This window comes from Cervus canadensis, chromosome 5 (genome assembly GCF_019320065.1).
Source record: "Cervus canadensis isolate Bull #8, Minnesota chromosome 5, ASM1932006v1, whole genome shotgun sequence".
Taxonomy (NCBI): Eukaryota; Metazoa; Chordata; class Mammalia; order Artiodactyla; family Cervidae; genus Cervus; species Cervus canadensis.
The window spans coordinates 88,733,330-88,805,418 of record NC_057390.1 but is presented as its reverse complement, the minus strand read 5'-3'; the positions used below and the strand labels follow the sequence as shown (position 1 = coordinate 88,805,418).

Here is a 72,089-nt window from a genome sequence, read left to right as displayed (position 1 = left end):
TTTGTCCATGGAATTCTCCAGGCAAGAATACTGGAGTGGGTTGCATGCTCTACTCCAGAGGATCTTCCTGACCCAGGGATCTAACCCTCACCTCCTGCATTGGCAGGCAGTTTCTTTACCGCTAGAGCCACCAGGGAAGCCCATGAAGGTACAGCTTGGTCCAAAATACAACCATATTTCACAGCTCTAATCTTAGCCTAAATTTAAAACAAACCTGGCTTCATCATTAAAAAGGAAGCGTAAAATTCTGCTGTTATGTTTTCCTTTTAAGAGAGGTGGTTGATGTGTGTTGTTGTCTTAGCAAGTCTTTCTCTCTTCAGGAAGATAAAACAATAGGGCAGCATACTCATGAAACCTTCCTGGTGGTCCAGTGGTTAAGAATTTGCCTTGCAAGCAGGGGGCACAGGGTCGACTTCCAGTTGGGAAACTAAGATCTTACATGCCATGGAGCAGCTAAGCCTATGTGTGGCAATTTCTGAGCCCCTGGGCCACAACCAGAGAGTCCGTGTGCTGCAAAGAGAGATCCCACATGATGCAACAAAGATCCTGTGTGTTGCAGCTAAAACACAGACAAATAAATAAATACTAAAAAACAAAACAAAAACAAAAACACATAGCACAATGTATTCAGAATGATCAACCACATATCTCACTAATACGGAGTTTGGTGCTTTGAAGACCACAAGTTGCATGTGTGTTGTGGGGCAATGGAAGAATGAATGGAAAACAGATATGACTAAAATGAAAGGAATTGGCCCAGTAACATAGTGACCATTTAAAGAATAACTGGGAAGATGCTAGAGACATGGATGGTCAACACACAACTTTTTAAGAGGGCGTTTCTGGCAAAGTCAGTGGGTTTAAATAAGAACATAGTTAGGTGAGTCTCACTTGATGAGAAGGTTATTGCTTCTGAAAAGAATTCCCAGAGCCAATTTCATGTCTCTGTTCCTTAGGCTGTAGATGAAGGGGTTCAGCATGGGGGTCACCACTGTGTACATCAGTGAGGCAATCACGTCTTTGTCCTTGGACTTGCCTGATGAAGTGGAAAAGTACAGTGCCATAATGGTTCCATAGAATAGAGACACCACAGAGAGGTGGGAGCCACAGGTGGACAGGGCTTTGCAGACCCCCTTGGTAGAAGGGACCCTCAGGATGGAGACCCCAATGAGGCCATAAGAGACCAGGATGCCACTCAGTGGGAGAATGACAACTGCAGTCCCTGCAGTGAATATAAGCAGCTCATTGAGAGAGGTGTCTGAGCAGGAGAGCTTGAGCAGGGCAGCAAGGTCACAGAAGAAATGTGGGATGATGTTCTCTGCACAGAAGGACAGCTGAGCCAGGAGGATGGTGTGGGACAGGGCACCGACACAAGAGAGGAGCCAGGATCCAGCCAGCAGAAACACACACAGCCCCCTGCTCATGATGGTGGTGTAGTGGAGAGGGTGACAGATGGCCACGTACCTGTCATAAGCCATCACTACAAGAAGAAGGTTATCGATGCAGCCAAAAAGTAGGAAAAAATACATCTGTGTTATGCACCCTGCATAGGGGATGGATTGATCCTGGGTTTGCATGTTTATCAGCATCTTAGGGGCAGTGACAGATGAAAAGGAGACATCAGTGAGGGCCAAGTGGCTGAGGAAGAAGTACATGGGGGTGTGAAGGCGAGGGTCCAGCCTGATGAGCAGGATGATGAGCAGGTTGCCCAGCACCGTGGTCAGGTACATGCCCAGGAACAGGGCGAAGAACACACCCTGTTGCTCTGGCCAGATGGGGAGCCCCAGGAGGAGGAACTCGGACACGCTGCTCTGGTTCTCAGGCCTCATGCTCTTCTTATCTCCGCTGGGGATGAACAGAATGGGAAAGGTCAGGAACTTAGACATATTGAACATGGCAATTACCACATGGTTACATACTTTCTCCCAGTGGCCGTGTCATTGTACAGACAAATCTCACTGCATTTCACTCAGACATTGATGCCTCATCCAGTGTAGTGAGAACAATGAAAATGTGATCTGTCTGAGCGCTGACACAGTCCCTTGGAGACACCAATAACACATTAATGAATGAATATCAACCAGACTCTTCAGTGGAAATCATAACACCTCATTGTTTTTTAAACTTAGTGGAGACACTACTATAGACATTAGAGGGAGAGTAATAAATAAGATACAGTCCCTTCCATGACTTTACAACCAGCCTGCTTACGTGCTTGTGTCTGTCTTGTGCACGCACAGACAAAAACACACACTCACACAGATACCACTTAAAGCGTTATTGTAAAAGTAATACACCATGTACAAAATAAGCGCTCAACCCATAAACTCACCTCTTATCATTAGAATGACATAGAAAGAAAAGAATGGAGGGAGGGAGAGAGGAAGGGAGAAAGGAAGTAATGAAACATTATGTCAGTTCCTCAAAAAATTAAGCATAAAATTACCATATGATTCAGAAATTTCAGGACTTCCCTGGTGGCTCAGTGGTAAAGTATCTGCCTGCAATGCAGGAGACTCAGGTTCAATCCCTGGGTTGGGAAGATTCCCTGGAGAAGGGAATGGCAACCCACTCTAATATTCTTGCCTGTAGAATTCCATGGACAGAGGAGCCTGGTAGGCTATATATAGTCCATGGGGTCACAAAAGAGTTCAGTTCAGTTTAGTTCAGTCACTCAGTCATGTCCGACTCTTCACGACCCCATGAACCACAGCAAAATACAGTGAGATTTGTCTGTATATTGACACAGCCACTGGGAGAAATTGGTAATGTATGGTAATTGCTATGCTCAGTATGTCTAAGTTCCTGACATTTCCTACTTTCATCCATCACCAACATCCAGAGTCCACCCAAACCTACATCCATAGAGTCAATGATGTCATCCAGCCATCTCATCCTCCATTGTCCCCTTCTCCTCCTGCCCTCAATCTTTCCCAGCATCAGGGTCTTCTCCAATGAGTCAGCTCTTTGATTCAGGTGGCCGAAGTATTGGAGTTTCAGCTTCAACATCAGTCCTTCCAATGAATATTCAGGACTGATCTCCTTTAGGACAGACTGGTTGGATCTCCTTGTAGTCCAAGGGACTCTCAAGAGTCTTCTCTAACACCACAGTTCAAAAGCATCAATTCTTCGGCACTTGGCCTTCTTTATAGCCCAACTCTCACATCCATACATGACCACTGGAAAAACAATAGCCTTGACTAGATGGACCTTTGTTGGCAAAGTAATGTCTCTGCTTTTTAATATGCTGTTTAGGTTGGTCATAACTTTCCTTCCAAGGAGTAAACATCTTTTAATTTCATGGCTGCAATCACCATCTGCAGTGATTCTGGAGCCCAGAAAAATTAAGTCAGCCACTGTTTCCCCATCTATCTGCCATGAAGTGATGGGACTGGATGCCATCTTAGGTGGACATGACTAAGTGACTAACACCTCAGAAATTTCACTTCTGATAATATGTCCCAAAGAACTGAAAGCAGGGGCTTAAAAGGTATTTGTATAGCCATGTTTGAAGTGAAGTGAAGTGAAAGTCGCTCAGTTGTGTCTGAATCTTTGTGAACCCCATGGGCTGTAGTCCATGGAATTCTCCAGGCCAGAACACTGGAGTGTGCAGCCTCTCCCTTCTCCAGGGGATCTTCCCAACCCAAGGATTGAACCCAGGACTCCCATATTGTAGGTGGATTCTTTACCAGCTGAGCCCCAAGGGAAGCCCATGTTTAAAGCAACATCATTCACAATAGCCAAAAAATGAAAAGAATCTGTATCCACTGACAAATGAATGGATAAACAAAATGTGGTCTCTACATGTGATGGAATATTACTCATCCTTAAAAAGGAAAGAAATCCTGACACGTGCTACAACATTGATAAACCTTGATAAACCTTGAGGACATTCAGTTCAGTTCAGTTCAGTCACTCAGTCGTGTCTGACTCTTTGAGACCCTATGAATCGCAGCACTCCAGGACTCCCTGTCCATCACCAGCTCCTGCAGTTTACTCAAACTCATGTCCATCGAGTCGGTGATGCCATCCAGCCATCTCATCCTCTGCCGTCCCCTTCTCCTCCTGCCCCTAATCCCTCCCAGCATCAGGGTCTTTTCCAATGAGTCAACTCTTCGCATGAGGTGGCCAAAGTATTGGAGTTTCAGCTTCAACATCAGTCCTTCCAATGAACACCCAGGACTGAGCTCCTTTAGGATGGACTGGCTGGATCGCCTTGCAGTCCAAGGGACTCTCAAGAGTCTTCTTCAACACCATACATAGTTCAAAAGCATCAATTTTTTGGCACTCAGCTTTCTTCATGGTCCAACTCTCACATCCATCCATGACCACTGGAAAAACCATAGATGGACCTTTGTTGGCAAAGTAATGTCTCTGCTTTTTAATATGCTATCTAGGTTGGTCATAACTTTCCTTCCAAGGAGTAAGCGTCTTTTAATATCATGGCTGCAATCACCATTTGCAGTGATTTTGGAGCCCAAAAAATAAAGTCTGACACTGTTTCCACTGTCTCCCCACCTATTTCCCATGAAGGGATGGGACCAGATGCTATGATCTTCGTTTTCTGAATGTTGAGCTTTAAGCCAACTTTTTCACTCTCCTCTTTCACTTTCATCAAGAGGCTCTTTAGTTCTTCTTCATTTTCTGCCATAAGGGTGGTGTCATCTGCATATCTGAGGTTATCAATATTTCTCCCAGAAATCTTGATTCCAGCTTGTGCTTCATCCAGCCCAGCATTTCTCATGATGTACTCTGCATATAAATTAAATAAGCAGGGTGACAATATACAGCCTTGACATACTCCTTTTCCTATTTGGAACCAGTCTGTTGTTCCATGTCCAGTTCTGTTGCTTCCTGACCTGCATACAGGTTTCTCAAGAGGCAGGTCAGGAGGTCTGGTATTCCCATCCATTTCATAATTTTCCACAGTTTATTGTGATCCACACAGTCAAAGGCTTTGGCATAGTCAATAAAGAAGAAATACATGTTTTTTTCTGGAACTCTCTTCCTTTTTTGATGATCCAGTGGATGTTGGCAGTTTGATCTATGGTTTCTCTGCCTTTTCTAAAACCAGCTTGAACATCTGGAAGTTCACGGTTCATGTATTGAGGACATTATGCTAAGTAAAATCAGCCAGTCACAAATATATAAATACTGCATGATTCCACTTAAATGAGATTCCTAGAATGGTGAAATTCATAGAGACAAAAAATAGAATGGTGGTTGCTGGGCCTTGCATGGGGGGATGAAAATGAGGAGTTATTCAGTAGATGCAGAATTTCATTTTGGGAAGACAAAAATGTTCTGTAGTGGATGGTGGTGATGGTTGTGCAACAATATGAACATAATTAATGCCACAGAACTGTACACTTAAATATCATTGAAATGGTAATACTTACATCATATATATTTTAGCACAATAAAAATTTGTTAATTTAGAAGTATGTCACAAGGGTTAATAAGCATTGACTAAAAAGAAGCAGTCAAAAGGACAGTGACCCAAAAACTACATAAATCAATTCATTATTTAGGCAAAATGAATGACCAAGATCCCAGATCAGAAACTAAATATAACAAAGACATGAGAAGACCATCAAGCAAGATCAAGAAGCTTCCTGAAAATGTGTGTTGACTTCTGGGGTCTCCCTCTCACATCCAGGGCCCAGACTATGGTCCCTAAAGATGAGCACATCCATAGCACTTGACTCGCTACACTTAAAAAAATTTGCAATACATATTAGTATCTGCCTTCATAAATCTGCCTGACAATATAGATGATAAGATGCAGGAAATGCTAGTGCAATTCCTGGGTAGGGAAGATTCCCTGAAGGAGAAAAGGGCAACCCACTCCAGTATTTTTGTCAGGAGAATCCCATGGACATAGGAGCCTGGCTGGCTACAGTCCCTAGGATCAGAAAGCTCGGACGTGACTGAGTGACCGAGCATGACACACATAATAGCCTTCATGTATGCCACTGTCTCTCTCTTCCCTTCTCCAGTGTTTTAAAATGACTGAGTGACAGCCACTAAAAAGAATTCATTTGAATCAGTTCTAATGAGATGGATGAAACTGGAGCCCCTTATACAGAGTAAAGTCAGCCAGAAAGATAAAGACCAATACAGTATACTAACGCATATATATGGAATTTAGAAAGATGGTAACGATAACCCTATATGAAAAACAGAAAAAGAGACACAGATGTACAGAACAGACTTTTGGACTCTGTGGGAGAAGGTGAGGGTGGGATGTTTAGAGAGAACAGCATCGAAACATGTATATTATCAAGGGTGAAACAGATCACCAGCCCAGGTTGGATGCATGAGACAAGTGCCCGGGGCTGGTGCTCTGGGAAGACCCAGAGAGATCGGGAGAGGGAGGTGGGAGGGGGGATCGGGATGGGGAATACATGTAAATCCATGGCTGATTCATGTCAATGTATGGCAAAAACCACTACAATATTGTAAAGTAATTAGCCTCCAACTAATAAAAATAAATGGAAAAAAAGAGAGTTACCAGACATTCCTCAAATATACTATTGTAATGATACTGAATAAAATAAATAAATAAATAAAATGGCTGAGTGAGTTCTGAGCATGCTCACAAAGTGAGTGACATGAGAATTTGCCCAACGTTGTGGTCAGAGAGCCAAGACATTACAGACGCTGTAGGACCAAAAAGTTGTATCCGAATTCACAATCATTAGGTTAACTATACAGGGTTCCAGAATTGACTCCACCATGTCCTCCAAAGTAGAAATATGGAAATAATTAAATGTTGATGGAAAAAAAGCCCTGGAGAACTTCGGTAACCTTCAAGCCACCAGGACAAATTGCTACCAACTTGGCATATAGAAGACTTTGTATAGAGCTGCCTGTTTATGTTTAGAGCTGAGACGAGAAGAGTCAGGCTGCGAGGCTGTCTCCCCAGGCCAAATGCATACACTTGTTTCTAAGTCCCTCATTTAGCTCACTCCGCTCTACACTCATTCAAAGAGAGGAGAATTAGATTGTGAGTGTGTTGTACAGAAAACAGACACACAGAGTAACAGAGAAACAAAACCCAAGGTGCTTCTTTTTGACCCTTTCTGACTTATCTTAGACAAAAGTGTAGAGGTTTTTATGGACTCTGACCAACTTATGCACAGCTTTAAAATGAAATACTTTGTCTTTTTACAACTTAAATATCATGCAAACAAAAACCCTTCTACACTGTTGGTGCAGATGTAAATGGTGCAGCTGCTTTGGAAAACAGTATGGAGTTTCCCCCAAAACATTAAAAACAGAATTACCATACGATCCAGCGATCCCACTTCTACCCAGAAGTGGGTATACATCAGAAAGAATAGAAATGGGTATAGGAGTGGGTATATATCAGAAAGAATAGAAATCATAATCTCAAAGATACATCTACTCCCATGTGTACTGCAGTACTATTCACAATAGTTAAGTTATGGAAACAATCCAAATGTCTATTGTCAGATGAATGGGTAAAGAAAATATGGCATATATACATACAATGAAGTATTATTTTGCCTTTAAAAAAGGAAATTCCGACATTTGTGACAGTAGGGATACACTGGGAGGACATTATGCTAAGTGAAATAAACCAGTTCATTAAGGAAACATATTGCATGATTTCAGTTAAAGAAATTCACAGAAGCAGAGAATAAATGAAGATTATCAAGGGCTGGAGAGGAGGGGAAAATGTAGTATGTTATTCAATCGAAATAAAGTTTCAATTATGCAAGATAAGTTAATTCTAGAGACCTACTATACAGCATATTGCCTAGAGTCAAAAATTCCATATTGTGCACTTTAAAAATTCATTAAAAATTCTTAAAAATTCATTTCTTACCACAAAAAAGGGACAAAAGGAAATTTTTAGAGTAGATAGATATGTTGATGACTTGATTGTGGTGATGGTTTTACATGTGTGTGCATATGTCCAAACTCCTCAAACTGTGTACATTAGATATGTACAGTTTTATATAACAATCACACAGCAAAAGCTGTTTTAAAAAAAATATGCCAAGACCACATCCAGTCACCCAGACAGTTCACAAACAGTACACCCACACAGAGAAACTCCACTACACACACTGAATCACCTATAGTCAAACTCAACACACAAATAACACACACATACCAATACAAGCCCACACCTATGCATTGCAAGAGAATTCCAGCCCTCCATGGTCTGTTATCAGCCCATTATAGGACGTTCTACATTGATGGAAATATTCTACATCTGCTTAGTCCAATACAGTAGCACTAACCTCATGTGAAATATTTCATGGGAAGTAGATAGGGAAACAGTGGAAACAGTGTCAGACTTTATTTTTTTGGGCTCCAAAATCACTGCAGATGGTGATTGCAGCCATGAAGTTAAAAGACGCTTACTCCTTGGAAGGAAAGTTATGACCAACCTAGATAGCATATTAAAAAGCAGAGGCATTACTTTGCCAACAAAGGTCTATCTAGTCAAGGCTATGGTTTTTCCAGTGGTCATGTATGGATGTGAGAGTTGGACTATGAAGAAAGATGAGTGCCGAAAAATTGATGCTTTTGAACTGTGGTGTTGGAAGACTCTTGAGGGTCCCTTGGACTGCAAGGAGATCCAACCAGTCCATCCTCAAGGAGCTCAGTCCTGGGTGTTCATTGGAAGGACTGATGTTAAGCTGAAACTCCAATATTTTGGCCACCTCATGTGAAGAGTTGACTCATTGGAAAAGACCCTGATGCTGGGAGGGATTAGGGGCAGGAGGAGAAGGGGACGACAGAAGATGAGATGGCTGGATGGCATCACCAACTTGATGGACGTGGGTTTGAGTAAACTGCAGGAGTTGGTAATGGACAGGGAGGCTTGGCATGCTGTGATTCATGGGGTCTCAAAGAGTCGGAAAGGACTGAGCGACTGAACTGAACTAAACTAAACTGGCTGAATCTCATGTGACTACTAAAGACTTGAAATATAACTAGTGCAAGTAAGAAAGCAAATTATTCATTTTAGGTAATTTTAATTCATTTTAAATTTATGGCCACTTGTGTGGCTGGTAGCACCATTTAGTCAGTGTGTGAACCAAAACACACTTTTTCTCTCTCTTTCTCCTAGTCCTCACACCAATGCACATTTCTAGGAAAAGAGATGGTTCCCCACCTTGCTCAGATCGATGTTGATGTTTGCTTGTCCAGGCTGCTACTTAAACACCCATCTCTTATACCTCCATGATCTAAGGATCTTTAGCACCTTCCATGCCTGATTACAAGAGCTAGAACAATGAGCAGCAAGATTCATTTCTACCAATAGGACCAAGGCCCCAGGGAACTCAGCCCCAAGTTTCGGGTTAGAGAAAAAGCAACTAAGCTAATTGGCCAATTTTTGCCTTCCTCTTGAGATGGATCCTTGCAGAGGCCAAAGGGCTGAGCCACAGGAGTCCTGGGAGAAGATGTCCCTAATGTCAGTGACATGTTAGCCATCCCTCTGCCTGGTCAGGAGGAGGAGGAGAAGAGGTGAATGCCCTTGACCTTTGAAGAACCCAGCAATGGATTCTGCCTCCCCATATATCACAGTAAGGTCCAGACTGAGCAGTATTAACCCTTGAGAGTCCCACACCACTGACATCGAACTGTATTAGAGCACTCGTTTCACTGTCACTATTTATTCCATCTGTATAGAACCACAAAAGACCCACAGAAGCCAGAACAACCTTGATGAAAATGAACCAGGATCTAATAAACTAAAGGCATGGTTACCCATAGGCAACAGGTCAGGAGTGGAACAGAAAGAATGTGGAATGGGAACCAGTATTGATATGGAATATAAAATTTGAGCTTGTTTAGACATATTAAAATCCACGAGCTCAAGTTGATACATACCCAATGCAAGCTTGACACCATAGAGTTCTTTCCAGCCTCTGCTTTTCCATGTACATGGCATCTTTCCCCAACTGATGAATTACTCCCTTTTCCAGAATAGGTCTATTTATTTGCTAAATCTTTGAATACAAGTAATTTCAGAATCTTGAACTCAAACCACTGTTAATGACAAACTAACTTCAGCTCAAACACTTTCTTAATGTTTTCTTTACTGTGAGAGCAATTTACATACAAAATTCAGTGTTTGATAATTACTTAATTATTTTATTTTCCCCTTTAGCCTGATTATGGTATTAATTTGAAATATAGTTAAGCTCATTTTTTGTTTTATTCTACTTTGCTTTATTCTCCATTATCTTCTGTTTATTTTTTAGTAGGTAAAAGATAACATAGTCTAATTATACAAACAAATATACTCATCTTCTCATCTTTTCCTATCCTATTCCCACCCACCTCCTGTAGGTAAACAGTCTCATTAGTTTCTGATTTATTGTTTGTGTGCTTCTTGCTCGGTGAGAAGTTACATGTATATATTGGATTGGCCAAGAAGTTCATTCAGATTTTCCATACCATTTTATGGAAAAACCCAAACAAATACTTTGGCCAACCCAGTATTAGATTCCCTTCATTTTTACACAAGAAGTAGCATTCTATAGATGCTCTTTCACACATATCTTTTTTCCATTTAATAATATAGCTTTGAAATCCCTCCACATTGATTCATAATTTTTGTCATTATTTTTTCATAGCTGCAAAGTCCTCAATTGCAATGATGTTCCACAGAGTTTCCTTTGAAGCCCTAGAATAGGAGAACAGTGATAAATATACCAAATGCCATCTAACTGTATACTTCAAATTGTTAAAATGGTACATTTCTTTTTTTGTTTGTTTGTTTTATATTAACACAGTAACAAATGCAGACGTAAGTAGTCCACAACATAGAACCAATCCACTGAGCAACTCCCACTCCACGCCTGACAGTTAACAGCTTAAGGTATTTTACTACAGGTTTTCAAAAGTCCTGATTCAAACCTCTCTCTCTTCACAATAAAGTAGATTGGCATTTAAAATAAAATACATAACTACTCATTTTCTATATTGGTGTCATAGCCACGTGTCCATTTTATATATGAGATAACAGTCTCTAAAAGCTGTTAAATATCAATATTCCCTTCCAAAGAGGGAAAACAAATTCCAATTTTTCAAAACAAAAGTGTGTAGTCTTGGAAGGACTTTACATAAATGGCCATGTGTAACCTGTACGAAATTAAGCTGTTTTAAATTTACAGTCTACAAGCAACTGAACCCAAATGTCTATTCTTCTCTGTACTGCATTTCAGCTAATATTGCAGAACTAACGAGTTTTTAAAAGTTGCTATTACCAATTCTGTCTACTGTAGCAAGATACCTTAAGTTACAACAAAATCTTAGGAAATAAGACTGAATAATATCTGTCATAGAAATACCCTACTCTTTACCAACGCCCACCCTCCCCCACCCCTTCAGAACCATAAGCAGCTCTCTCTGTGACAGACAATGTAAAGCGCTGTGAGAGCCCGGTTTATGTAGCGTATCGCTTGGTCCACTCTCGGGCCATTCTGTCATGTTCTGCTCTGTTGGTCATATACTGAGGGGCAATACTGCCCACCAAGGGGTCGGCAGGATTACAGTCTGTGAGAAGTGAACAGATAGAAAGAAGGACTTCAGAAATGGTTAGTGCTGGGCTCCAATTATCTTTCAAAATGTCCAAGCAAATAACTCCTTGACTGTTAATATTACAGTGATAGATTCTTGTCCGAAATGTAACCTTTGGAGGCTTGAAGGGGTACTCCGGTGTGAACGTGATATCGAGGAAGAACACGCCGGCCTCGTACACGGAGCCCGGGGGCCCGAGGATGGTGGACCTCCACTCGTAGATGTTGTCGCCTTTGGGACCAGCGCTGCAGTTGGGCGGAGGATCTAGAGTGATGTCCGCCAGCTCCTTCTGAATCCTCTTGGCGCTGGTGGAGAGGAGTTTGGAGTTTTTGCTCATGCTGACTTTGCTCTCCTTCTTCTTGGGGGTGTTTGCTTCTTTCTCGGTTTGCTGGTTGGAAGACGAAGACGAGGAGGACCTGGTGCTGGCCCTCGAATCGTCATCCGACGTAGCGAACCCCCTGCCACACCCCGCAAACAGCCCCTCTCTTTGTGTCTGGCTGCTCTGTGCCACCGCGGCGGCTGCTGCTGCGGCTGCTAAAATGGTACATTTCATGTTGCATCATTATACTACAATGGGCTTTCCGGGTGGCTCAGTGGCAAAGAATCCACCTGCAAATAATTGTAGGACACAGGAAACACAAGTTCTATATCTGGGTTGGGAAGATGCCCTGGAGAAAGAAATGGCAACCCATTTCAGTGTTCTTGCCTGGGAAATCCCATGGACAGAGGAGTCTGGCAAGCTGCAGTCCACAGGGTTGAAAAGAGTTGGATACAACTGAGTGACTGAGCACACACACATATTATACTAAAATAAAAAAAATTTTAAGGAAAAAGTAAGACATAATTTCTACATAAGGCACAGAAGAAGAATTGTAAAATAATAATATATGACTAATTGTTCAATAGGGAGGGAGATGAAATAACAAAACAAATGTTTAATTAATCAAAAAGGAGTAAGAGAAGAGAAGATAAATATGAAATCAGATATCTTAATTAGAAAACTTGTAGATATACGGAGACTTCCCTGGCAGTCCAGTGGTTAGGACTCTGTGCTCCCAATGTGGGTGGCACGGGTTCAATCCCTGGTTGGGGAACTAGAATCCTACATGCCACATGATTCAGCCAAAAAAAAAAAACAACAACAACAACAACAAAAAAAAAAAAACCAAAAAACAAGCAAAAAGGAAAAAAGAAGAAAGCATATAGAAATAATGGACAATATAAATTCAAATACATTCTATCATTTTTTATTAGATGTTGAGATAAATTCTCCAGAAATACAATGATTGTCAATCCACATAAAAAGAGCAAAACCCAACTTTACACTCCTAGCAACTGACACTTTACAGATAAAGCCATAAAAAAGTTTCAAGCAAAGTGATGGAAAAAATACCATGTAAACAACACTAACCAAAAGAAAGCTGGGAATGGTTTAGTCACTAAGTCACATCTGACTCTTGCGATACCTTGGACTGTAGCCGGCCAGGCTCCTCTGTCCACGGGACTCACTAGGCAAGAGTACTTGAGTGGCTGCCATTTCTTTCTCCAGAGGATCTTCCTGACCCAGGAATCAAACCTGGGTCTCTTGCATTGCAGGCAGATTCTTTACTGACTGAGCTATGTGAGAAACCCCAAAAGAAAGCTAGTATATCTTACTAACATCAGAAGTAAATGAGATGTTATGTTAGGAGCCATTACTAAAGAGAAATGTCTCTTAATTATAAATGCAGTGGTATTCCATTAAATGAATAAAAATGGCTCTCTATTGTAGAGGAGACTTGCTTTGTAGTATTTGCTAATTTCAATAGTGTTCCATTTATTTCAGTTCAGTCCGACTCCTTGTGAACCATGGACTGCCTCACACTAGGCTTCCCTGTCCAAAAACAACTCCCAGAACTTGCTCAAAAGTGTAATCCTCCCCATTCATGATTGATTTCAATCCACTAGCATGCTGTCATTGAACATGGATTTGGAATAAGGCATTCACAATCACCATGAAGCCAGTGCATCCAATTTCAGCACACTTTACATAAAAGAATCAGTACACCAGGAGCAAATCATGATGCTAAATCTGTGTGTCCTCAACAACATATTATAAAAATGTTTTGCATAATATTTTTCACATATTTTATGAGATAATGAAAAAACAGAAAAAAAACAAATTTAAGAATATAAAAGAGTCCAAGTAACAAACTGGACCTTGTTGGCATATTAACAACAGTACAACATGACAACTGGTTCTATTACTTCAAGGCAAATAGATGGGGGGTAAATGGAAATAGTGACAAACTTTCTTTTCTTGGGCTCCAAAATCACTGCAGACAGTGACTGCAGCCATGAAATTAAAACATACTTTCTCCTTGGAAGAAAAGCTGTATCAAAACTAGACAGCATATTAAAAAGCAGATACATCACTTTGGTGACAAAGCTCCATGTAGTCAAAGGTATGGTTTTTCCAGTAGTCACATATGGATGTGAGAGTTGGACTGTAAAGAGTGCTGAAGAACTGATATTTTTGAACTGTGGTGCTAAAGAAGACTCTTGAGAGTACCTTGGACAGCAAGGAGATCAAACCAGTCAATCCTAAAGGAAATCAACCCTGAATATTCACTGGAAGGACTGTTGCTGAAGCTCCAATACTTTGGCCACCTGATTCAAAGATCCAACTCACTGGAAAAGACTCCAGTGCTAGGAAAGATTGAGGAGGAGAAGGGGGCAACAGAGGATGAAATGCTAGGATGGCATCACCAACTCAATGGACATGAGTTTGAGCAAACTCTGGGAGATAGTGAAGGACAGGGAAGCCTGGCATGCTGGTGTTCATGGGGTTGCAAAGACTGGACACAACTGAATGATTTAACAACAACATGAAAGCAGAATGCATATTCATTTGAAGTTACACGGAGTTGCCAACCATAGAATAATTTTAGGAGATATATATCACTGTGCTAAAGACTATAAACAGAAGATTTAGTGATTCTCATCTGAAGAAGTTACCCCTAAAGACAAATATTTCTAGGGCTTGTTTTATATCTCTGTTTCTGAGGCTATATATAAAAGGGTTCAGCATGGGAGTAACCACTGTATATATGACTGAAGCAATTATGTCTTTGTCATTGGAGTCCCATAATGAGGAGAAAAAGTAAACCCCAGCAAGTGTTCCATAGTACAAAGATACCACAAAGAGGTGGGAGCCACAAGTGGAGAAGGCTTTAAAGAGTCTCTTGGTGGAGGGGACCCTCAGGACGATGGTCCCTATACGAACATATGAGCCCAAGATGATACTCAGAGGCAAGATGAACAGCATTCCTCCTTCAGTAAAGATGACCAGCTCATTGATGGAAATGTCTGAGCAGCTCATCTTCAGGAGGGCAGGGAGGTCACAGAAGAAGTTGGAGATGGTATTTTCAGCACAGAAGGACAGTTGGACCAAGAGGAGGGTGTGCAACAGGGCATGGATACAGCAGAAGAACCAGGACACAGCTACCAATGAGATACACAGCTCCTGCCTCATGACAGTGGTGTAGTGAAGTGGCTGACATATGGCCACGTACCTGTCATATGCCATCACTGCGAGAAGGAAGTTGTCAAGACAGCCAAAAAGTATGAAAAAATACATCTGGGAAATGCATCCCACATAGGAGATGGATTGTTGCTGAGTCTGCATGTTCATCAGCATCTTTGGAACTGTGGTAGTGGAAAGGGAAATGTCAGAGAAGGCCAAGTGACTGAGGAAGAAGTACATGGGGGTGTGGAGGCGAGTGTCCAGCCTGATGAGCAGGACGATGAGCAGGTTGCCCAGCACTGTGGTCAGGTACACGCCCAGGAACAGGGCAAAGAACACGCCCTGTTGTTCTGGCCGGATGGGGAGCCCCAGGAGGAGGAACTCGGACATGCTGCTCTGATTTTCCTTCCTCATGCTCCACTCATGTCTGCTGGGGATGAAGGAGGGGGGAAAATGTCAGAAGCTTTGATATTGTGATTATGGCTGCCACACTAAGGTCTCTCTGGCTTCCCTGGTGGCTCAGACAGTAAAGAGTCTGTCTGCAATGCGAGAGACCCGGGTTCAGTCTCTGGGTTGGAAAGATACCCTGGAGAAGGAAATGTCAATCCACTCCAGTATTCTTGCCTGGAAAATCCCATGGATGGAGGAGCCTGGCAGGCTATAGTCCATGGCATTGCAAAGAGTCAGACACAACTGAGTGACTAACACACACACACTAAGGTCCCTAACTTACTCATAGAGAAGAAGAATTTTCTCCTAAATTTCTTTTATCACCTAATGCTATCAGAGCAAGTGAAAATCCTCAACGCTCAATAGATTAATTTGAATGGAGACCAGAGTAAATTCATTCTTTAGTTTTCTTTTTAATTAACCATGTTTCTGGCACTAAGCTTTTGACTAGAAGGTGAAAATTGCTCAGTCAAATCTGACTTTTTGTGGCCCCATGGACCACAGTTCATGGAATGCTCCAGGCCAGAATACTGGAGTGGGTAGGTGTTGCCTTCTCCAGGTGATCTTTCCAACCCAGAGATCGAACCCAGGTCTCCCACACTGCAGGTGGATTCTTTATCAGCTGAGTCAGGATACAGGAATGAACAGGATGCACAGGGCCTCTTCTGTCTGGATACTAACCCTCTAAGGAACACTTGCCAAAGGACTGACTAACGCTGTGGACCTGAAGCCAGATTCCTCACGCTGTGATCCTGGCCGCACTGCTTTCTAGCTGTGTGACTTGGGATGCTAGTAGAGGCTCGTAGCCTCTTGTTGTGCCTCTGTAATGCTGAGATACCAATATCACACATCGCACCTTCATAGAGTTAATCAGAGGGTTATAATTCAATGCACATTAATTAGTTCATTAAGTATCTAAGAGCAGAATCCTGCATAAGATACATACAAAATTTTATCGATTACTTTTATGACAGGATAAGTATCCAAAAACCCAGTATCAAATTCAGGGACTTAATAAAACAGTGTTATGATCAGCACAAGGACCAAGAAACTGGCCTAAAATTTGCATCTATCTGAGTTCTCACACCCTTAAGGTGAACTTCTGAGTTTGGATCCTATTAGTGGGATAAATTCCGTGGGGGAATATATCTTTGTTGTTGTTCAGTCACTCAGTCACGTCCGACTCTTTGCAACCCCATGGACTGCAGTACACAAGGCTTCCCTGTCCTTCACTATCTCCCAGAGTTTGCTCAAACTCATGTCCATTGAGTCGATGATGCTATCCAAATATTGCATCTTCTGTCACCCCCTTCTCCTCCTGCCCTCAATCTTTTCCAGCATCAGAGTCTTTTCCAATGAATCAATCTTTTCATCAGGTGGCCAAAATACTGGAGCTTCAGCTTCAGTACCAGTCCTTCCAATGAATATTCAGGGTTGATTTCCTTTAGCATTGACTGGTTTGATCTCCTTGCTGTCTGAGGGACTCTCAAGAGTCTTCTTCAGCACCACAGTTCGAAAGTTCAATTCTTTGGCACTCAGGCTTCTTTATGGGTCAACTCTCACATCCGTACATGACTACTGGAAAAATGATAGCTTTGACTATACAGACCTTTGTCAGCAAAGTGATGCCTCTCCTTTTAATACATTGTCTAGGTTTGTCATAGTTTTTCTTCCAAGAAGCAAGTGTCTTTTAATTTCGTGGCTACAATCACTGTCCGCAGAAAATAAAGTCATCACTGTTTCCATTGTTTCCCCGTCTGTTTGCCATGAAGTGATGGGACCAGACGCCATGATCTTTGTTTTTTTAATGTTGAGTTTTAAGCCAGATTTCTCACTATCCTCTTTCACTTTCATCAAGAGGCTCTTTAGTTCCTTTTTGCTTTCTGCCATTAGGGTGGTGTCATCTGCCTATCTGTGGTTATTGATCTTTCTCCTGGCAATCTTGATTCCAGCTTGTACTTCATCCAGCCTGGCATTTTGCATGATGTATTCTGTATAAAAGTTAAATAAGAAGAGTGACAATATACAGCCTTGACATACTCCTTTCCCAATTTGGAACCAGTCTGTTGTTCCATGTCCAGTTCTAACTGTTGCTTCTTGACCTGCATATAGGTTTCTCAGGAGGCAGGTGATATGGACTGGTGTTCCCATCTCTCTTAGAATTTTCCATAGCTTGTTGTGATTCACACAGCCAAAGGCTTAAGTGTAGTCAATGAAGTAGCAGTAGATATTTTTGTGGAATTCTCTTGCTTTTTCTATGATCCAGCGGATGTTGGCAATTTGATTTCTGGTTCCTCTCCCTTTTCTAAATCCAAATGAATATCTGTAAGTTCTTGGTTCATGTACTGTTGAAGCCTAGCTTGGAGGATTTTGAGCATGACCTTGCAAGCATATGAAATGAGTGCATTTGTGCAGTAGTTTGAATATTACTTGGCATTATCCTTCTTTGGGATTGGCATGAAAACTGGCCTTTTCCAGTGCCTTGATCACTGCTGAGTTATGAAAATTTGTTCACATACTGAGTGCAGCATTTTAACAGCATCATCTTTTAGGATTTGAAATGTCTCATCCAGGATTCTATCATCTCTGCTAGCTTTATTCAGAGTCAAGCTTCCTAAACCCCGCTTGACTTAAACTCCAGGATGTCTGGCTCTAGGTGAGTGATCACACCATCATGGTTACCTGGGTCATTAAGACATTTTTTTGTACAGTTCTTCTGTGTATTCTTTCCATCTCTTCTTAATATCCTCTGCTTCTGTTTGGTCCATACTGTTTCTGCTATTTATTGAGGCCGTCTTTGCCTGAAATGTTCCCTTTGTGTCATTAATTGTCTTGTTTATCTTCTTGTCAAGAAATAACCATCCTTCTGTACATGTATCTCCAAACATTTCTGGTGCTTCATGTTGACTCGGATCTGGGTGTTCATAGGTAGGAAGACACCTGAGTTCTGGGATCTGAGAGCTAGGAGATACTGAAGGATTGGACGTCTATTGGAATTTGGTTGCCTAATTGACCATTCATTATTTCCCAATATTGATCTTCACACTGGATAATTATTGACATACAATGAAAACTTTGTCAGACTAATACATTTTTGGATAATAGCTTCACTAATTTTTTTCAACAGTCCTAAGAGGTAGGTGTTATTAACCTTCATTGTCAACATACTCAGAAGGAGTAGGAAGCTAGCTTGTTCATACAGTAGCCTCTATAGTCACAATCATCTCTTGTGTTTTTTTAAAATTTATTGCAATGTCTATTCCTATGACTCTACTATTTCTGACTCTCTTTAGTTAGAGAAAATAGTCAGGACCTTAAGATGTGTTATTTCAAGATCTGATGGAGTCTTCTGCTCAGATAACTGTCAACACTCATATTCCTGCTGTTCTTTAGTCTTTAAATGGCTTTTATTTGTCTTCAATTTTATTCAATCCATCAGTGTTTATTTATATCTGGAAAGTAGAGAAAACTTTCTTGCCTTGAAAATTCCACGAACAGAGGAGACTGGTGGGCTACAGTCCATGGAGTCACAAACAGTGACATGACTGAGCACAATTACACACACACACACACACACACACACACACACACACTCAAACTATTAATAGGTGAATACAGTCAGGATGTGAGTCAGCAAAAATCACAAACAAAATGCACATGTACAATTCAGCTACACACAGATCTCTCAAGCATCCTCTACACAGATACTGCAGTCCAAGAGGTTATTCATATTTGAATCATGAGCCATGCAGAGGGTCTTACACACAGCACACAAGCAAAGAATGCAAGTCAAATGAGCACACACTGATAGGAAATTTCCAGCTTCTCTGGGAATCCAGTTACACAAACACACATAGTCATACAACACAGCACACACACAGAGATACATGCAATGTCCTTCATGGTCACACATGCACACATTTGCACACAGACACACATGTACGACGATGGAGATTTCTGGGCTCCTCCTGAGCTATAACAGTGCTATGAATTCAGATACCTTCCACTTCTTTCTGTTACCTGAATCTTCACTTTCTCCCCGAAAGACCCAGCATCCAAAGAAAAAGAGCAAACCTTGGTGGCCCAAGGGCCTTTACAGACTCTCATGTCTGTTCAGCAGCCTCAAAACCACAGGCAAGAAGGTCTCCTTTGACTCATTAGAAAGAAACCCCAGAGAGAAATAGCCCCCACTTCCTGACTAGAGAAGCAGTCAACTGGGGGCTAATTGCCCAGCTTCCTCCTGGCCCCTCAGGAGGGAGCATACTTGGAGTGCAGAGGGGCTGAGCTATACCTGGAGCCACAGGAGAAATTGTCCCTAAAGTCAGTGGTACCTTGGGCTTCTGGTCAAGTCTCAGCTGGGAGGTAGCTGTTCCCCCATTCCCTGTGGCCTCTGCATCGTGAATTCAGCTTTTCTCTACTGATGTATGGTACACACAGTCCTTATGATCTCAGCAAGCTTCTGCAGGCTTCCTAACATCTACACTGGCTTCTCTTAGAACACAAAGTCCCTTGAAATGTACAGGTCTTCACACTCTTCTGTGAGGTTCTCTAGGGTATGGTCTATGCCTTGTTCAGGAGTAGGGGAACTGAATCTATAACTTTGAAAAAAGCTCAGGGCTTGCCCCTAGTAAGAGAGCATGACTGAGAAAGTTATCAGAGAGCTCAGATTCAGTTTCCTCAAAGTAGAAGTAATAATTGTTCTCTTCACATCAATTTGAAGGATGCATAAATGAGTTTTATCGAAAGCTTGACAAATGTTAAGGTTTATTGTCACTGTCTTTATCACTGAGTTCGTGCACACTAGGTCATTTTAGTCGTGTCCAATTATTTGCAACTTTATGGACTGTAGCCCACCAGGCTCCTCTGTCCATGGTATTCTCAAAGCAAGAATATTGGAGCAGATTGCGTGCCCTCCTTCAGGGAATCTTCCCCACCCAGGGATCCAACCCACGTTTCTTAAGTCTTCTGCATTGGCAGGCAGGTTCTTTACCACTAGTGCCTCCTGTGAAACCCCTTTTGTCACTAAGGATCAGCTATGGCTCACAATAGACACCTGGTCATCGCTGAATTGGAGAAATGAATGGCAACCCAAACCAGTATTCTTGCCTGGAGAATCCCATGGACAGAGGAGCCTGGCGGACTACAGTCCATGCTGTGGCAATGAGCCCAGGACAGGACTGAGCGCCTGGATACACACACACACACACACACACACACACAAAATCGCTGAATGAATTCATCTTTTCATTCATGTGCTTAAATAATCATTAAGGCTCTCATAAAAGTAAACACTAATGTATGCTCTGGAGACTTAACAGTGAATAATATCAACAGATATATATCCCTTTTGTGAAATACACACCCAAGTAGGAGTGGTGTAGAAAAAAAATTATTAATGCAAAATGAATAGCAGATAAATGGTCAAAAGTGCTGGGGCATGATAAAAATCAGACACAGAGTTAGGGAAAATGAAGAAGTTCTGAAAAGACCCAGTGTCACAGGGTTATTTTTCACAGAAACCCAGATATCCTTCCAATCAAGTGACTCCAGATCTGTAAACTCGTTTATACCATTGCACACCTATTGGAATGGCTAAAATGGAAATGGCTAAATGAAAAGGACCACTGCCATCAAGTGTCACTGAAGCTATGGCAGAGTTGTAAGTCTCATACACTGTTTGTGGGAATATGAAACAGTTTGGAATTTTATTTTAAAGCTAAACATATACTGAAATAGATAATTAATAAGGACCTACTGCATAGCACATGGAACTCTGCTCAATACTCTGTAATGACCTATATGGGAAAAGAATCTAAAGCAGTGGATATACGTATAATTGATTCACTTTGCTATACAGCAGGAACTAATATAGCATTGTAAATCAACCATACTCCAATCAAAATTTAAAAAATAAAAGTAGTGAAGTGGGGAAAAAAGTTAAAGTATACATTAAGTTCCTTACATATGAATAAGTTCTGTTCTGAGAGTGCGTTTATTAGTTCAATTTGCTCACAAGTCCAACAGAGTTGGCATAGGTACCCAACAAACACAGTCGGCTGTACAGTACTATAATAGGTTTATAATATTTTTCACACAATACATAAAAGACAAATACAAAAAAGTAAAGAAAACATTTTTAATCTTATAGAACAGTACCTTGAAAAGGACAATAGTACAATATAACAACTTGTACAAAGGGACACATTTGCATCTTTGGAAGTTTGCAACTTGAGGTTACTGTACCTAGCATGGGACTAGGTATTTGTCCAGAGAAAAAGAATGTATACATCTATACACAGATTTATACAAGAATGTTCATAACAACTTTATTTAATAGCAAAAACTGGAAATAGCCCATAGATCCATCAAAAAAGCTGTGGTATATCCATGCAATGGAATACTGTTTACCAATTTTTAGAAATGAACTGCTGATATACAGCACCACATGCATGAGTCTCAAAATGCTTACACTGAGGGAACGAAGGCAGCAAGAAATAAACACAAACTGTATGATTCCATTTAAATTAATTCCATTTAATTAAATTCCATTAATTAAAATCCAGGGAATTCTCCAGGCCAGAATACTGGAGTCGGTAGCCTTTCTCTTCTCTAGGGGATCTTCCTAACCCAGGAATCAAACCCAGGTCTCCCACATTGCAGGCTGATTCTTTACCAGCTGAGCCACAAGGGAAGCCCAAGAATACTGGAGTGGGTAGCCTATCCCTTCTCCAGCAGATCTTCCCAACCCAGGAATTGAACCGAGGTCTCCTGCATTGCAGGCAGGTTCTCTACCAACTGAGCTATCAGGGAAGCCCAGAAGATGCAAACTAATCCATGTGACAGAAACAGATCAGTGTTTCCCCTGAGGACAGAAGAGACAAGCGGAGAGAAAAGTAGGGTAGGTGCCAGGAAAATCCATGATCTTTAAGGTCAGCAGTGATAGTCTTATGGGTGTACACAAATGTCAAAACTAGTCAAATAGTGTACATTAGATATACAAAGTTTATTGTATGTCACTTACACTCCCCCAAATCTGGGTGTTTTTAAAGAAACAATTAAAAAAAAAAAAAAAAGTGTGGCCCTGTTATTTCTCTATTGAATCCCTTTTTATAAGGGTTCCCAAATCCTCAGACTGAAAACCAGAAAGTCTACTATAATGGTTCATTTTATGTGTCAACTTGGCTAGGCTGCAGGACCCAGATATTTGGTCAAATACAACTCAAGCTGTTTCCACGAAGCTATTTTTTGGATGAGATTAACATTTTAATGCTCACACTCTGATAAAGCAGATTGTCCTCCATAATGTAGGTGGGTCTCATCCAATGAGCCTATGGTCTTAAGAGAAAAACTGACCCCCGACCCTGGCCAAGAAAAGAGAGGCATGTCTATTCTCAGACTACTTTCAGACTCAAACTATAAGTTTTCCATGGGTTTCCAGGCTGCCAACTGACCCTGCAAAACTGGACTTGCTAGTGTCTACAATTATATGAACCAATTCCAATAACACTCTTTCTACACACACACACACACACACACACACACACACCATTCGTTCTATTTCCCTAGTGATTCTTGACTAATTCACTTGCTATAACCTTAAGTGCCCTACAAATCTGACCCTCTGATATCTCTAAGCTTATTGCCTACCATTTCTCCCCAACTCAGCCCTGTCCAGCTGCACAGGCCCCTTAATGTCCCTGGAACAGGCCAGGCACACACTCACCTCAGAGTATTTCTAGGTCTGATGTCCATGCTTGGAATACTTTTACCCAGATAGCCCCATGGCTGACTTACCTGTCCTCACTAATGTCTTGTTTGCTTGTTACCTTTCCAACAAGCTCTACCTCCTGGATCATACAATGTTAAATTACGAACTCCATCCCCAGCGTGCTTGCCCTCCCTTTTTATGCCTCCATTATTCATAGAAGTTTTTGCCCAGAAGCAAAACTTAGGATTTATTGCAAATGCAAAACCCATCTTCTGTAGAGCTCACATTCTAGTAAAGAAGCAGTAACAATTAAAAAATAAGTAAAGCTTATGGTGTGTTAGTTCAAAACTGCTATGGAAAAAAAAGGAGTGTGATGAGCAGAATCAGGAGTGCTGGAATAAAAAGTCTAAAAGGGGATCAATTTTTTAAACCTGTATTCCCAGAAAGTAGAAAATTGCCTGGTATATAGTGTCATGCAGTAAATATTTTTGTGTGCAAAAATTGTAAATTTATGCATTTAATTTTTTCCTATTAGAAGTGAGACCTCTGGGAAAAAGACAACACTCATTTTCCCAGACTAAAATTAATCAGACAGCTGAAGGCTGCTCTCAACACAAAAATCCAACTCAGAGGGAAAAATTATAGTCTTCCTAGAATGGGGAAATTTGGTAATTTGACTGACTACTCTGTGGTTCCCTATTGTCAGAAGCACAGTAAAATTAAAGTTTACTTCAGTTTTAGCAAACCATCAAAAGTACTTTATAACTAGATACTGCATTGAAAAGGTAAGCATTCTGGACTTTACTAAAACTGAACATGAGAAACAATATTTGTAGCTCTGGAAAAGACTAGACGAGAAAGAAGAAATATGAAGTTGGTTCATATCTTATTTATTTCAACAGTTAGAAACTGCAGATTATAAAGAAAAGTTACATTACCTATTACTAAAGATGATTCTTTAACCTAGCAAAAGAATATTACACAAACTTAAACTGGTTCTACTTGAGATTCCAAATGTTCATCATAGAAAAGTAAAGTGCTATAACATATTTGAAAATCCTGACCATCTACCACCTCAAGATAAGAAACTCAGGATACGAAAATGTATAGCTTGGTCCAAAATAGAATTGTGTTTCATGCCTCTAATCTTAGCCTAAAACAAACCTGCTTTCATCATTAAAACAGAAGTATAAAATGTCAGCATAATGTTTTCCTTTTGAGAGTGATGGTTGGTGTGTGTTGTTATCTTAAGTCTTTCTCTCTTCAGGAAGATAAAACAATAGTGCAGCATATTCAAATAAGTCACATATTTGACTAATAAGGAGTTGGGGGCTTTGAAGACCACAAATTGCATGTGTGTTGTGGGCAATCCCATATTGAGGATTATGGAAGAATAAATGGGCAGTAGATATGACTAAAGTGAAAGGAATTCATCCAATAACATTGTGACCACTTAAGGACAGTTGGTAAGATGCTAGAGACATGGATGGTAAACACGCAACTTTTCAAGAGGGTATATCTGACAACGTCAGTGGGTGAAATAAGAACATGGTTAGGTGAGTCTCACTGGATGAAAAGGTTATTGCTTCTGAAAAGAATTCCCAGAGCCAATTTCATGTCTCTGTTCCTTAGGCTGTAGATGAAGGGGTTCAGCATGGGGGTCACCACTGTGTACATCAGTGAGGCAATCATGTCTTTGTCCTTGGACTTGCCTGATGAGGTGGAAAAGTACAGTGCCATAATGGTTCCATAGAATAGAGACACCACAAAGAGGTGGGAGCCACAGGTGGACAGGGCTTTGCAGACCCCCTTGGTAGAAGGGACCCTCAGGATGGAGACCCCAATGAGGCCATAAGAGACCAGGATGCCACTCAGTGGGAGAATGACAACTGCAGTCCCTGCAGTGAATATAAGCAGCTCATTGAGAGAGGTGTCTGAGCAGGAGAGCTTGAGCAGGGCAGCAGGGTCACAGAAGAAATGTGGGATGATGTTCTCTGCACAGAAGGACAGCTGAGCCAGGAGGATGGTGTGGGACAGGGCACTGACACAAGAGAGGAGCCAGGATCCAGCCAGCAGAAACACACACAGCCCCCTGCTCATGATGGTGGCATAGTGGAGAGGGTGACAGATGGCCACGTACCTGTCATAAGCCATCACTACAAGAAGAAGGTTATCGATGCAGCCAAAAAGTAGGAAAAAATACATCTGTGTTATGCACCCTGCATAGGGGATGGATTGATCCTGGGTTTGCATGTTTATCAGCATCTTAGGGACAGTGACAGATGAAAAGGAGACATCAGTGAGGGCCAAGTGGCTGAGGAAGAAGTACATGGGGGTGTGGAGGCGAGGGTCCAGCCTGATGAGCAGGATGATGAGCAGGTTGCCCAGCACCGTGGTCAGGTACATGCCCAGGAACAGGGCGAAGAACATGCCCTGCTGCTCTGGCTGGATAGGGAACCCCAGGAGGAGGAACTCGGACACATGACTCTGGTTCTCAGGCCTCATGCTCTTCTTATCTCTGCTGGAAATGTCAGGAACTTAGACATACTGAGCATAGCAATTACCATACATTACCAATATCTCCCAGTGGCTGTTTCAATATACAGACAAATCTCACTCTATTTTGCTCACACATTGATGCTCATCCAGTCTGGGAACAACAATGAAAATATGATCTATCTGAACACTGACATATTCACTTGGAGACATCAATCAAGCATCAATAAAGCAAACATCAATCAAACTCTTCAAAGGAAATCAGGAGAGTTCATTTTTTTAACATAGTGGAGACACTGTGAGAGACATTAGGAGAATAATAAATAATACACAGTCTCTTCCATAACTTTATAGCCAGACTGCTGCTTATGTGTTTGTGTCTGTCCCGCACACAGACGCATGCCACACACACACACACACACACACACACACACACACACACACACACATGTTATAGCAGTTCCTCAGAAACTTAAAACATAGAATATGATCCAGAAACTTCACTCCTAATAATATATTCAAAAGAATTGAAAGCAGAGGCCAAAGAGATATTAGTACACCTATGTATAAAATAGCATTACTCACAGTAGCTGAAAGATGGAAACAATCTGTGTTCATCGACAAATGAATGGATAAACAAAATGTGGCCTTTACATACAATGGAATATTATTCAGCCTTAAAAAGGAAAGAAACCCTGGCACATGCTACAAGGATGAACCTTGAAGACGTTATGCTAGGTAAAGTCAGCCAGTCACAAAAGTGTAAATACTATATGATTTTAATTATATGAGACCTTAGAATAGTCATATTCACAGAGACAAAAAGTAGAATGGTGGTTGGTGGTTGCCAGGGACTTGTGTGGGAGAGAAAAGTGAGGAGTTATTATTCAGTGGAAACAGAGATTCAGTTTAGAAAGCTAAAAAAGTTCTAGAGGTGTCTGGTGGTGATGATTGTACAACAAGGTGAATGTACTTAATGTCACTCAACTGTACACTTAAAAACCATTGAAATGGTAATTTTTATGTTATATATATGTTTACCACAATAAAAAATGTCTACATTCAAAAATATGCCACAAGGGATATTAAAGCATTGACTAAAGAGAAACAGTCAAAGGAGAGTGGCCCCCAAAACTAAATAAATCAATTCATTATTTAGGCAGGATGAATGATCAAGATCCCAGGTCAGGAACTAATGATAACAAAGATATGAGGGGGCCATCAAGAAGCTTCCTGAAAATGCGTGTTGACTTCTGGGATCTTGCTCTCACATCCAAAGAAACAATAAGGGCCCAGACCATGGTCCCTGAAGATGAACACATCCGTAACACTTGACTCACTGCAATTTTAATAAATTTGCCAATATATGTTAATAACTGCCTTCATAAATCTGCCTGCCAATGCAGGAGACAGAGAAGATGCCAGCTCAATCCCTGGATCAGGAAGATCCCCTGGAGGAGGAAAGGGCAACCCACTCCAGTATTCTTGCCTGGAGAATCCCATGGACAGAGAAGTCTGGCAGGCTACAGTCCGTGGGGTCACAAAGAGTTGGACATGACAGCAAATGAGCACACTCACACATAATTGCCTTCATATGCACCACTGTCTCTCTCTCCCCTTCCATCTCCAGTGTTTTTAAATGCTTGAGTGAGCTCTGAGCATACAACCAAAGTGAGTTACAGGAGAATTTGCTCAATGTGTGGCCTGAGAGCCAAGACATTAAAGATGCTGTAGGACCAAGAAGTTCTATCAGAATGTCCCCCAAAGTGGAAATGTGGAAATAATTAAATGTCGATGAAGAAAACTTGGGGCCCTGGAGAAGTTTGATACTTTCAAGCCACCAGGACAAGCTTCCACAAACTTAGCATAAAGAGGACTTTGTTTAGAGCTGCCTGTTTACGTCCAGAGCTGAGGCAAGAGAAGAGTCAGGCTGCAAGACTATCTCCCCAGGTCAAATGCAAACACATGTTTCTAAGTCACTTAGCCCACTCTTCTCTACACTCATTCAAGGAGAGGAGAATTAGATTGTGAGGGTGCTGGACACAAAATCAGACACACAGAGTGACAAAGTGCTTCTTTTTGACCCTCTCTGACTTATCTTAGACAGAAGCGTAGAGGTTTTTATGGATTCAGACCAACTACACACAACTTTAAAATGAAATACTTGTCATTACACAACTTAAAAATCACGAAAACAAAACCCTTCTACACTGTTGGTTGTGGATGTAAATGCTACGGCTGCTATGGAAAACAGTATGGAGTTTCCCCAAAAACATTAAAAACAGAACTACCGTATGATCCAGCAATTCCACTTCTGAGTGTATATCAGAAAGAATAGAAATCAGGATCTCAAAGATATTTCTACATTTCCATGTGTATTGCAGTACTATTCACAAAAGTTAAGTTATGAAAACAACCCAAATGCCCATTGACAGGTGAACGGATAAAGAAAATATGGCATAGACATGCAACGGAATATTATTTTGCCTTTAAAAAAGGAAATTCTGACATTTGTGACAATGGGGATGAACCTGGGAAACATTATGCTAAGTGAAATAAGCCAGTCTTACAAGGAAAATTACTGCATGATTTCAGTTTAAGAAATTCACAGAAGCAGAGAATAAATGGAGGTTATCAAGCGCTGGAGAGGAAAAGAGGGGAAAATGCACTGTGATTATTCAATTGATATGAAGTCTCATTTATGCAAAATGAATTAGTTCTAGAGTCCTGCTATACAGCATATTGCCTAGAGTCAAAAATTCTATACTGTGCACTTAAAAACTCATTAAAAGAGTTTTAATTACCACTTTGTGATCACAAAGTGGTAATGAAACCTGTGTAAAGTTTTCTACCACAAAAAAGGGACACAAGGAAGTTTTTAGAGGAGATAGACATGTCAGTTACTTGATTGTGGTGATGGCTTCATATGTGTGTGCATATGTCCAAACTCCTCAGATTGTATACATTAGATATGTACAGTATTGTATAACCATCACACCAAAAAAGCTGTTTTAAACAGACATGCTAAGACTACATCCAGGCAGCTCACAAATCACACACACACATAGAGAAACTCCACTATACACACTGAATCACATATAGTCAAACCCAACACAGAAATAACTTACACACACCCACACAAGCACACACCCATGCAGTGCAGGAGAATTCCAGCCCTTCATGGTCTGTTATCAACCCATTATAGGACTTTCTACAGTGGTGGAAATATTCTACATCTGCTTTGTCCTATACAGTAGCACTAACCTCATGTGACTACCAAAGACTTGAAATAAGGCTAGTACAAGTAAAGAACCAAGTTTTTAATTTTAGGTAATTTTAATTTATTTTAATTTTATGGCCACCTGTGGCTGGTAGCACCATTTAGTCATTTGTGTGAACCAGTGAACACATGGTTGTACTAGCAATGTAAACATACCTTTTCTCTCTCTTTCTCCTAGTCTTCACATCAATGCACATATCTAGGAAAAGAGATGCTTCCCCACCTTCCTCAGATTGATGTTGATGTTTGCTGGTTCAGGCTGCTACCTAAATATCCGTCTCTTGTACCTCCAAGACCTAAGAATCTTTAGCACCTTCCATGCCTGACTACAAGAACTGGAACAATGAGCAGGAAGATTCATTTTTATCAATAGGAGTAAGGCCCCAGGGACTCAGCCCCAAGCTTCTTGTTAGAAAAGAATCCAGCTGAGCTAATTGGCCAATTTCTTGCCTTTTTCTTGAGATGGATCCTTGCAGAGGCCAAAGGGCTGAGCCACAGGAGTCCCGGCAGAAGGTGTCCCTAATGTCACCGACATGTTAGCCGCTCCTCTGCCTGCTCATGAGGACGAGGAGAGGTGAATGCCCTTGACCTTTGAAGAACTCGGCAATGGACTCTGCCTCCCCATATATCACAGTAAGGTCCAGACAGAGCAGTATTAGTCCTTGAGATCCCAACACCACTGAATATGTGGGATGGGAACCAATAAATTTCAGTCTGTTTAGACATACTAAAACCCACGAGCTCAAGTTGATTTATGTCCAGTTCTAGCTTGACACCATAGAGTTCTTTCCAGCCTCTCCTTTTCCATGTATGTGACATCTTTCCCCAACTGATGAATTACTCCCTTTTCCAGAATAGGTTTATTTATTTGCTATATCTTTGAATACAAGTAATGTCACTTGAACTCAAACCACTGCTAATGACAGACTAACTTCAGCTCAACCTTGCTTAATCTTTTCTTTACTGTGAGAGTAGTTTATAGACAAAATTCTGTGTTTAATAACTACTTGATTATTTTATTCCCCCCACCTTAGTCCGATTATGGTATTAATTTGAAATATAGTTAGGCTCATTTTCTGTTTTGTTCTACTTTGCTTTATTCTCCATCATCTTCTATTTATTTTTAGTAGGTAAATGGTAACATCATCAAACTATACAAATAAATACACTATCACTCCATCTTTTCCTATCCCATACCCACCCACCTCCTGTAGGTAAGCAGTTTCATTAGCTTCTGATTTATTCTTTGTGTGCTTCTTCTTGCTCAGTGGGAAGTTACATGTATATGTTATTTTCCCTTTATTTTTACACAAGAAGTAGCATGCTATAGATGCTGTCTTACATATTTCTTTTTTCATTAAATAATATAGCTTGGAAATCCTTCCACATTGATTCATAGATGTCTTTGTCATTATTTTTTCATAGCTTTGAAGGGCTCAATTGCATGATGTTCCACAAAGTTTCCTTTTGAAGCCCTAGGATGAGATAGCAGTGATAAATGTACCAAATGCCATCTAACTGTATACCTCAAATGGTTAAAATGGTAAATTTCAGGTTGTATGCATTATATTACAATAAAAAATTTTTAAAGAAAAAGCAAGACATAGTCTCTACATAAATTGCAGAAAAGAATTATAAATCAATAATAATATATGATTAATTTGTTAGCAGAGGGGAAATGGAATAATAAAATATATATTTAATTAATCAAAAGGGAGAAAGAGAAGAGACAATAAATACAAAATCAGATATCTCAACTAGAAGACTTGTAGAAATTCAGGGATTTCCTTGGTGGTCCTTTGGTTAGGACTCTATGCCCCCAATGTGAGGAGCATAGATTCAATGATCTCTGGTTAGGGAACTAGAATCCTGCATACCACATAGTACAGCCAAAAAAACCAAACAAATAGAAGAAAACATATAGAAATATGAAAAATATAACTTCAAGTATATTCTGGTTAGATTAGATTAGATGTTAAGAGAGAAATTTTCCAGAAATGACTGCCAATCTACGTAAAAGAGCAAACCCCAACTTCACACTGTTAACAACTGACACTTTACAGATAGAAGAACTTAACAAAGTTTAAAGTGATGGAAAAAGTACCATGTAAATACTAACAAAAAGAAAGCTAGTATATCTATACTAACATCAGAAGAAGTAAATGAGACGTTAAGTTAGGAGCCATTGCTAAAGAGAAATGTCTCTTAATTATAAGTGCAGTGGTGTACTGTTAAATGGATAAAAAATGGCTCTCTATTGTAGGGAGACTTGCTTTGTAGCATTTGCCAATTTCCATAGTGTAATTATCCCCATTATGACTGATTTCAATCCACCAGCATGTTGTCATTGAATATGGAGTTAAAAAGAGATGTTCATAATCAGCTTGAAGCCAGTGCATCCAATTTCAGCACACCTTACAAGGAAGAATTAGCCCACCAGGAGTAGATCATGATGCTAAATCTGTGTGTCCTCAGCAACACAGTATAAAAATGTTTGGCATAATATTTTCCACATATTTTATGAAAGCTTGTTGTTCATCAACAAGCAGAAAAAATTGAAGATAAAGAATATTTAAGAGTCCAAGTAACAAACTGGACTTTGTTGGCATGTTAACAACACTACAACATGACATCAGAATGTATATTCACTTGAAGTTACACAAAGTTGCCAACCATACAATAATTTTAGGAGATATATCTTACAATGCTCATGGCTGCAATAAGAGGATTTAGTGACTGTCATTTCAGGAAGTTAGCCCTATTGAGAAATATCTCTAGGGCTTGTTTTATGTCTCTGTTTCTGAGGCTGTAGATAAAGGGGTTCAGCATGGGAGTAACTACTGCATATATGACTGAAGCAATTATATATTTGTCATTGGAGTCCCATAATGAGGAGAAAAAGTAAACCCCAGCAAGTGTTCCATAGTACAAAGATACCACAAAGAGATGAGAGCCACAAGTGGAGAAGGCTTTAAAGAGTCTCTTAGTGGAGGGGCCCCTCAGGACGATGGTCCCTATACGAACATATGAGCCCAAGATGATACTCAGAGGCAAGATGAACAGCATTCCTCCTTCGGTAAAGATGACCAGCTCATTGATGGAAATGTCTGAGCAGCTCATCTTCAGGAGGGCAGGGAGGTCACAGAAGAAGTTGGGGATGGTATTTTCAGCAGAGAAGGATAGTTGGACCAAGAGGAGGGTGTGCAACAGGGCATGGATACAGCAGAAGAACCAGGACACAGCTACTAGTGAGATACACAGCTCCTGCCTCATGACAGTGATGTAGTAAAGTGGCTGACATATGGCCACGTACCTGTCATATGCCATCACTGCGAGAAGGAAGTTGTCAAGACAGCCAAAAAGTATGAAAAAATACATCTGGGAAATGCACTCCACATAGGGGATGGATTGTTGCTGAATATGCATGCTTATCAGCATCCTAGGGATAGTAACAGATGAAAAGGAGACATCAGTGAAGGCCAAGTGGCTGAGGAAGAAGTACATGGGGGTGTGGAGGCGAGGGTCCAGCTTGATGAGCAGGAGGATGAGTAGATTCCCCAGCAGTGTGGTCAGGTACACGCCCAGGAACAGGGCAAAGAACATGCCCTGTTGTTCTGGCAGGATGGGGAGCCCCAGGAGGAGGAACTCGGACATGCTGCTCTGGTTCTCCCTCTTCATTCTCTTCTTAATTTCTGCTGAAAAGTGGAGAATGTAGGAAATGTCAGTGAACATTCCATAATATCATAAAGTCCTCTTTAGCATGAAAATTCTTACTTTTTGCTCCCTTTCTCTTTATTTCTCATAATTGTTGGTGAATGAATCAGTCTGTCCCATTCTGGCTTTCATAATGCATCAAACCCTCACATTAACCAAGTCTCTTTCCACAGAAAGCAAAGGACATTGTTCTTTATTCAATAAATATTTATCAAAAAACAGTTTCATCCCATATTAAGCACATAATAATGAACAAGACATGAGAAGTCTCCATGTTTAGGGAGTTTTCACCTTTATATCAAGTGGGGTTCAAACCTCTGTAGTTTAATAGGATTAAAACTGTGAAAGGAAATAAAAACAAAAATAAATTATTGGAACCTAATTAAACTTAAAAGCTTTTGCACAGCAAAGGAAACTATAAACAAGGTGAAAAGACAACCCTCAGAATGGGAAAAAATAATAGCGAATGAAACAACTGACAAAGGATTAATTTCAAAAATATAGAAGCAGCTCATACAAATCCATACCAGAAAAAAAACCCAATCAAAAAGTGGGCAAAAGACCTAAACAGACATTTCTCCAAAGAAGACATACATACAGATGGCTAATAAACACATGAAAAGATGCTCAACATTGCTCATTATTAGAAAGATGCAAATCAAAACTATAATGAAATATTACTTCACACTGGTCAGAAAGGCCATCATTGAAAAATCTATAAACAATAAATGCTGGAGAGGGTGTGGAGAAAAGGGAACCCTCTCACACTGTTGGTGGGAATGCAAATTGATATAGCCACTATGGAGAACAGCATGCTGCTGCTGCTGCTGCTGCTAAGTCGCTTCAGTTGAGTCCGACTCTGTGCGACCCCATAGACTGCAGCCCACCAGGCTCCTCTGTCTCTGGGATTCTCTAGGCAAGAACACTGGAGTAGATTGCCATTTCTTTCTCCAATGCATGAAAGTGAAAAGTGAAAGTGAAGCCGCTCAGTCATGTCCAACACTTCTCGAACACATGCACTGTAGCTTACCAGACTCCTCTGTCCATGAGATTTTCCAGGCAAGAGTACTGGAGTGGGTTGCCATTTCCTTCTCCAAGAACAGCATGGGGATTCCTTAAAAAACTAGAAATAAAAAAAAAAAACTAGAAATAAGTCTACCATAAGGCATATACCTGAGGAAACCAAAATTGAAAAAGACACATGTAACCCAACATTCATTGCAGTTCTATTTACAATAGCTAGGACATGAAAGCCACCTAGATGTCCATCAACAGATGAATGGATAAAAAACTATGGTACATATATACAAAGGAATATTACTCAACCTTAAAAAGGAACACATTTGAGTCAGCCCTGATGAGGTGGATGAACCTAGAGCCTATTATACAGAGTGAAGTAAGTCAGAAAGAAAACAATCATCGTATACTAATGAATATATATGGAATCTAGAAAGATGGTGCTGATGAACCTATTTTCAGAGCAGCAGGAGAAGGGCATGGCAGCCCACTCCAGTATTCTTGCCTGGAGAATCCCATGGACAGAGGAGTCTGGTGGGCTACAGTCCATGGGGTCACAAAGAGTCGGACATGACTGAGCAACTATACACCGCACAGCACAATGGAAATACAGATATTGAGAACAGAATTATGGACATAGCTGGGGGTGGGGAGGAGAAGGTGGGAGGTAGGACGAGAGTAACATGGAAACATACATTACCATGTGTAAAATAGATAGCCAATGGAATTGACTCAGGGAACTCAAACCAGGCCTTGGTAACAATCTGGAAGGGTGGGATAGGGATGGAGGAGGGAAGAATATTCAAGGGGACGGGACATGGGTATACCTATGGCTGATCCATTTTGATGTTTGGTAGGAATAATGCAATACTCTAAAACAATTATTCTTCAATTAAAAATAAATAAATATGTTAGAAAATGTGAAAAGGGCACCAGGTCAGAGGTATCAGCCATTTCCTCATCAAAAGGATGTGCAAGTCCCTAAACTGAAAGAGAATTACTAAAGCTTTGTCATGAGCATTCAATATAATTTGCTGCATCCTACTTGCTTTGAGTCACTTAAAATTCCCTGTTATCAAAAAGTGTCCAGGGACTTCCCTAGTGGTCCAGTGGCCAAGACTCCACTATACCAATGAAGGAGGCCTGAGTTCAATCCCTGGTCAGGGAACTTGATCCCACATGCCTCATCAAAGAGTTCACATGCCACAACTAAAGAAAAAAAGTCCCACATGCCACAACTAAAAGGTCCTGCATGCTGCAACTAAGACCCAGCACAGCTATATAAATTAAAAACAAAAAAAGTGGTCTCCAAACCAACAACAACAATAGTACCAAGCACTATTCCAAGTGTTTTACATGTACTTTCAAATGGAATCTTCATGATAACTCTAACAAGTGAGTATTATTAAACACATTTTAATCATAAAAAGCAGAAGTATGTAACATTTACTTTGCTTTTTATTTTTTTGGCTGCTCTGGGTCTTTGTTGCAATTGGCATGCAGACTTAGTTTCCTGGCAGCATATGGGATCTTAGTTCCCTGATCTGGGATTGAACCTACATCTCTTGCACTAGAAGGCAGATTCTTAACCACTGGATCACTGAGGAAGTCTCAAGTGTGCATTACTTAAATGTGCAAAGATACACACAATTAAGTGCAACAGATGGACTCACAATATATGTCTATCTGTCCAGATTCCATCTCTTAACCACTCTGCATAGAAATTATATCCTCATTAGAATTTTCAGAGAAGATATGTTATGTTAGTTACCTTTCTCTAAAATGTTCCTAACTCAAAGAAAAATTTACCACTCATTATTTATACATTATACAATTTACAAACGACTTTCACATGGATTTTAACCACTTAGAGCAATAATTATAATTTAGGGACTGCTTAGTTACACAGGCAAATGTTATGTCCTCATCTTATAGATGTGAAAACTGAAGCTAAAGAGATAAAAGACTTACCTAAGGTGACTCAGCTCTTTCATGGTGGATTCCAGGTTTAATATTTCTTTGCAAGTTAAATTACACGTAAGGATTGCTAACCACATGGACCTAAAGAGGGAATCAAAACTGACATTCTCCCTGAAGTAGGGGAGCAGGACAATGAGTCCCCATTAGAGACTAAGAGGGAAGAATAAATCTGACTCCATATTGGATCTATTTAATTTACTTTAACATTTGTATTCTATTGTTTTTGCTACAAGCTAAGAATGTTGCCTAGGGACTTCCCTGGTGGTCCAGTGGCTGAGACTCCAAGTTCCCAATGGAAAAGGCCTGGGTTCAATCCCTGGTCAGGAACTAGATCCCATGAAGACTGAAAATCTCGTGTGTCATAATGAATAACTGGCACTGTTAAGCTATTAAAAAAAGAAAAGAAAGTTGCTTATAGCCTTAAACATAAAGGCTAGCCCATTCTCAAGACTCTGATCTTTAAAGATATAATACTTTTCTATTCATATCGGGATAAAAAAGTTGCAAAACAGAGAATAGCATTTGTCTTATTGGAGGTTTACAGGAACATCTTGACCTGACCTAAGGGGACAGCTAAAAAAACACAGGATTCAGACATGAAGAAGTTTGCAACAACCAACCATGTCCCCTTCCCTTTCAATACGAAAGAAGCCTGAATTCTAACTAGGGGAAGATGTTTCCTTGGAACACCATCTTCTCAGTCTTCTGACTTTCCCAATAAAGTCATTATTTCTTGCCCTAACAATTCGTCTCCCAATTTATTGACCTGTCATGTGGCAAGCAGATTTATTGAGCTTGGACTCAATAACAGGACCATGAACTCTTATCAGGGGCACTGATTTTTTTTAGTTCATGGCCACCAAGGAAGACAGTGACTTGATCCTTATGGGGAAGCGTGGCTGCTCGCCAACACACATTGGGTCAGTCCTTGTCGAGAAACCAGAAGAAAGCAAGATGATCGGAACCAAACAGCAACCTTGATTCAAGTAGGACCTTGTGAAAGAGGCAGCGGGCCATGAGCCCTGGAAAGGTCAGACCCTGATCTTGAAGTATGACACAGGGCCTTTGGATGGGCCTGTTGTCTTCTTTTACCAGACAATGTTGAAAGAGGAAGCTCCATGACACATCCATGGGGTTTGTAGGAACATAATAAAAGTATCTCCTTGTTAATGAGTACCAATTATGTGCCAGGCTAGGTGCTGAACAATTTGTATGTACTACCTCATTTAATCCTCACAATATCACTGTGAAGTAGGAACAGTTATTTCTTCTTTGCCAGGGAGGGTTCTGAACCTCAGAGAATTGCAATCACTTCCTAAGATCATAAAAACATTTAAGGGCCAGACTGAGGATTAGGCTCTGATCTGACACAGTGCAGACCCTGAACTCACATCCATTAGTATGTGGCAGCTACCCACGGGTTTTGGAAATGCACTTCCACACTCATTGCAGTGATACGGCCACTGTTGAAAGACAGTTAAGGCAATATTTGGGCTCGTGGGGTGAATCAGAAGCCCCTGAAACTTGCACATGAAACACACATTCATGTGCACACTCAAAACACTGATTTGTGATTTCTTACCACCTGTGACTTATAGGACAGTAACTATGGCTTATAGATCAGTTACTCAAAGATTATAAAAATAAATTCACAAAGAATACTTGAGATGGTACACAAAATAATCCATATAACTACACACAAACACTTGTGTAATCATAGCACAAACATAAAACAACAAGTAACTCATAAAAATCACATATTAGGTGTAAACTCTAACTCTGAATAGAGACTCATACATGCAAACACACATATTAAATAACAAAAAAACACAAGGTCACACATATCACACAGAAATCATATAAGAAGCACACCATGGCACAGACAGGCCTCTTCACAGTCAGACAACAAACAACATACATGGTCACACACATATACTGTCATTGCAAAATGAAATGCTCCAAGGCTTCCCTGGTGTCTCAGATAGTAAGAATTTGCCTGCCAAGCAGGAGACACAGATTTCATCCCTGGGTAAGGGAGATCCCCTGGAGAAGGAAACAGCAACCCACTCCAGTATTCTTGCTTGTAGATTTCCATGAACAGAGGAGCCTGGCGGTCTACAGTTAATGGGGTCGCAAAGAGTCAGACACAACTGAGCGACTTTCACTTTTAGCCTCCACTGATTTTCATGCAATTAGGTGAAGGCAGTCAATGAGTGAGGCACTCAGGCTCCATTCACTCAGAAGGACTACCCAATAGATACTGTGCTGTGCTATGCTTTGTTGCTTAATCATGTCTGACTCTTTGCAACCCCATGGACTGCAGCCTGCCAGGCTCCTCTGTTTTGGGGGGTTCTCTAGGTAAGAATACTGGAGTGGGTTGCCATGCCCTCCTTCAGGGGATCTTCCCAACCCAGGAATCAAACCCAGGTCTCCCACATTGCAGGTGACTTCTTTACCAATGAGCTGCCCCCAGTAAATACTACCTGTAGATAAAATGTAGAGTAAATACACACACACACTACTCATGAAGAAAACATACATATATCCACATTAAGGAGCAAAGAAACACCACACAGACCTGTGTGGGATGGTACACACTTCCAGACACAGACAGACCTTGCCCACCTAGGATTCCCAGCTCCCTCTGTCCTGTGCCGCTCCTTAGTGAGTTCGGGCACCTTGTAATCCAAGCAATTTCCCAAGTCTTGAGCTTCTGATGAGAACACAAGGAACAAAAAAGTAAGAAGGAAGCCTCTGTGAGCCCATAACCTCCTGAGCTTCCTGTGTCTGTCCTTGAACTCCAGAGCTACAGGCAGGAGGAGACCATTTTACAAGGCTCAGAGAGGATTCCAAGAAGTCCCTCAGGTCCCTGTTGAGGAAAAAGTCAAAGTTGACTAATTGCCTCCAATTCCTACCAGACCTTGGGGAGGAGCCTATGCAGGGGCTGAAGGGGCTGAGCTTCCAAAGCGACCTGAGAGGGTGCCCCAGACCTCAGGGATGCCCTGGGCTCCTCTCTGCCTGCTCCAAGTTCCAGCTGGGAAGTAGGAATGGCTTAGTCATCCTCCACCACTAATGCTGTCGATGCACTGGGTCAGCTTCTCCCAGCAGCATAGAAAGTCTGGCTTCTGCAACCCCCCACACCACTTATACTTGCTACCACATGAGCTCAAATCTAGCTTTGACTTCACATCCTGCAGGAACCTTTTCTCCTTTGGGAAAGACTCCAGAGCATGGAGGGGAGCCTTTCTAAGAGAGTGTAGGGGGAGAAGATTGAGTCCTTGGGCTCAGTACTCAGAAGAACTGGGTCTGGACTATGCCAGTTAACTGTTGGCCCTGAGCAAATTAAGTACAACCCTATTTCATCAGCTGTAAAGTGCAGATAATAACTGCATTGTCATCTTGAAGTTATTATCGAGATTAAATGAGGTGATTCATGCTTAAGCACACCATAAGTGCACCATAACCATCAGCTCTTGACATTATCTTTGTATCTTCAAAAAAATATATATAATTACATCTAGGATCATTGACACTGATATAGCACTCATATTGAATGATGACTGAATTATCTGATCAATGAATTCTGATTTAATCTATTAATCTGATTCTTCTTAGTGAAAACTTGATTTCTTAAATCTTTGCATATGAATCAAATGTTTTTCTATCATAGGCATGATCCTACACTAGTTTTCTAAATCAAGCCAGTAGTTGGTTCTGTGACCAATTACCTGTGTCCAGCACTTCTGGGTTACCTTGGTGAATGTTTCCACTCCAAGGCTCTAATTGGTTGGCCCTGAGGAAATTTACTTCAAAAGAAAAATTATAGTCATGTTCAGATCACTGTTGATATCACTAGATGGACTCCCTTCATGTGGCCAATTAATAATGCCTGCTCTGACCCTGGCCATAAAAATATTTTCTTCTATTACTCAAGCTCAACCAGAGCAACAAGCAAAGTTTTAGGCAAGGAATAAAATCTCCCACAGTTATGGGATGGATTTATGTGGATAACACCAGGCTATGGTAATTTAAAAAGCAGAGACATTACTTTGCCAACAAAGGTCCATCTAGTCAAGGCTATGGTTTTTCCAGTGGTCATGTATGGATGTGAGAGTTGGACTGTGAAGAAAGCTGAGCGCCAAAAAATTGATCCTTTTGAACTGTGGTGTTGGAGAAGACTCTTGAGAGTCCCTTGGACTGCAAGGAGATCCAATCAGTCCATCCTAAAGGAGATCAGTCCTGAGTGTTCATTGGAAGGACTGATGTTGAAGCTGAAACTCCAATACTTTGGCCACCTCATGCGAAGAGTTGACTCACTAGAAAAGACCCTGATGCTGGGAGAGATTGGGGGCAGGAGGAGAAGGGGACGACAGAGGATGAGATGGTTGGATGGCATCACCGACTCGATGGACATGAGTTTGAGTAAACTCCGGGAGTTTGTGATGGACAGGGAGGCCTGGCATGCTGCGATTCATGGGATCACAAAGAGTCAGACACGACTGAGTGACTGAATTGAACTGATGGTAATTTAAGTTTAAAGTCTCTTCTATGTAGTGAACAATTAAATCATACTAAGGATAATCAGTTTAGTAATACTAGGAAATTGGGCTGTGTACCTTATGGACACTGTCAGTATATAATTTCCCTGAAAGATAAGGATTGGTACACAGTAGACTAAGTCAGGTGATCTGGGATATACTGAGCTGCACCTCATGGAAGCTCTTAGCTTGATTCTTACTTATGACTGCTAGCTATGTTATTTGTATGAAACCTGTTTTACAAAATTTCTGCTTCTTACATTAAAAAAAAAAAGACCCTTAAGAGTGAGAACAAAGTGTATCTCTATGTCTCATGTCAGTGGCCACCAGGGTGATGGTAGACAGCCCAAACCTACTTCCACACCTTGGTCACAAAACATATATATTCTGCACACAACACTGTACAATGGCCAGAACTAGTGTCTTAGTGCCCTCCTGGTCAGTTACCACACAGGGCTATTAATCAAATATGAGGAACTAAGAATTTATTTTGCATACTTGAGAAGAAAGGCATGAGTGTCCCCAAAGATGAATTCTTTTTTTAATACAGTAATAACAAGAAGGTCATTTGATTATACCACTGTGCCACCTGGGAAGCCCCTTTGCTACCTTAGGGTCCAGTTAAATCATATAGGTATATATGGGTTAAAAATTATTTCTTTATTTGTAATATATATATATATATAAATTAAAAAAATTAGAATATAAAGCAAAGTGTAATTATTACTTTTAGGATTACAATAGGTATCATTGTGGCCTATAAGTATGGCTATAATATCAGACGTTTTTCTCTTCCATTAAATGATAGCAAAAAATAACTCAGATACACTTGGTTTAGTTTGAAAGCCTGCTAAAAAAATATAAGAAATAACAAAGGATAGTCAGCTATCACTGAAATGGCAAAAACAGGATGCATACCTATAGAGAGGAAAGAAAAAACCAGGAAGGAATGTCTGGCCAACTGGGTCTTTAGGGAAAATTATGGAGCATCTGAAAACTCTCAAATATTTATCTGTGGAGAGTGTCTATGTGTGACATTTGTTAATGTTTTTTCACCTTCATTTCCAGTTTAGATACGTCATGGTTGCACCATTTCTGTCATTAAAATTGCTCAGTAAGAGTAACAGTCAAACCCCCTCACCCCTTAAGGTAGTTGAAAAGATTAAATGAGTTGAAACACATGATGTGCTTAGGACATTGTGTGTTAGTTGCTTAGTAGTATCTGACTCTTTGTGACTCCATGGACTGTAGCCCACTAGGCTCCTCTGTCCATGGGATTCTCCAGACAAGAATACAGGAGTGGTTGCCATTTCCCTCTCCAGGGAATCTTCCCAACTCAGGGATCGAACCCAGGTCTGCTGCGTTGCAGGCAGATGCTTTACCGTCTGGGCTACTAACATTGTCTGGCATTTTGTTTATTATCTTTTTATTGTTTAGAGACATCACTTTCAGCTGCTCACACATGCATACACAATTTGTTTCATTACCATTGTTGTCATCATCGTGTTCATGCTCAGTCATGTCCGACTCTCTGTGACCCCATGGACTGTAGCCTGCTAAGCTCCTCTGTCCATTGGATTTTTCAGGCAAGGATACTAGAGAGGGTTGTCATTTCCTTCTTCAGAGGGTCTTCCCCACCAGCGCTAAAACCCATGTCTCCTGTGTCTCCTACATTGCAGGCAGATTCTTTACTCGCTAAGCCATTGGGAAGCTCACAGTTACAATCACCATTGTAGGTAATGACAATTCCATGTTGTTGAATCCAAATGTAGGCATCTTTGACTCTATTTTTCACACTCTGCTCATGTCCAATTAGTCAACAACTCTTGTTGGTCCTAATTTACAGCTAATCACAGTCTTTATTGAATTTTTACTACTTCTGTTATTACCCTAACCTCACTTCAGTTCAGTTCAGTCACTCAGTCATGTTCAACTCTGCAACCCCATGGACTGCAGCACACCAGACTTCCCTTTCCATCATCAACTCCTGGAGTTTACTCAAACTCATGTCCATCGAGTTGGCAATGCCATCCAAACATCTCATCCTCTGTCATCCCCTTCTCCTCCTGCCCTTAATCCTTCCCAGCATCAGGGTCTTTTCCAATAAGTCAGTTCTTTGCATCAGGTGCCCAAAGTATTGGAGCTTCAGCTTTAGCATCAGGCCTTCCAATGAATATTCAGGACTGATTTCCTTTAGGATTGATTGGTTTAATTTCGTTGCTGTCCAAGGGACTCTCAAGAGTCTTCTCCAACATCACAGTTCAAAAGCATCCATTCTTTGGGGTTCGGGTTTCCTTATAGTCCAGTTCTCACATACATACATGACTACTGGCAAAACCATAGCTTTGACTAGATGGACCTTTTATCCTAACCTACCACTTATTAACTTCAGGGACGCTGTAGCTTCTAGCTGATCTTCCTGCTTCCATCAGTCCTGTGTTCATTCATTGGGCTTTTGTTGTAGGGAAGACAAATTTAAGAAAAATGAATTCAAAATGTTTGTAGTATATTTAGATTTTAGGAAACAGATACAACATGTAACTTGTAACTACATTAACAATGCAAACATTAATTTTTTTTTAAAAAAGCAAACATTCTCAACTTCATTACTTTAAGTAATATTTACTTTCTATAACTATTAAGAATGATAGACAAAAGGACAAAGAAACAAAACAGCTTATTTCTATCTCATTTACAAGAGAATTATTACACACTATGAATTATTATTCATTTCATCCTAACTATTTCTATGACTTTTCATTTATCTAAAATAATACTCCACATACCTTGATTCTAACTTCTCTAAGGAATTTTATTCTAAAGGAAAATATCATATCACATTTGAAAATTCTTTTTTTTCTTAGCTGTGCCCCACAGCTTGTGGGATCTTAGTCCCCAGCCAGAGATTAAACCTGTGCTCTCAGCAGCAAAAGCCTAGAGTCCTAACCACAACTCAGCATCAGTAAATTAAGGAAAAAGAGGAGAGTGAGAAAGTTGGCTTAAAACTCAACATTCAGAAAACTAAATCATGGTATCTGGTTCCATCACTTCATGGCAAATAGAAGGGGAAACAATGGAAACAGTGACAGACCTTATTTTGCGGGGGGAGGGGGGGGTGCTCCAAAATCACTGCAGATGGTTACTACAGCCATGAAAGTAAAAGACACTTGTTCCTTGGAAGAAAAGCTATGACAAACCTAGACAGCATATTAAAAAGCAGAGAGATTACTTTGCCAATAAAGCTCTGTCTGGTCAAAGCTATGGTTTTTCCAGTAGTCATGTATGGATGTGAGAGTCGGACTACAAAGAAAGCTGAGCACCAAAGAATTGATGCTTTTGAACTGTGGTGTTGGAGAAGACTCTTGAGAGTCCCTTGGACAGTAAGGAGATCCAACCAGTCCATCCTAAAGGAAATCAGTCCTGAATATTCATTGGAAGGCCTGATGCTAAAGCTGAAACTCCAATACTTTGGGCACCTGGTGCAAAGAACTGACTCATATGAAAAGACCTGATGCTGGGAAAGATTGAAGGCGGGAGGAGAAGGGGATGACAGATGATGAGATGGTTGGATGGCATCACTGACTCGATGGATATGAGTTTGAGTAAGCTCCAGGAGTTGGTGATGGACAGGGAAGCCTGGTGCGCTGCAGTCCAAGGGGTCGCAGAGTCAGACACAACTGAGCGACTGAACTGAACTGAAAGAAGGTGTAACACACAGAATGCAATATTATTCAGACCTGTAATCATAGCCAAAGATTGCTTCTCTTCTTAGAGAGGAAACATACAATATGTAATATTTCCCTTCAGAAAAGGAAGTCCATGCATGTTGATACTATAGTAAGTCATTCAAATAGATAAGGCTGCAATTTAAGATGTTGACTTTACAAAAGTAGAGTTTCTGGTAATGCCAGATTCCAAAGGTTATTAAAAAATAATGAAGACAAGAGACATACCCAAAGCTAAGGCCATGAGTTATAATATCTGAGGTTGTAAAGTCAGTGGGTTCTAGAAAAATAGGCAGGGAACACAATCCAAATAGAGGGAACCAAAAAGGGGGAGGGGCCATTGAAATCAAGGAAAGTTTGATGGGTACCAGAGACAAGGGCAGTATCAGCATCAGTTAGCTTTGGCTGCATAACAAACCACCCCAAAACTTAGTCACTGAAACAACAACCACTTGTTTATATGACATTTCCACAAGCTGGCGATTTGGGCTGGAACTGTGCTCACCTGGATGGTGCTTTTAGTCTAGGCTAGGTTCAACTGTTCTCAGCAAAGTGAATGTTGCTTAGTAGTGTCCAATTCTTTGCAACCCCATGGACTGTATAGTCCATGGAATTCTCCAGGCCAGACTACTGGAGTCGGTAGCCTTTCTCTTCTCCAGGGGATCTTCCTAACCCAGGAATCGAACCCAGGTCTCCCTCATTGCAGGTGGATTCTTTACTAGCTGAGCCACAAGGGAAGACCAAGAATACTGGAGTGGGTAGCCCTTCCATGAGGGAAGCCTATCCCTTCTCCAGTGGATCTCCTGACCCAGGAATTGAACCAGGATCTCCTGGATCACAGGCAGATTCTTTACCAACTGAGCTATTAGGACTCACTCATACCTCTGCAGTCACCTGCCAGGTCATCTGGGAACAGGTTGATTGTTAGCTGGAGCACGTTGCTTCTCCTCCATGTGGCCCCACATCTTCACACAGCTCAGCTTAGACTAGTTCACCTGGAGGTCTAAAGGTTCTGAGAGTGGCAGGAACACAATCTACCTGGGCTTGAGACACTCACAACCTCACTTTCACTGAATGTATTAATCAAAATAAGTAACAAGTCCTGCCCAGATTCAATGGGTAGGGAAATTAACTCCCACTTGGAAGGAAGGGCTGCAAAACATTGTGGCCCTTTTTGCAATCTACTGCCGTCACCTACACAATTCTTCAAGAACCTGTCTCTGAAAGCATCCTTAAGTGGGTAACTGTTACTTGGCAAAAATAATCCCTTTCCTGTAAAGAATCCCCAGGGCCAATTTCATGTCTCTGTTCCTCAGGCTGTAGATAAAGGGGTTTAACATGGGCGTCACCACAGTATACATAACTGAAGCAACTATGTCTTTGACTTTGGAATTGTTTGCTGAAGAAAAGAAGTAAATCATTGCAAGAGTCCCATAGTACAAAAATACCACAAAGAGGTGGGAGCCACACGTGGACAAGGTTTTGCAGATTCGCTTGATGGACGGGACCCTCAGGATGGTGGCCCCAATGCGGATATAAGAGCCCAAAATAGCACTCAATGGCAAGAAGGCAAACACGCCCCCCTCAGTGAAGATAACTAACTCATTGAGGGAGGTGTCTGAGCAGGTCAACTTTAAGAGGGCAGCGAGATCACAGAAGAAATGGGGGATGGTATTGTCTGCACAGAAAGACAGTTGGGACAGAAGCACAGTATGCAACAGGGCGTGGACACAAGAGACGAACCAGGATCCAGCTGCCAGTAGGACACACAACCCCTCCCTCATGACGGCGGCATAGTGGAGTGGCTGACAAATGGCCACGTACCTGTCGTAAGCCATCACTGCAAGAAGGAAATTGTCAAGACAAACAAAAAGTAGAAAAAAATACATCTGTGCTATGCACCCCACATAAGGGATGGATCGATCTTGAGTCTGCATGTTCACAAGCATCTTAGGGACAGTGACAGATGAGAAAAACACATCAGAGAAGGCCAAGTGGCTGAGGAAGAAGTACATGGGGGTGTGGAGGCGAGTGTCCAGTCTGATGAGCAGGAGGATGAGCAGGTTGCCCAGCACAGTGATCAAGTAGATGCCCAGGAACAGGGCAAAGAACACGCCCTGCTGCTCTGGCTGGATGGGGAGCCCCAGGAGGAGGAATTTGGACACGCTGCTCTGGTTTTCCCTCCTCATTCTCTTCTTAATCTCTGCTGGGGATAAAGGGAGTAAAAAAATCAAAGACTGAGGTATGGTGATTGTTGTCACCATGAGTACATTACAACCATGTGCTTTTTTTTTTTTTTTTTTTGCCTGGAGACTGTATCAAAATTCAGACAAACTGCATATTTTCTGCTGTAGTTTTCTGTCTGCATCCTTCTGGTCACAGAGTGCATGAGATTTCCAGTGGCAAACAAGGCTTTTTTCCAAAGGAGACTAATGTAAATACCTTCATTTATTCAGCCATGTTCTAGACACTATTCTTGACACTGGGAATAGAACAGAAAATAACATGTAGTCACACACACACACACACACACACACACACACACACACACACAAATCATAGACCTCAGAGACCAACATCCATTCACTTTATGACCGATACTCATTCTAGGTTAAAAACAGTCAGATTTGTGTTACTTTCAAACAAACTAACACATACATACAACACAACACATAAACATCACACCTAGCCTTGAGACAAAGTACAACCCACAAAAAAGTGCATACTACATACACACAGATACACATGCAGCCATGCAGTCAATTAAAACACACAAACATAAACCTAGGCAGCATGTGCATGTACACCACACACACACACACTACCAGTAAGTTTTTTTCAGCCCTTTATAATCTATCTAAATCCTTCCTACATACTGAGAGTCGATATATGATTCAGTTACCCACTGAATACACTGGGCTATACAAATACAAAGACACATATGTGCACACACATTCCTGCATGGACATATACATGCAGTGCCAAGAGATGATTTTCCATTTTCCTCTGACCTGTGACAATACTTTGGGAGCTCAGACACCTTTGCTCAAGGCTGTTTCCTGAGCCTTCACTTGCTATGCAAGAAACCAGTATCCAAGGAACAAGAAGAAGTTCTCATGACCTAAGGATCTTCTGAATGTTTCATGCCTGTCTCTGAGCAGCAGAAAAGTGAGCAAGAATATCCCCATTCACCAACCAGGTTAATACCAGCAGGAAAACAACCCTGATCTCTGATTAGAGAAGGAGCCTACCTGAGCTATTTACCTAATTTCCTGCCTTCCCCTGGAGAGGTGACTGTGAAGGGATTAGAGGAGCTGAGCCAGGAGTCCCAGGAGAAAGTGGCCTTGATGTTAATGTTGATGCCTTAGAAAGCAGAAGTAACCATAGTCACCTTGGCTTCTCAAGGACCCACAGCATGGAGCTAGCCTCCCCATGCATCACAGAATGGCCCACACAGAGTAAAGTCTGGTCCTTGCATATTCCCACATCACTGGCCTCAGTCTCTTTTAGAGCACATATTCTAAGACCACCGAGAGAGCTTACAGGTCTCACCATCTCTGCAGAGAGGGGCCGAGGCTCATCCAGACAGAAGCAGGGTGACGAGGTTGATCCCAAGGGCCTTGGACACAGACTAACCCAAGATCAGTACCACCCCTGCCGCTTACCCACTGGGTGCCCTAAGCAAAGATGATCCTATTCCTCAGATCTGATTATAGTACCTTGTTCATGAGGTTATTGTGAGGGCTAAATGAGATATTGTATGTGAAAGCACTAAGCCCAGCCAGTTTTCTGAAAACCAGCTGGTCTAAGGGACTAATATCCTGGTCAATTTGCCAAATGAAACACTCCCGTTTGTCATTGTGCCAGTTGTCATCACTGTGTAACCCACCAAATTAAGTATTTATTTTAAATTATGACAGTAAGTAACTAAAAGCAGGCTGTAGATGAAAGAGAGGCACACAAGACTTTCATTTTCATTTTTTACTTTTGGGAGTGGCTCTTGTTCGTTCATCATTAAGAATGATGGGAGGATACTCAGCTCTCTGCCAGCAATGAGAATGACAGAGTTCAAGTAGCAACCCCAAACCATAGGAAGCCAAATGAATTCAATTTTTGTAATAAATTGGGTCTCAGTCAGGGTTCTACAGCAAAGAGAACCACTGGGACATAGATAGAATCAATGGAACATAGACAATCTCGTATTATATAAATTCATACATTCCTACATGCATGAAACTGTGTGTACTTGTGTATATATTCTCTATATATATATAGTTTGAAATATATTTTAAATACAAATTAGATACATATTTTGTGAAAAAGCTGGATTAAAACTCAGTGTGTGTGTTCATGTGTGAGGGTAAATTTTTGTGTATCTGGTGAGATTATATACCAAGTAAGAAAACACATACCCTTATATACACACAGTTCAGTTCAGTCACTCAGTCATGTCCAACTCTTTGCAACCCCATGGACTGCAGCACACCAATCCTCCCTGTCCATCAACAACTCCTAGAGTTTATTCAAACCTATGTCCATTGGGTCGGTGATGCCATCCAACATCTCATCCTCTGTTGTCCCCTTCTCCTCCTGCCTTCAATCTTTCCCAGCATCAGGGTCTTTTCAAATGAGTCAGCTCTTCGCATCAGGTGGCCAAAGAATTGGAGTTTCAGCTTCAGCATCAGTCCTTCCAATGAATATTCAGGACTGATTTCCTTTAGGATGAACTGATTGGATCTTCTTGCAGCCCAAGGGACTCTCAAGAGTCTTCTCCAACACCACAGTTCAAAATCATCAATTCTTTGGCGCTCAGCTTTCTTCATAGTCCAACTCTCACATCCATGCATGACCACTGGAAAAACCATAGCCTTGACCAGACGGACCTTTGTTGGCAAAGTAATGTCTCTGTTTTTTAATATGCTGTCTAGGTTGGTCATAACTTTCCTTCCAAGGAGTAAACATCTTTTAATTTCATGGCTGCAATCACCATCCACAGTGATTTTGGAGCTCAAAAAAATGAAGTCAGCCACTGTTTCCACTGTTTCTCCATCTATACGCCATGAACTGATGGGACTGGATGCCAAGATCTTAGTTTTCTGAATGTTGAGCTTTAAGCCAACTTTTTCACTCTCCTCTTTCATCAGGAGACTCTTTGGTTCTTCTTCACTTTCTGCCATAAGGGTGGTGTCATCTGCATATCAGAGGTTATTGATATTTCTCCCAGCAGTCTTGATTTCAGTTTGTGCTTCTTCCAGCCCAGTGTTTCTCAAGATGTACTCTGCATGTAAGTTAAATAAGACAAGTGCTCAGGGCTGGTACACTGGGAAGACCCAGAGGGATGGGGTGGGGAGGGAGGTGGGAGGGGGGATCAGGATGGGGAACACATGTAAACCCATGGCTGATTCATGTCAATGTATGCCAAAAACCACTACAATATTGTAAAGTAATTGGCCTCCAACTAATAAAAATAAATGAAAAAGAAAAGAAAAATTAGAAAAAAAAAGTTAAGTAAGCAGGGTGACAATATACAGCCTTGACATACTCCTTTTCCTATTTGGAACCAATTTGTTGTTTCATGTCCAGTTCTAACTGTTGCTTCTTGACCTGCATACAGGTTTCTCAAGAGGCAGGTCAGGTGTTCTGGTATTCCCATCTCTTTCAGAATTTTCCACAGTTTATTGTGATCCACACAATCAAAGGCTTTGGCATGGTCAACACAGCAGAAATAGATGTTCATCTGAAACTCTCTTGCTTTTTCAATGACCCAGTGGATGTTTGCAATTTGATCTCTGGTTCCTCTGCCTTTTTTAACACCAGCTTGAACATCTGGAAGTTCACAGTTCATGTATTGCTGAAACCTGGCTTGTAAAATTTTGAGCATTACCTTACTATCGTGTGAGATGAGTCCAATTATGCAGTAGTTTGAGCATTCTTTGGCATTGTCTTTCTTTGGGATTGGAATGAAAACTGACCTTTTCCAGTCCTGTTGCCTCTGCTGAGTTTTCCAAATTTGCTGGCATATTGAGTGCAGCACTTTCACAGCATGATCTTTTAGGATTTGAAATAGCTCAATTGTAATTCCATCACTTCCACTAGCTTTGTTTGTAGTGATGCTTCCTAAGACCCACTTGACTTCATTCCAAGATGTCTGGCTCTAGGTGAGTGATCACACCACCGTGATTATAGGGGTCAAGGAGATCTTTTTTGTACTGTTCTTCTGTGTATTCTTGCCATCTCTTCTTAATATCTTCTTGAGGGTTGGACTACAAAGGCTGGGAGCTGAAAAACTGGTGCTTTCAAATTGCGGTGCTAGAGAAGACTTTTGAGAGTTCCTTGGACAGCAAGGAGATCAAACCAGTCAATCCTAAAGGAAATCAACCCTGAATATTCATTGGAAGGACTGATGCTGAAGCTGAAGCTCCAATAATTTGGCCACCTGATATGAAGAGCCTACTCATTGGAAAAGACCTGAAGCTGGGAAAGACAGAGGACAGGAGGAGAAGGGGGTGACAGCGATGGTTGGATGGCATCACCAATTCAATGGATGTGAGTTTGAGCAAACTCTGGGAGATGCTGAAGGACGGGGAAGCCTGGTGTGCTGCAGGTCATGGGGTTGCAAAGAGTTGGACGTGACTTAGGGACTGAGCAACAACAACAACACATATATATAATATATAGTTTGAAAAGATGCAGACAATCTGGATATTATATAGAACATAACACTGCCCCACTAAATAAATGACATCATGGTAATTGGATCAGAAAACAGGGAAGTTGCTAACAAATTGGAGCTTTAGCAAGACACATTCAATCCTGAAGATTGGAGATAAACACTACAAAGATACAGGGATCCCTTCACATCAGTGTCAGTTTTAGGTTCAGGGATCTAAGAGAGCAATTAGAAAGTTATGGCTGCATAGAATATCCCTATAACCAGCTGACAGAGGTGGAGAAGGCCTGAATATGGTTTACAAGTGGGTCAGCTCACTGTGTAAGAGCAGGTCAAAAATGAACAATGACTACACCGTAGCTCAATAATGGTTGCTTTGTAAGAGAGTCCTTAGTTTTAAGCTTTCTCTAAAGATAATCTTGGCTGAAGAAAACTGTTTCACCAAAGAAAATGCTTCTTTCCAGGACAGCCTACATCCAGTCAGCAGCAGTGTCAACCATACTCCTTGACATTCGAGCTTCCAAATTCCCAGTAGGATCAGCTGGGACCTTCAATGGGACTTCATCACAACAAAACTTCTCCCTCTATCCAACCAGATACTGATCCCAAGAGCACCCCCAGGGGACTTCCCTGGCGGCCCAGTGGGTAAGACTCTGTCCTTCCATTGCAGGGGTGCCAGTTTCATCCCTGGTCAGGGAACTAGGATTCTGCATGTTTTGTGGTGAGGCCAAAAGAAAAAAAAAAAACTATCCCAAGAATGTGCATGCCCAGTCACTCAGTAGTGTCCATCTCTTTCAACTCAATGGACTATAAGGCACAAGGCTCCTCTGTCCATGAAATTTTTCAGGCAAGAACACTGGAATGGTTTACCATTTCCACTTCCAAGGCATCTTCCCAACTCAGGGATTGAACTGTCATCTCCTCCACTGGCAGTCAGATTCTTTACCTGTGTACCACCTGGGAAGCCCAACCGAAGAGCAAGACCTAATAAACATTCTGCATACTAATCTCCATCTCAAAGTCAGCTTCCTAGAGAACCCATTCCTTATACAGCAAACACACACACACACACACACACACACACACACACACACACACACAATGTTCTATGACCTCGACTACCCACAGTTGAGGAAACTATCGGCTTCCCTGGAGGCTCAGAAAGTGAAGAATCTGCCTGCAACACAGAAGACCTGGGTTTATCTCCTGGGCCAGGAAGATCTCTCGAGAAGGACATGGAAATCCACTCCAGCACTCTTGCCTGGAGAATCCCACGGACGTAGTAGCCTGGCCGGCTACAGTCCTTGGGGTCCCAAAGAGCCAGACATGACTGAGTGACTAACACTTTCACTTTCAAAGTATGTCCTGGAAACTTCATGATAAGCTTAAAAGGCTCTGAAAATAGCCTCTGCAAGAGTCCCCTGCCCCCTTGAGGGTAGCTGCCCTCAGTTTTGCTAGCACTGTGATTTCTGTACCTAGAGAAGCCACAGAGCAAACACTCTAAAGGGAGTAGGTTGTAATAAGCACATCATAGCTCCCTCAACAGTGGAGGTGACCCAGAGGAGGTCAGGAGAGCCGAGTTCAAGCCTCTAAGAAGCTAGCAGACAGGTTTCCCCAGCCAAGAGAGTTTCTGCCACAGCATGTCTTGGCAGTTCTGACTTCTACAATGGGAAAGAAAGAAAAATAGAAAAGTACTGAGACAGGGGTTGAGAAAGAAGCAGAGATGTGAAGCAGTATCACGAAAATGCTTGACCCCTTTAAAACATAGAGTAGGAGGAGCAGAGATGGTGGAGGAATAGGGCGGGGAGACCACTTTCTCCCCTACAAATTCATCGAAAGAACATTTGAACGCTGAGCAGACTTCACAAAACAACTTCTGACTGCTAGCAGAAGACATCAGACGCCCAGGAAAGCAGCCCATCATCTTCAAAAGAAGGTAGGACAAAATATAAAAGATAAAAAGAGAGACAAAAGAGCTAGGGATGGACACCCATCCCAGGAAGGGAGTCATAATAGAGGAAGTTTCCAAACACCAGGAAACCGTCTCACTGGCGGGTCTGGGGGAAGTTTTCGAATCTCAGAGGGCAACCTAAGTGGGAGGAAAAATAAATAAAACCCACAGATTACATGCCTAAAAGCAACTCCCAGCAGAAAAGTACCCCAGATGCCCACATCCACCACCAGCAAGTGGGGGCAGAACGGAGAGGAGAAGGTGGCATTGCTTAGGGTAAGGACCAGGCCTGAATGCCCTGAGGACAATCGAGGGAGCAAACGTGAGATAGCAACTTAAACTGTGAGATCGCAAGAGGGAGAGAAAATTAACCGGCCTGAACACACTGCCCGCCATTCACAGAACAAACGGACTGAGCAATTCCAGAGAAGAGCTAGCTGGTGGCGGACCGGCCCATCCCCCGCCGGAGGCAGGAGGCAGGGGGGAGGGGAAAGGGGCAAACTCGGCCCCAGAGACAGCACCCCTACCAAACTGCAAACAAGCCTCCAGTTTCTAACCAAAGACTTCCAGAGATTCTGGATGGTCGACATCCGCCGGGAGGGTCACGGCTAGAGGCCAGCTCCCAAGAATAGACAATAGACACAAGGCTCACGCACTGGACTGGCGCTCGCGGAACCTGAGGCTGGGACTGCGGAGGGGATAAGGCACACTGCACCTGTGGAGAGTGTGCCTGTCAAGCTCCAGGCTGCCTGAGCTGCTCGGGCAGGGAAGGCACAAAACGCAGTCTGCAGTTTTGTGGAATACCCGAAAACTGGAACTGCACGCAACTCAGGGCCTGCTCCATATAGAGCAGCCGGGAGCCTATGCAGTGTAGACGGGGAAAGCACAAACCTGTGAGCGGGGGCAAACCCAGTGCGGCTGGAACACTGTGAGTGCTCCCCACACACGCCAGCCAGCGATATCTGCCTGCAGTGCCCCTCCCACCCTGCAGCGCGACTGAACAAGTGAACCTGAACAAGAGACCACCTCCACCCGCCTGTGTCAGGGCAGAAATTAGACACTGAAGAGACCGGCAAACAGAAGCCAAATAAACAAAGGGAACCGCTTCAGAAGTGACCCGTTTAAAATCCCTGTAGGTAACACCGACTACACCGGAAGGGGCCTATAGATATCGAGAAGTGTAAGCTGGAAGGAGGAGCTTTCTGAAACTGAACCAAACCCACGCTGACCGCAACAGCTCCAGAGAAATTCCTAGATATATTTTTACTTTTTTTTTTAATGAAAAAAATTTGTTTTTTCTTTTCTTTTCTTTTTTTATTTTTTCTCTTTTATTTTCCTTTAAAATTCCCTATTACTCCCACATTACTCCTTAACTTTCATTTTCATTTTCATATATTTTTACTATTTTTTTTAATTAGGAAAAAATTTTTTTTCTTGTTTTATTTTTTTCCCTTATTTTCTTTTAAAGTCCTCTATTACTCCTCTATTACTCCTTAATTTTCATTTTCATTTCACTATAACCTTGCAAAAAAAAAAAAGAAGCCCTATTTTTAAATGGAACTTCATATATATTTCTAAAATTTGTGTGTTTTTGTTTTTAATATTGTATTTTTAAGAGTCTAACCTCTACTCTAGATTTTTAATCTTTGTTTTTCAGTTTTTTATATCAATTTTGGACATTTAAGAATCCAATATTCAGTACCCATTTTTACTCAGGACTGTGTTGATTACTCTCTCCCACTTTTGACTCTCCGTTTTCTACCTCAGAACACCTCTATTTCCTCCCTCCCCCTTCTCTTCCCAATCCAATTATGTGAATCTCTGTGGGTGTCTGGGCTACAGAGAACACTTTGGGAATAGAGAAATGTGTAGCTCTGTCTCTCTCCTCTTGAGTCCCCCCTTTGCTCCTCCTGCTTGTCTCTATCTCCCTCCTCCCTCTCCTCCTCTTCATGTAACTCTGTGAACCTCTCTGGGTGTCCCTCACGGTGGAGAATCTTTTCACCATTAACCTAAAAGTTTTATTATCAGTGCTGTATAGTTGGAGAAGTCTTGAGACTACTTGAAAAATAAAACTGAAATTCAGAGGCAGGAGACATAAACCCCAAACCTGAGAACACCGGAGAACTCCTGACTACAGGGAACATTAAGTAATAAGAGACCATCCAAAAGCCTCCATACCTACACTGAAACCAACCACCACCCAAGAGCCAATAAGTTCCAGAGCAAGACATATCACACAAATTCTCCAGCAACGCAGGAACATAGCCCTGAGCATCAACATACAAGCTGCCCAAAGTCACACCTAACACGTAGACACATTTCAAAAGACATTACTGGACACTCCATCGCACTCCAGAGAAGAGAAATCCAGTTCCAAGCACCAGAACACCGACACAGCTTCCCTAACCAGAAAACCTTGACAAGCCAATCATCCAACCCCACCCACTGGGTGAAACCTCCACAATAAAAAGGAATCACAGACCACCAGAATACAAAAAGCCCACTCCAGACACAGCAATCTAAACAAGATGAAAAGGCAGAGAAATACCCAACAGGTAAAGGAACATGAAAAATGCCCACCAAGTCAAACAAAAGAGGAGGAGATAGGGAATCTACCTGAAAAAGAATTTAGAATAATGATAATAAAAATGATCCAAAATCTTGAAAACAAAATGGAGTTACAGATAAATAGCCAGGAGACAAAGATTGAGAAGATGCAAGCAATGTTTAATAAAGACCTAGAAGAAATAAAAAAGAGTCAATTAAAAATGAATAATGCAATAAATGAGATCAAAAACACTCTGGAGGAACCAAGAGTAGAATAACGGAGACAGAAGATAAGGTAAGTGAGGTAGAAGATAAAATGGTGGAAATAAATGAAACGGAGAGGAAAAAAGAAAAAAGAATCAAAAGAAATGAGGACAACCTCAGGGACCTCTGGGACAATGTGAAACACCCCAACATTCGAATCATAGGAGTCCCAGAAGAAGAAGACAAAAAGAAAGGCCATGAGAAAATCCTCGAGGAGATAATAGCTGAAAACTTCCCTAAAATGGGAAAGGAAATAGTTACACAGGTCCAAGAAACCCAGAGAGTCCCAAACAGGATAAACCCAAGGCAAAACACCCCAAGACACATATTAATCAAATTAACAAAGATCAAACACAAAGAACAAATATTAAAAGCAGCAAGGGAGAAACAACAAATAACACACAAAGGGATTCCCATAAGGATAACAGCTGGTCTATCAATAGAAACCCTTAAGGCCAGAAGGGAATGGCAGGACATAAAGTAATGAAAGAGAATAACCTTTAAGCCAGATTACTGTACCCAGCAAGGATCTCATTCAGATATGAAGGAGAATTCAAAAGCTTTACAGACAAGCAGAAGCTGAGAGAATTCAGCACCACCAAACCAGCTTTTCAACAAATGCTAAAGGATCTTCTCTAGATAGGAAACACAGAAAGGTTGTATGAACGTGAACCCAAAACAACAAAGTAAATGGCAACGGGACCATACCTATCAATAATTACCTTAAATGTAAAAGGGTTGAATGTCCGAACCAAAAGACAAAGACTGGCTGAATGGATACAAAAACAAGACCCCTATATATGCTGTCTGCAAGAGACCCACCTCAAAACAAGGGACAAATACAGACTAAAAGTGAAGGGCTGGAAAAAATATTTCATGCAAACGGAGACCAAAAGAAAGCAGGAGTTGCAATACTCATATCAGATAAAATAGACTTTCAAATAAAGGCTATGAAAAGAGACAAAGAAAGACACTACATAATGATCAAAGGATCAATCCAAGAGAAGATATAACAATTACAAATATGTATGCGCCCAACATAGGAGCACCACAATATGTAAGGCAAACGCTAACGAGTATGAAAGAGGAAATTAATAGTAACACAATAAGAGTGGGAGACTTTATGATAACGGTGGGAGGCCAATCCGTCAATTTCCTTTTAGATACTGGGGCAACTTACTCTGTGCTTACTGAAGCCCCTGGCCCACTTTCTTCCCGATCCGCTTCCGTAATGGGACTGTCTGGAGGAGCCAAAAGGTATTACTTCAGTTATTCTCTATGATGCAACTGGGATTCTGTGCTATTTTCACACGAGTTTCTTATCATGCCAGAATCACCCTCACCCCTTTTGGGGAGGGATATACTGAGCAATGTCCATGCCTCTGTTTTCATGAATATGGAGCCTTCCCTTTCTCTCCCTTTAGTTGAACTAAATGTGAATCCTAGAGTATGGGCTGATAGAAAATCTGTGGGTCGAGCACAAAATGCTATTCCTGTAGCTGTCAAGCTCAAAGACCCACACTTATTCCCACATAAGAAGCAGTATCCACTGAAACCTGAGGTTAAGGAAGGGTTAAAACCCATCATTGAGAATTTAAAGGAGCAGGGACTGTTAGTTCCCTGTAACAGTCCATGCAACACTCCTATTTTGGCTATAAAGAAATCAAATGATAAATGGAGATTAGTTCAAGATTTATGAATAATAAATGAGGCTGTGGTTCCTTTCAAAAAAAAAAAGAGTGGGAGACTTTAATACCCCACTCACAACTATGGATAGATCAACTAAACAGAAAATTAACAAGGAAACACAAACTTTAAATGACACAATGGACCAGCTAGACCTAATTGATATCTATAGGACATTTCACCCCAAAACAATCAACTTCACCTTTTTCTCAATTGCACATGGAACCTTCTCCAGAATAGATCACATCCTGGGCCATAAATCTAGTCTTGGAAAATTCAAAAAAACTGAAATCATTCCAGTCATCTTTTCTGATCACAGCGCAGTAAGATTAGATCTCAATTACAGGAAAACAATTATTAAAAATTCCAACATATGGAGGCTAAATAACATGCTTCTGAATAACCAACAAATCAGGAGAAATCAAAAAAGAAATCAAAATATGCATAGAAACGGATGAAAATGAAAACATAACAACCCAAAACCTATGGGACACTGTAAAAGCAGTGCTAAGGGGAAGGTTCATAGCATTACAGGCTTACCTCAAGAAACAGGAAAAAAGTCTAATAAATTACCTAATTCTACACCTGAAGGAATTAGAGAAGGAAGAAATGAAGAACCCCAGGGTTAGCAGAAGGAAAGAAATCTTAAAAATTAGGGCAGAAATAAATGCAAAAGAAACTAAAGAGACCATAGCAAAAATCAACAAAGCTAAAAGCTGGTTTTTTGAAAAAATAAACAAAATTGACAAATCATTAGCAAGACTCATTAAGAAGCAAAGAGAGAAGAACCAAATTAACAAAATTAGAAATGAAAATGGAGAGATCACAACAGACAACACTGAAATACAAAGGATCATAAGAAACTACTACCAGCAGCTCTATGCCAATAAAATGGACAACTTGGAAGAAATGGACAAATTGTTAGAAAAGTATAACTTTACAAAACTGAACCAGGAAGAAATAGAAGATCTTAACAGACCCATCACAAGCAAGGAAATGGAAACTGTAATCAGAAATCTTCCAGCAAACAAAAGCCCAGGACCAGATGGCTTCACAGCTGAATTCTACCAAAAATTTAGAGAAGAGCTAACACTTATCTTACTCAAACTCTTCCAGAAAATTGCAGAAGAAGGTAAACTTCCAAACTCATTCTATGAGGCCACCATCACCCTAATTCCAAAACCAGACAAAGATGCCACAAAAAAAGAAAACTACAGGCCAATATCACTGATGAACATAGATGCAAAAATCCTTAACAAAATTCTAGCAAACAGAATCCAACAACATATTAAAAAAAAATCATACATTGTGACCAAGTGGGCTTTATCCCAGGAATGCAAGGATTCTTTAATATCTGCAAATCAATCAATGTGATACACCACATTAACAATTTGAAAGATAAAAGCCATATGATTATCTCAATAGATGCAGAAAAAAGCCTTTGGCAAAATTCAACACCCATTTATGATTAAAACTCTCCAGAAAGCAGGAATAGAAGGAACATACCTCAACATAATAAGAGCTATGTATGATAAACCCACAGCAAACATTACCCTCAATGGTGAAAAATTGAAAGCATTTCCCCTAAAATCAGGAACAAGACAAGGGTGCCCACTCTCACTACTACTATTCAACATAGTTTTGGAAGTTTTGGCCATAGCAATCAAAGTAGAAAAAGAAGTAAAAGGAATCCAGATAGGAAAAGAAGAAGTGAAACTCTCGCTGTTTGCAGATGACATGATCCTCTACATAGAAAACCCTAAAGGCTCTACCAGAAAATTACTAGAGCTAATCAATGAATATAGTAAAGTTGCAGGATATAAAATTAACACACAAAAATCCCTTGCATTCCTAGATGCTAACAATGAGAAAACAGAAAGAGCAATTAAGGAAACAATACCATTCACCATTACAACAAAAAGAATAAAATACTTAGGAGTATATCTACCTAAAGAAACAGAAGACCTATACATAGAAAACTATAAAACACTGATGAAAGAAATCAAAGAGGACACAAACAGATGGAGAAATATACCGTGTTCATGGATTGGAAGAATCAATATTGTCAAAATGACTATACTACTCAAAGCAATCTATAGATTCAATGCAATCCCTATCAAGCTACCAACAGTATTTTTCTCAGAACTAGAACAAATAATTTCACAATTTGTATGGAAAAACAAAAAACCTTGAATAGCCAAAGTAATCTTGAGAAAGAAGAATGGAACAGGAGGAATCAACCTGCCTGACTTCACACTATACTACAAAGCAACAGTTATCAAGACAGTATGGTACTGGCACAAAGACAGAAACATAGATCAATGGAACAGAATAGAAAGCCCAGGGATAAATCCACAAACCTATGAACACCTTATCTTAGACAAAGGAGGCAAGGATATACAATGGAAAAAAGACAACCTCTTTCACAAGTGGTGCTGGGAAAACTGGTCAACCACTTGTAAAAGAATGAAACTAGAACACTTTCTAACACCATACACAAAAATAAACTCAAAATGGATTAAAGATCTAAATGTAAGACCAGAAACTATAAAACTCCTAGAGGAAAACATAGGCAAAACACTCTCCGACATAAATCACAGCAGGATCCTCTATGACCCATCTCCCAAAATATTGGGAATAAAAGCAAAAATAAACAAATGGGACCTAATTAAACTTAAAAGCTTTTGCACAACAAAGGAAACTATAAGTAAGGTGAAAAGACAGCCCTCAGATTGAGAGAAAATAGTACCAAACGATGCAACAGACAAAGGATTAATCTCAAAAATATACAAGCAACTCCTGAAGCTCAATTCCAGAAAAATAAATGACCCAATCAAAAAATGGGCTAAGGAACTAAACAGACATTTCTCCAAAGAAGACATACAGATGGCTAACAAACACATGAAAAGATGCCCAACATCACTCATTATGAGAGAAATGCAAATCAAAACCACAATGAGGGACCATTACACGCCAGTCAGGATGGCTGCTATCCAAAAGTCTACAAGCAATAAATGCTGGAGAGGGTGTGGAGAAAAGGGAACCCTCTTACACTGTTGGTGGGAATGCAAACTAGTACAGCCACTATGGAGAACAATGTGGAGATTCCTTAAAAAACTGGAAATAGAACTGCCATATGACCCAGCAATCCCACTTCTGGGCATACACACCAAGGAAACCAGATCTGAAAGAGACACATGCACTCCAATGTTCATCGCAGCACTGTTTATAATAGCCAGGACATGGAAGCAACCTAGATGCCCATCAGCAGACGAATGGATAAGGAAGCTGTAGTTCATATACACCATGGAATATTACTCAGCCATTAAAAAGAATTCTTTTGAATCAGTTCTAAATGAGATGGATGAAACTGGAGCCCATTATACAGAGTGAAGTAAGCCAGAAAGATAAAGACCAATACAGTATACTAACGCATATATATGGAATTTAGAAAGATGGTAACGATAACCCTATATGCAAAACAGAAAAAGAGACACAGATGTAGAGAACAGTCTTTTGGACTCTGTGGGAGCAGGCGAGGGTGGAATGTTTCGAGAGAACAGCATCGAAACATGTATACTATCACGGGTGAAACAGATCACCAGCCCAGGTTGGATGCATGAGACAAGTGCTCGGGCCTGGTGCACTGGGAAGACCCAGAGGAATCGGGTGGAGAGGGAGGTGGGAGGGGAGATCCGGATGGTGAATACATTAAATCCATGGCTGATTCATGTCAATGTATGACAAAAACCACTACAATATTGTAAAGTAATTAGCCTCCAACTAATAAAAATAAATGGAAATAAAAGAACAAATGGCTTTTATCTGTAAAATATACTTCCAAAGAGTTTTGTGTTCGTTTTCTCCAGGGGTTTTACTGTTTGGGCACATTTTTCTATTAATTTCTGCCTTTGGGAATTACCAGACCATGCAGGTACTATTTATCATGTATTCCCAAATTCATACATGGCACATCATTGTTATTATTCTAAATAAAAAAGTATCTTAAAAAAAAAACAAACCCAGAGTAATCTGCTCTTTGTCCCTCCTCTCAACTCTTCCTGCTCATCACTGGCTAGAAGGTCAAAAAGATTATCTTTCTGATATGTGAACCTAACCAATTTGGTACAGGATGAAGAACAGATTTAAAAAAAAAAAAAAAAAAAAAAAAAAACAAGGAAAGATGAGAAGATATCTGGATACGAAAAGTGAACATCAGTAGACTGGCTGCCCACCTAACCATCCACCTCAATCAGGTACTTATTTCAGCCTCAAAATTCAGTTTTTGAATTTGATTCCATTCCAAAAAAATCACATGGGCACTGTATAAAGCAGAGTTTAGCCTAACATGTAAGACTAACTTTGTATGTTTTGATCACCCTATTTGACCACTGGGCCAAGGTATGTTGTTATCCCATGGTTCCTGAGAAGCAGGTCCCTAATAAGTGAATAGTGGGAACTTGGTAGAAAATAAAAATATTTCCACTCCCAGACTCATCCCAGGCTTTCAGAATAATGCCCTCAGATTTGCACTTTCAAAAATTCCTTCCATTTTTTAAAGTACTCAGCATCGATGAGCACAGGAAATTCAACCTTACTTGACCACTTTGAATCTTCTTCATCTCACACTCCCTAGGCATTCCCTTCATGAATAACTTTTTTGAGGATGTATGTTGTACAAGCTGCTCTTATACATGCTATTTTATTATCTCTTTAGAATTCCTTAGATCACTCAGTGAGCAAGAAATGAAGGTCTGGCACAAACCCTCACCTTCTGCTTCCAAATTCAGTGCACTTTCTACTAAACCCTCAATCCCATATACTTTTGATGTTCCCAAAAAAGAACAAATTTTCCCTTATTGTTGCCAATGAATCCTGCCTATTAGAATTTTCAAATTATACAATCTGTTCAACACAGAAAATACATTTTCCATTGTACATAACAAAGGTCTGTTCTTAATGTGACATTAAACACATTTAAAGAAAACAATGTGTGTGTGTGTCAAAATAGAAAATAAACAAATGGGGAAAATAGGTCCTAAGAGTGATTGTTTCAGATACATACTTTTATAGCTTTACAAAAATATGACAAGATGGCAGAGTGATTAAATCTTGAGACTTAGAGTTAGTTTAACTGAGTTTGAATGACCTATTACTTTTCCTCTACATCTGTTTCCTCATCAGAAAAATATAAGAATAACAGTCTATGCCTGACAAGGTTATCATGAGAATTAAAGTACAACCTATACAAATAAGTGCTTAATTACAGTTCACTCTCAAATTATTCAAAGCATAGGAAAAAGTACAACCTAAAAAAGTGTTGCAAACTGATAACCAAGTTAATTTGACCATTAGAGTATTTGACTGTGAAGACTAGAGTAATTTTAATTAGATTCATTAATTTTGAGAACATGTAGAAATACTTGATGGGGAAAAAGTCATTGGCAATGATGATAATGTGGAGAAGAAACAGTGGTATCAAATGTTTACTCTGTCCTGGAACTGTTCTAAGTGCTTAACCACCAGCCTTTATGAAAACCTCATGAAAATCTTATAAATATTGTTCTGTGTGCTCAGAAGCTCAGTCATACTGGACTTTTTGCAACCCCATGGACTGTAGCCTGCCAGTATCCTCTGTCCATGGGAGTCTCCTGGCAAGAATATTGGAGTGTGGTGCCATTTCCTTCTTCCAGGGGACCTTCCCAAACCAGGGATTAAAACTATGTCTCCTATGTCTCCTGCAGTGCAGGTGGATTCTTTACCATCTGAGCCACTAGGAAAGCCCTTTCAAGGATATATACACAGGTAAATAAGCAAATGGATGATGGCATTGAAGGATGTGCTTGCTTAACAGTTGGGTAACAAAGATCTGGGAACATGATAAAGTTTAAGGAGCTAGAGGGAAAATTAAGTAACAAATTAAAATTTAAAATAAAGATTTTCATGGAGTGGTAGTATAATTTGATATTCACAAAGGATTATTGCCTTCTAAATAAGTGCTTCTGAAGGTATAACAAGCACAACAGTAAAATTTTGTTGACTTAGGTTTATCATTCCTTTGATTTCTCTGTTGATTACTTTATCAAGTCCCCTTTTTGGAAAGGTAGTTCAAAGACACATTTGAACATGCCACCACTGAAAATTTGTTTTTATATACAGAGAAAAATAAAATCACTTTATCTGAAATAAATAAATTTGCCACCTTATTTCTATTGGTCTCTATATGTTTGTGCTATGCCATGTTGTGCTAAGTCACTTCATTCGTGTCCGACTCTTTGAGACCATATGGACCATAGCCTGAAAGTCTCCTCTGTCCAGGCAAGAATACTGGAATGGATTGCATGCCCTTCTCCATGGTATCTTCCCAACTGAGGGATCAAACCCAAGTCTTGAACCCAGGTCTCTTAGTCTTCTGCATTGGCAGATGGGTTCTGTACCACTAGAGCCACCTGTGAAGCCCTCTCTATACCCTTACGTGGCTTTATTTTTCTTTATAAAATGCAGAACTAGTTGATGATAGATAGATAGATCCATAGATAGATAGATCCTCTATTACAATGCAAAATCCACAAACAGTTCTGACTATGTCATATTCACAATTGTTTCCCCACTCCCAGAATATTTTTCACAGAATAGGTGCTCAGTAAACAATTATTTCTAGATTTAAAATTAAACTGACTAAAGAAGATTCCTGGGCCTCCCTGGTGGCTCAGAGGTAAAGCATCTGCCTGTAGATGCAGGAGACCTGGGTTCTATCCCTGGGCTGGGAAGATCCCCTAGAAGGAAATGGCAACCCACTCCGGTACTCTTGCCTGGAAAATCCCATGGAAAGAGAAAACTGGTAAGCTACAGTCCATGGGGGTCCCAAAGAGTCGGACACGACTGAGCAACCTCCCTTTCACTTTTCATTTTTAAAGAAGATTCAACTCTGGTCTTCCTCAAAAGTTCTGCTATCAGTACCAGAAGCATTTGAAGTCTTAGAGTTGAGAAGGAAGGGCAAGTTCAAGGACCACAAAGGGGGCAAGGTACCTATGTGGTAACTAGTCACAAACCTATAGGTAGAAAGTGAAGGTAAGAAGAAGCACAAAGTTGTTGGCTTGTTGATGGTTTCAGTCATGGAGATGTGTGTTACACTGTAGGAATCTTCTCTATTTTAGTTGGCTCTATGATCATGGAAAGACTCAACCAAACCAGTAGGGTCTCTGAGTTCATCCTCTTGGGACTCTCCTCCCAGCCTGAGGACCAGAAGCCACTCTTCATCCTCTTCTTCATCATATACCTGGTCACAATAACAGGGAACATGCTCACCATCCTTGCCATCCACTCTGACCCCCATCTGCATACCCCCATGTATTTCTTCTTGAGTGTCCTGTCTTTCACTGACATTTGGTATACAACAACCATTGTTCCCAAGATGCTAATTGACTTCCTGTCAGAGAAGAAGACCATCTCCTATGCTGGGTGTCTGACTCAAATGTATTTTATATATGTTTTGGCTAACATTGACAGCTGTCTTCTTGTAGTCATGGCCTATGACCGTTATGTGGCCATCTGTGACCCCTTCCACTATGTCACCATCATGAGCCGCTGCCGTTGTGTCCTGCTGGTGGCCTTCTCCTGCTCATTGCCTCACCTCCACTCCCTTCTACACATACTTTTGCTGAATCAGCTCACCTTCTGCAACTCCAATGTTGTCCACCACTTCCTCTGCGATATCAACCCTCTGCTGAAATTGTCCTGCTCCTCCATATTTGTCAATGATCTCACAATAAAGACAGAAGGACTGGTTGTTGTGGTGACCCCCTTCCTATGCATTGTTTTCTCTTATGTGCAAATCTTCATTTCAGTTCTCAGGATCCCCTCAGCTGCAGGGAAACGCAAAGCCTTCTCCACCTGTGGCTCCCACTTGACCGTGGTAATCCTGTTTTATGGAAGCATCTTCTATGTCTATTTACAGCCCTTATCCAGGTACACCGTTCAGGACCGAGTGGCTACAATTGTCTACACGGTTCTGTCCTCCATGCTCAACCCTTTCATCTACAGTTTGAGAAACAAAGACATGAAGAGGGGCCTGGGGAAGCTGCTGGGCAGGAGGATATCCTAGCCAGAAGCTTTTTGGACATGTTCATGGGTGTTTCTGCTAGTTTCTGATATACACAACAAACTCTTGTAAGTCAGCAGGTGTAACTCACATGTTTCATGGATGTTTGATTGTGCTCACTTCTTTACATGTGTAACTATCAACTACTGAGACTCTATTATGATTAGTAATGGGCTCCAGGTCTACTAAAATCCTGATTCCAGTTTTCATATATCTACATCTCTCTTCCTACTGAAAGGTTGCACATGCTACAAGCCATGTGCGATGCTGGGACTCATGCCTCTGGAGGAGAGAATTCAAACTGGGGCCAGAGATGAGACTTATTACTAGAAGCTTTTGTGTAATAAACTTTTATTAATGTATGAAAGAGATAGGTAAAGCTTCTGACATAGACATCAGAAGGAGACAGAAAGAGTGCCCCCTTGTTAGTTTTTAGCAAAGGGTTATACACCTATTAACAAGCTGCTAATTAGAGAGAGGAAACACTTCAAAACTGAGAGAGTCACACCAGGCCCCTCACCCACAACATGCATTTTAAGATAGCATTGGCACACGGTGAGTCATCCCCAGCCATAAAACAATTGACATGAATCTTGAAGAAAGGCAGATTTATAAGAAAATACATAGTTTATTAACAAGCTAAGGAAAGACATTTACATGAGAAAAATGCATTGGTTAGCTCAAGGTTTGAGATAAAGTTAAGTTCAGGTGGAACCAGTTGTCGCCATGGCAACACAGAATTAAAAGAAATTTCTTTAATTTTGTGTAGAGAAGGAAAAGAAATGTCTGCCACTTGCAGTTTGTTTCCTCCTGCCTCTTGGGGACCTCTGGTTTTCCTCAGTTCAGTTCAGTCACTGAGTCGTGTCTGACTCTGTGACCCCATGGACTGCAGCAAGCCAGGCCTCCCTGTCCATTATCAACTCCTGGAGTTTGCTCAAACTCATATACACTGAGTTGGTGATGCCATCCAATCATCTCATCCTGTCATCCCCTTCTCCTCCCACCTTCAATATTTCCAAGCATCAGAGTCTTTTCAAATGAGTTGGTTCTTCCCATCAGGTGGCCAAAGTATTGGAGATTCAGCTTTAGCATCAGTCCTTCCAGTGAATGTTCAGAACTGATTTCCTTTAAATTAACTGGTTGGATCTCCTTGCAGTCCAAGGGGCTCTCAAGAGTCTTCTCCAACACCACAGTTCAAAAGCATCAATTCTTCAGTGTTCAGCTTTCTTTATAGTCCAACTCTCACATTCACACATGACTACTGGAAAAATCATAGCTTTGACTACATGGACCTTTGTTGGCTAAGTAATGTCTCTGTTTTTTAATATGCTGTCTAGGTTGGTCATAACTTTTCTTCCAAGGAGCAAGCATCTTTTAATTTCATGGCTGCAGTCACCATCTACAGTGATTTTGGAGCCCCCCAAAAATAAATTCTGTCACTGTTTCCATTGTTTTCCCATCTATTTTCCATGAAGTGTTGGGACCAGATGCTATGATCTTAGTTTTCTGAATGTTGAGTTTTAAGCCAACTTTTTCACACTCCCTACCAAGGCTTGACACTCTTACTACCTTTCTCTTCTCCAGGAACCCACAGCTTTATTCATTTGCTCTAAGTGCTGTTGAAACCTTTGCCTTCCCAAAAAATTTCCTGAAACTGATTTATATCTGACCAGTGACTTTTGATTCCCTTAATATCCTTCAGTTTTCAGTGTAATTTCTGTGATAAACTAGTTTTTTGAAAGTCATTGCAGTGATTCAGAAAGAGAGAAGGAGAGAGACAGAGACAAGATTGAGACTCTTATAAAACTGAAACTTCCACCAAGTGAGCAATATGTCTAGTGCAACAGCTATACAGAGATTGTGCCTCTTCCTTCTTCCATATTTTTGACAGCAGAATGTTCTGGGTTCTGTAGTCAGCAAAAGCCTAACTCTTAGGTCCACTTAGCCAAATGCCCTAGTAGTTCAGCACTCAACTGCCTTGATAATCAGGCCAGGGTGCATGGGGCTGAGTTGCCTCTGGGCCTTTACTCTGGTCATCTGGTATTTGTGCCTCAAGGCACTGGTGTATTCCTTCTCTTAGCTTCAGTTTCCCCTTAGAGATTCCCTTATTGCCACCATCATAACCATCCAGCTCTGCCTGTGTCCAAGGAAAGAGTTGTTGTATGAACTTAGAATTAATTATTCTAAGGAAAGTATTAAAACTCATAAATGAATGTTAAATGCAGGCAAAACCAGGAGCTTCTTGAACCACACAGAGACATACTGGGGTGCTCTGGGAGGTAGAGTCATCTAGGCAGGGACTTTGTTCTGTTTGCTTTTGTTTCTTCCTTCATTCTCTATTATTACTCAGTGATTTTAGACTTTATTTTTTTATCTGAATATTTTATCATTTATTATTCTCCTACATTCTTCCTGGAGCTATTATTCAGTAGGTCTCATGTGGGCCTGTGAATCTGCATTTTAAGGAGCACCTCCTAGAAAGACTAATCTGGACTTTATGTGGGAGACTGCATAACTGAAAATTTCTGACCACTCCCTATCTCCTGCTGTTTGTATTTCTGGACTCATGCTTTCAGTAATCCTATAATCTACATGTATATAGACACTCACTGATTGCAGCATTTTTCATAATAGGAAAACTTAGAAAAATTAGAAATAATCTAAAAGCCTATCAATAGAGAAATAGATAAAGAGGGTTCAATTTTTTCCATAGAAAGAAATGACATATAGTAGGTACAAATAAGGAGGTATATCTCTAGCATTGACTTGAAAAGGCATTATGAATATACACCAAAATGTTTATAAGTAAACTTATTATGCTAAAAAAAAAATAAAATAAAAGTATATATGTGTGTGTGTGTGTGTGTGTGTGTGTGTGTGTCTGTGTGTGTGTATGTGTGTATGAGGGTACATTTTTGTGTATCTGGTGAAATTATATACCAAGTAAGAAAACACATACCCTTATACTCACACAGTTCAGTTCAGTCACTCAGTCATGTCCAACTCTTTGCGACCCCATGGACTACAGCACACCAGTCCTGTCCATCAACAACTCCCAGAATTTACTGAACTCATGTCTATTGAGTCGGTGATGCCATCTAACCATCTCATCCTCTGTCATCCCCTTCTCCTCCTGCCTTCAATCTTTCCCAGCATCAGGGTCTTTTCAAATGAGTCATTCTTCACATCAGGTGGCCAAAGAATTGGAGTTTCAGCTTCAACATCAGTCCTTCCAATGAATATTCATGACTGACTTCCTTTAGGATGGACTGGTTGGGTGTCCTTGCAGTCCAAGGGGCTCTCAAGAGTCTTCTCCAACACCACAGTTCAAAATCATCAACTCTTTGGTGCTCAGCTTTCTTCATAGTCCAACTCTCACATCCATGCATGACTACTGGAAAAACCATAGCCTTGACTAGATGCATCTTTGTTGGCAAACTAATGTCTCTGCTTTTTAATATGCTAAGTTGGTCATAACTTTCCTTCCAAGGAGTAAGTGTCTTTTAATTTCATGGTTGTGGTCACCATCTGCAGTGATTTTGGAGCCCAAAAAAATAAAGCCAGTCACGGTTTTGGCTGTTTCCCCATCTATTTGCCATGAAGTGATGGGACTGGGTGCCATGACCTTAGTTTTCTGAATGTTGAGCTTTAAACCAACTTTTTCACTCTCCTCTTTCACTTTTATCAAGAGGCTCTTTGGTTCCTCTTCACTTTCTGCCATAAGGGTGGTATCATCTGCATATCTGAGGTTATCGATATTTCTCCCGGAAATCTTGATTCCAGCTTGTGCTTCATCCAGCCCAGCGTTTCTCACGGTATACTCTGCATATAAATTAAATAATCAGGGTGACAATATACAGCCTTGATGTTCTCCTTTTTCTTATTTGGAAGCAGTCTGTTGTTCCATGTCCAGTTCTAACTGTTACTTCCTGACCTGCATACAGATTTCTCAAGAGGCAGGTCAGGTGGTCTGGTATTCCCATCTCTTTCAGAATTTTCCAGTTTATTGTGATCCACACAGTCAAAGGCTTGGCATAGTCAATAAAGCAGAAATAGATGTTTTTCTGAAACTCTCTTGCTTTTTTGATGATCCAGCGAATGTTGACAATTTGATCTCTGGTTCCTCTGCCTTTTCTAAAACCAGCTTGAACATCTGGCAGTTCACAGTTCATATATTGCTGAAGCCTGGCTTGGAGAATTTTGAGCATTACCTTACTATCATGTGAGATGAGTGCAATTGTGCAGTAGTTTGAGCATTCTTTGACATTGTCTTTCTTTGGGATTGGAATGAAAACTGACCTTTTCCAGTCCTGTGGCCACTGCTGAGTTTTCCAAATTTGCTGGCATATTGAGTGCAGCAATTTCACAGCATGGTCTTTCAGGATTTGAAATAGCTCAACTGGAATTCCATCATCTCCACTAGCTTTGTTCATCATGATGCTTCCTAAGGCCCACTTGACTTCATATTCCAGGATGTCTGGCTCTAGGTGACTGATCACACCATTGTGGTTATATGTGTCATGAAAATCTTTTTTGTACAGTTCTTCTGTGTTCTTGCCTCCTCTTCTTAATATCTTCTGCTTCTGTTAGGTCCATACCATTTCTGTCCTTTATTGAGCCCATCTTTGCATGAAATGTTCCCTTGGTATCTCTAATTTTCTTGAAGAGGCCTCTGGTCTTTCCCGTCCTATTGTTTTCCTCTATTTCTTTGCACTGATCACTGAGGAAGGCTTTCTTATCTCTCTCACTATTCTTCGGAACTCTGCATTTAAATGGGTATATCTTTCTTTTTCTCCTTTGCTTTTTGCTTCTCTTCTTTTCACAGCTATTTGTAAGGTCTCCTCAGACAGCCATTTTGCCTTTTTGCATTTCTTTTTCTTGCAGATGGTTTTGATCCCTGTCTCCTGTACAATGTCATGAACCTCCATCCATAGTTCATCAGGTACTCTATCAGATCTAGTCCCTTAAGTGTATTTCTCACTTCCACTGTATAATCATAAGGGATTTGATTTAGGTCATATATGAATGGTCTAGTGGTTTTCCCTACTTTCAACTTAAGTCTGAATTTGGCAATAAGGAGTTCATGATCTGAGTCACAGTCAGCACCCAGTCTTGTTTTTGCTGACTGTATACAGCTTCTCCATCTTTGGCTACAAAGAATATAATCAGTCTGATTACAGTGTTGCTTCCTTCATACTGTTCATATTGTTTATGGGGTTCTCAAGGCAAGAATACTGAAGTGGTTTGCCATTCCCTTCTCCAGCAGACCACATTCTGTCAGACCTCTCCACCATGACCCGTCTGTCTTGGGTGGCCCCACACGGCATGGCTTAGTTTCATTGAGTTAGACAAGGCTGTGGTCCATGTGATCAGATTGGTTAGTTTTCTGTGATTGTCATTTCAGTCTGTCTGCCCTCAATGCCCTCTCTCAGCACTTACCATCTTAGTGGGGTTTCTCTTACCTTGGGCTTGGGGTCTCTTCATGGCTGCTCCAGCAAAGCGCAGCCACTGCTCCTTATCTTGTACATAAGGTATCTCCTTTTGGACACTGCTCCTGACCTTGGACGTGGGGTATGTCCTCTTGGCCACTAGCCACTCCAGTGCCATGCAGCCGCAGCTTGCTGCTTCAGCTCTTTAGTTCTGTAAACCATGTTGGGCCATGCTCAGTAATTCTTTAATCCAATTTTCTGTTGATGGGTGGAGCTGTGTTCCCTCCCTGCAATTTATCTGGGGCCAAACTATGGTGGAGGTAATGAAGATGATGGTGACCTCTTTCAAAAGATCCCATGTATGTACTGCTACACTCAGTGCCCCCAACCCTGCAGCAGGCCATCACCGACCCACGCCTCTGCTGGAGACTCCTGGACACTCACATGCAAGTCTAGGTCAGTCTCTTGTGGGGTCACTGCTCCTTTCTTCTGGGTCCTGCTGCTCAAGGTTCTGTTTGTGCCCTCCAAGAGTCTATCTCCCAGTCCTGTGTAAGTTCTGGCAGCTCTATGGTGGGGTTAATGGTGAACTCCTCCAAGAGGGCTTATGCCATACCCAAGTCTGCTGCACCCAGAGCCCCTGTCCCTGTGGCATATAGCAGTCCGCTGCTGAGCCGGACCTCCACAGGAGATGCTCAAACACAGTTCTGTCTCATTCTGTGTGGTGTCCCTGGGTCCTGGTGCACACAAGGCTTGTTTGAGCCCTCTGAGCATCTCTAGCAGGAATGGGGTTTGGGTGTAAATGCGAATTCACCCCTCCTACCATCTTGCTGGGGCTTCTCCTTTGCCCTTGGGCATGGGATGTCTCCTCACAGCCGCTCCAGTGCCTACCATCTTACTGGGGTTTCTCTGACCTTGGACGTGGGGTATCTACTCACAGCTGTTCCAAGGAAGCACAGCCACTGCTCCTGACATTGGACATGAGGATCTCTTCACAGTCACTCCAGTGCCATGCAGCTGGATACACACACACACACACACATTTATACTTATACAACAAACTAGAAATATTTTGCACAAAATATTTTGTGCATATTTGTAACATCAGAATTTGTTAGACAGGGATATATTTTTTGTATAAATAAAACAATCGCTTAAAAAAGTGTAATAAAATCTTTTGCTCTGCTGACCATCATTGAGTTTTATTTTGTTTAAGCAGGAATAATATCATGTGTTTATAGGAAAGAGGTGATATAAAGGAGATCATATCACCAGTGAGACCCTCCCATTGAATGCCTTGATTCTCATTTTGGAGAAAAACTAGGTAAACAGCAAACAGTCAGTGAATGAAGCAACCCCATGTCTACACAACTTAGTGTTATTGCTATTAACACTTTGGGTTTGGAAGAGAAAATCCTGATCTTTACATTTTTTTCTAAGACTGGGCATGGCCATGGAGC

The 72,089-nt window shown here is 41.0% G+C and overlaps 5 protein-coding genes and 1 non-coding gene across 7 annotated transcripts in view; 2 read left to right on the top strand and 4 right to left on the bottom strand.

Moving 5' to 3' along the window:
* The window catches only part of LOC122442119 (olfactory receptor 1J4-like), an 11,600-nt gene extending 9,771 nt beyond the window's left edge, over positions 1–1,829 (bottom strand). Inside the window, exon 1 of the mRNA XM_043469469.1 lies at positions 1,333–1,829. Within this exon, the coding sequence (XP_043325404.1) occupies positions 1,333–1,829 (497 nt within the window). The remainder of the gene's footprint in view (positions 1–1,332) is intronic.
* A 642-nt stretch (positions 1,830–2,471) lies between these two features.
* Positions 2,472–2,542, top strand: TRNAC-GCA. Its single transcript has one exon. It is a non-coding gene; the product is annotated as a tRNA-Cys (tRNA).
* An 8,615-nt stretch (positions 2,543–11,157) lies between these two features.
* LOC122442509 (ubiquitin-conjugating enzyme E2 E1-like) lies at positions 11,158–12,124 on the bottom strand. The gene has a single exon (XM_043470362.1). It carries the CDS (start codon positions 12,122–12,124, stop codon positions 11,438–11,440), a length of 687 nt encoding a protein of 228 aa, XP_043326297.1. The 3' UTR covers positions 11,158–11,437.
* A 2,427-nt stretch (positions 12,125–14,551) lies between these two features.
* LOC122442120 (olfactory receptor 1J4-like) lies at positions 14,552–25,739 on the bottom strand. Of its 2 annotated transcripts, XM_043469471.1 has the most exons (2): positions 25,243–25,739; positions 14,552–15,491 (listed from the first exon to the last, which is right to left on the bottom strand). In XM_043469471.1, exons 1-2 carry the CDS (start codon positions 25,737–25,739, stop codon positions 14,552–14,554), a joined length of 1,437 nt encoding a protein of 478 aa, XP_043325406.1. The 2 variants fall into 2 exon arrangements, with proteins under 2 accessions (XP_043325406.1, XP_043325407.1); XM_043469472.1 differs by lacking the exon at positions 14,552–15,491 and having other exon boundaries at positions 24,798–25,739.
* A 6,010-nt stretch (positions 25,740–31,749) lies between these two features.
* LOC122442121 (olfactory receptor 1J4-like) lies at positions 31,750–46,173 on the bottom strand. Its single transcript, XM_043469473.1, has 2 exons — positions 45,677–46,173; positions 31,750–32,689 (listed from the first exon to the last, which is right to left on the bottom strand). Exons 1-2 carry the CDS (start codon positions 46,171–46,173, stop codon positions 31,750–31,752), a joined length of 1,437 nt encoding a protein of 478 aa, XP_043325408.1.
* Positions 46,174–64,267: 18,094 nt separating this feature from the next.
* LOC122442124 (olfactory receptor 1L8-like) lies at positions 64,268–65,206 on the top strand. Its single transcript, XM_043469476.1, has one exon. It carries the CDS (start codon positions 64,268–64,270, stop codon positions 65,204–65,206), a length of 939 nt encoding a protein of 312 aa, XP_043325411.1.
* Positions 65,207–72,089: the final 6,883 nt, after the last annotated feature.

What these genes read in the sequence shown, in the direction of transcription:
- LOC122442509 (XM_043470362.1), bottom strand. Translation starts at nt 12,124, where the DNA reads ATGAAATGTACCATTTTAGCAGCCGCAGCAGCAGCCGCCGCGGTGGCA.
- LOC122442121 (XM_043469473.1), bottom strand. Translation starts at nt 46,173, where the DNA reads ATGAGGAGGGAAAACCAGAGCAGCGTGTCCAAATTCCTCCTCCTGGGG. An exon ending in ACTGTGCTTCTGTCCCAACT is followed by an intron (nt 32,690 to 45,676) that starts GTCTTTCTGTGC and finishes AATTAAGAAGAG; the next exon opens with AATGAAGAGGGAGAACCAGA.
- LOC122442120 (XM_043469471.1), bottom strand. Translation starts at nt 25,739, where the DNA reads ATGAGGCCTGAGAACCAGAGTCATGTGTCCGAGTTCCTCCTCCTGGGG. An exon ending in ACCATCCTCCTGGCTCAGCT is followed by an intron (nt 15,492 to 25,242) that starts GTCCTTCTGTGC and finishes ACATGAGTGGAG; the next exon opens with CATGAGGAAGGAAAATCAGA.
- LOC122442124 (XM_043469476.1), top strand. Translation starts at nt 64,268, where the DNA reads ATGATCATGGAAAGACTCAACCAAACCAGTAGGGTCTCTGAGTTCATC.